We start from the raw sequence: 70,777 nt of genomic DNA on the forward strand, positions 1-70,777 counted from the left end.
TCCTTTTATTTACTGTCACAAAAAATTATACGTTTGGTCTCTGCTCATTATTTTTTGTTTAAAAGAAATGACTTTGATGTTTCAATCTTTTGCTGTCTGAATTATGTTTAGTTTACCTTGTCTTTTCTAAGAAACTTCAGGATATATTTCTCCTGGCTTCAATTTTTCACATGATTACTTTAAATTTAGAAATGTGTTAATTCATATTTTATCATTGGAGTCAGAAATTACAATCATCTTAATCCCTTCACGCAAGATAAAATTTCAGTCTATTTTTTACCATTTCCCAACATCCTAGATTTTCTTGACAAAGTTTGAGGCTTGAAACGCGCGAGTTACCCTCCTTTGAAGAGCTGGGTCTTCATTTCGTTGTGGTTCGTAAACAGCTCTCCAACTTCTTTCTGGATTTACTTGATATGCACTTTCTAAGGCCCTCTGCCAAGCCTGGGCCTGCCTGCTCCACTCTGGTTTGCTTCAACTCCCAGCCTCCTCATGCCTCCTCAAGTTGTAGAACTTTTGTTTTTCGAAGAAGGCAACCACGCACCCTGCTCTCTGAGCACTGTCCATCTGGGTGGCTTGTCTGTGGGAATGGAAGCTTTCAGCTGCAGTAACAACAGGCCCTAGTCCAACAGGCTGGAGCAGCAGGGAACACCCAGCCGTGTGCAGGGTTGAGGGAGGCCACCCGGGTGCTAGATGGAGAAGTTAAATGGGGCCACGGATGTCGCAGGTGTGTTCTGCGTCTCTCTCTGTGACACAGGCCACCAGTGTCGTCCTAGGCTGGAAGCCCTCATGGTCACAGCAGGGCTGCCAGTGCCCAGCAGGACTGCATAACTCTTCCCTAGTCATGCCCTCTGGACAGAGAGTGGCTCATGTGACACCATCAGAGTGTTTTCCCAGCAACCTCCACAAACCTCTCCTGAGCTCTCATTGTCAACTCTCGCTCCTCCCAGGGGTCAGGCTTGGCAGGGATAGGGTTAGTCCTAGAGCAGTCAGGCCTCCTGCTAGCCAAGGTCTGTGACCACATAGGGGGAGCATGGGGAGCCCCCAACACAATATGGGAAGAGGGAGTGGGGAACAAACACACCCTCCAGGACAGAGTTCTGTTGACTTCCTACATAAACAGCCCATTGTCTGGGCCCACGACAATGTTAGAATAAGTGTATTCCTTTGGCCTCTGTGCAGTTGGGAAGGCCTAACCTCTGTTCCCTTTATAGAACAGTAACTTTGGTTGCAACTCTAAAATTAACAAAATGATAGAACTGCAAGCAGTATTTCTGCCTGGAATATTCCAGGCATCTAAAATTTCCTTCCTTAATGAAAGAAAATTTTCTTCAATTTTAGTTCTGATTATGCTTCTCTTTTAGTTGCCCTAGATTTTCCTACAAGGAATTTATAATTCTTAGTCTAGATTCTTTCTCTGTCCTCTCTATCTTCATTTACAAAGAACAAAACAATTAGTTTCATTTATTCTGCATATTAAAAAAAATGTTTCTTATTGCAGTGAGCCAATACCAGAAGTTAGACATAAGAACGCAAACGCCCATCACCAGGGGGAAAAGCAGTGTTAATAGTTCACCATGTATCCTTTGGTCTTTTTTCTATGTGATGTACGTCAAGCCACGTGTTAAACAGTCATCAAATTCTTCTTGGTGACCTATTACGTTGGCCTTAGAATATATCCCTCTGAAGGTATAGAGAATGCAGCGCTTAAAAATTAATCCAATTGGTTATTTTTCCCCTGTACTTATATCAGCGTGGTCTACATTTATTCCTATTTTGATGTTGCCTTTGACCTCTTTTAAAATTGGATCGTAGTTTTGCCCATGTGCAGCATGTCTTGTTGCAAACATCATCTGGCACTCTGCACAGAGCTCTCCCGCTTACACCCTCCCCGCTCCCCTCCTGAGCGAGCACTTTCACCATCGGTCCCCGTGGGCCCTTACCAACGTAAGGAAGCTGCGGGCCTTCTTATTTCATCTTCTCTCTGGTTACACATGTAACATCCTCGCCCCTGAGCATCTGACTCCACAGCGTCACCATATCCTGCTCTGGGCGGGGATGGGGGGCGGACAGTCCTCCACACCTTTTCCGCATGTGGCCACACGACTCTGTGGTCACCTTCTCCCCGACGGGCTCTCTGTGTTTGTTTCCTGTGATTGCTGTGATAAAACACCGCAAAATGAGTGGCTTACAACACCCAAAACTTTTTCTCTCCCAGCTCGGGAGGCCAGAGTCTGAGATCAAAGTGTCAGCAGGGGCTCAGAGCCTCCAAAGGCTCTAAGGGGGGCTCCTTCCTGCCTCTCCGGCTTCTGCGGCCCCAACACTCCAACCTCTGCCTCCGTCTTCACGTGGCCTCCTCCTCTGTGTCTCTCTTTTCCCCGTCGTCTGTCTAATCTCCCTCTTAGAAGGACACCGGTCATTGGAGTTAGGGTCCACCCAGGTAACCAGGATAAGCTCCTCAACTCGAAATCCTTAGTTGCATCTTCCGAGACCCTTTTTCTGAATAAGGTGCCATTCTCAGGTCTGAGGTCAGGACGTGGACAGTGTTCTGGAGACCGCCGTTCAGTCCACTGCAGTTGGTGGCTTGCCATGTCTTACTGCAGCAAACACCACCTCGTGCACTCCGCTTTGTGCTGTGCAGATAAATCTTCGGCACAACTTCTAGAGGAGGTGTTGAGACTTGAAGGGTGACCGCCTGCACGGTTTTGTTAGATTTTGTCCAATTCCCTTCCATGGATGGCATCTCTCTTAACACAAGTGACCTTGAACATCTATCCATGGGCGTAAAGGCAATTTGTATGTGTTTGCATTTGCAGTGAAATATCTTTTCATGTTGTTTGTCCACTTTTCTTTTGAGTGTTTGGGTCTTTATTTCTCCTTGATTGTTTAAAACATCTTAAAATTTAAGGTTTTTAGCCCGCAAGCTAAGATAGGAACTGTTGATATGTCCCCCAGTTTGCCATTGCTTTGGATCAAGGCAGTTTGGTGGGGGCGGGGAGATTTTTGGGCCACGCAAACATTTATATAGTGTTGATTTTATTCATTTTTTTCTTATTTACTTGCGTCTCTTTTTTTTTTTTTTTTTTTTTTTGCAGTATATGGGCATCTCACTGTTGTGGCCTCTCCCATTGCGGAGCACAGGCTCTGGACGCAGCATGTGGGATCTTTCCGGACCGGGGCACGAACCCGCCTCCCCTGCATTGGCAGGCGGACTCTCAACCACTGTGCCACCAGGGAAGCCCCTGATGTCATTTACTTTTACCTTGATGGTATGAGATGCCACCTTTGCCATAAACAAAAAAAGTCCCCTGGGTTGGTCTCTCTACTCTGCCCCTAGGGCCCATTTGTCCAGCCAGGCACGAGAGCTATTAGTTACAGGCTTTATACCATGTTTGCGTGTCCTTCCTCGCACATCTTTTCGGGATTTTCATATTCTTACATGATTATTTGTCCATACAAACTTTAAGGTCAACTGCATGTCTATAAAAAATATCTGCTGGTACGAGTGTTGGATTTATGCTAAATTCGTATATTAACTCAGTAGAATTAACTCTTCTTATCCAAGAGCAAGGTACAAGTCTACCTAGGAAACTTTGAAAAGTATTTGAGAGTTTCCCCATATAGATTTTACAATTGCTTATCAAGGGCATAAGAATTTCATGTTCTTAGTTGTTTTAAACAAGATTTTCTCTTTCTTTCTGTTTTCTAAGGGGCCGTTGTGGGTCCATAGGAAAGAGATTGATTTTTGTCGGTTAGGCTTATATCCTCCTAAATGTTCCGAAAGGCAGCTTTTAATTATTTAAATAACTTCCTTAGTTCTCAAAGTCATGTTGATGAAGGGATAAGAGTTGAATCTTCTCTCTAAACACATGGATATGGTAGATAAAGATGATTCAATATTTTAAAAAAATGCACAGCCACCCATGAAAGCAAGCAAGGAGAATCCCTGTGGCCGGAAATGGGTGAGTGCACGGTGATGCCAGAGGCTGGGTCCCACGGTCACAGTGGACCCAGAGCAAAACAGGTCCTTGTGCAGGGCCGGACTTGGTGGGTGAGGACTTTGGGTCTCGGCAGGAAGCTGCCCACCCAGGAAAGGGTTGAAGTTACCCACCCCTCACTCCCTCCCACACACTCAGGGTTGAGATTGGGAATGAGTTTCCTGCCCAGAATGAGCCCAGCCACGTATTCATATCAAGCCAGGCCCCCAGTGCCTCCGTGTGCAGCCCCTGACCTGGGCTGTCGGGGCAGGCTGAGGCCAGACCAGATGCCTGCCCCGGGGACTGCGTTCCAAGCAGGTGGGAACAGCTGGCAAAGGGCCCTGCAGGAGAGGCCCTGCTCAGGATGAGCTCTTAAAACACAAGGATTTGAAAAACAGTCAACAGTCCCGTAAATGGGTGACGTCAATAATGATCAAAGAAATGTTCACATGTTGAGGTGTGGGGAAGTCATTCTGGCTTATACATGAGATAACTTGAATTTTCTTCTAACTAGAACAGCCTGTTTGCGGCCCATCAAACACACATTGTGCATCTGCTTTAATGATTAAAGAAAAGGGCACATAGACTAGAAGGAAAGAATGTCCGTGTTAAAAATAAAGATTAAATGCCCCTCTTGCTTGGACGCCAATGCCGGTCCTCCTTTGACGATAAGAACACCTTCCCAGGCACCAAGGCCATACTGACTCACTGTGTATGTGCAGATCTTTTTTTTTTTAAACCAGGAATGCCTCCCTGACTAGTTTGATGTTCTTTGTTCTGACGAGACATAAAACTGTGCTGAAAACCGTGCCTCTCAGGAGCAGTTCCGCAGAGTGAAATCTGAGAGGCTATCTCCCAGTCTATAGTCCTCAGTTTGACTCACATAAAACTCTTTTCCCTTCCTATTATACATTGTTTATTGATTATTTTCATCCGACAATAAGGAGGATATAGAAGTAGCAGAGCGGGAATTCCCTGGAGATCCAGTGGTTAGGACTCCGCGCTTTCACTGCTGAGGGCCTGGTCAGGAAACTAAAATCCCTCGAGCCACGTGGTGTGGCCAAAAAAGAGAGAAAATAGCAAAGCAATTTTCAAGAAACACTAAGCTAAGCAAGTGTGTACTACATTCTCAAGTAAATAAAGTCAAAATCTTATCTGTGGCAAAATAAAACAGAAGGTTATAAAGCACACATAGGCAGATTAGAAAAATGGAAACACTGGAGACAAGAAATAGCAGGGATTAAACTTACCCAAATTCTTACACACAAATCCCAGGAGGAGGGCTGGGCTGTGTAGCAGGCATTGTGGAGCCTGTTGGAAAGGGTGGGTGGTGGGGTTGGAGCCAGTGGGGCCCCCGGCTGTGCAGTCGCTCCTGCACTGAGGTCAGCCCAGCAGCCAGCAGGGTGGTCTGGTCCAGAGATTCCTGCCTGCAGTGGGGGGACAGCAGGGTCCCAGGGGTCACACTGGCGCCTCTGGCCCCAGAAAGTCTTCCCCTTTGGATGGAGCTGCCGCCCCAGTTGGGTCTTCGGGTTTGATCAGGCTTCATGCACCACCACCACCACCACCACCACCCCTCCCCACAGTCTGGCTCATTCCTGCGTTTAGGCCAGTTCCTGGAAACAGCCTGCTAGAGCATCTGCCCACCCTGCAGCCCGTGCCGGCCACTGGGCCTGCGTCCTCGGCAAGGACATCCACCCCGATGCAGGCGCCCTGCCTGGAGCTGACCAGCACCGAGACCCCGGGCTGCCGTTGCCTTTCGGAGGAAAGCTAGACTTACTCTGGGGTCCCCTAAGGGAAATCTTCTCAGAGCAGAGAGAGCTCCCCCACGCCCTGGGCCCAGACCCCTTTGATGGGGTGGGCAGGGGCCTCTGAAGGGAGCTCCCAGCTGGAGGCAGGTGAGGCCTTGGATGTTGTAACTGATGGAGACCCCTGTTCACTCCGACGGGCCAATTAGCTCGAGGTGACCCTTTGTCCAGGACGGACCTGCCCCTCAGGAGACCAGGGAAGGTGCAGGAGGCACCCTGCACTCCGGACAGGCCTCCATCCTCCCTGTCCAGGCATCCAGCCTCCCATCACCCCTTCGGGCAGTGGAAGGTCTGTTTGAGCTGCAGCCCCTTGCCCGTAACCCTTAATCCAGTGACACCAAAAGGAAGCTTCAAGGTTCAGGAAGGAGTCTGAGAGTTACAGCGAGGGCCTGGATTTCAGACCCAGGATGGAAACGGGGACTATAGCATCAGACAGGACCCAAGCCCCTCCTCAGAGCACTTTGCAGGGAGCACTCCAGCTGATTCGAGGGTTTGGGGTATCTCTGCAAACTCTTGGATCAGATGCCCTCCCGGGCGAAGCAAAACCACTATAGAATTACCAGAAGACAGATTCTAGAGTTTCAGTCGCATTTTTGTGAAGTTCTGTACCATATACATTCAATTTCAAATGTCAACACTTTTCTTTTTCCATCTGATGGGCAAATGTAGATCTAAAAAACAGCCTAAAACCAAATCTAAGACAAAAAATAAACCATGGATTTACAGAATTTAACATATCCTTGTCCTCAAAGGTGAGGTTAGTTCATGCACAGTTTAAGCAAAATACCTACAATTACAGCCCCAGCTGCGTGTTTAGATACAATTCACAGAGGAGCGATCAGTCAGTAAACTATCTCATGGTTAATAAACCACTGCACGGAGGTGGACCCTCCATGGTAACCACGCCCAAGCATTTCAACATACAGTTCCTGGTCTTGTTGCTGGAAGCTTCCAGCCCACCTGAACGCCCAGACTGGGTCATCTCACAGGTGCACAGACACAAAATAATCTCTACAACTTACACTTTAGACCATTGTTCGGACTCCTACTTCTGAAAATGTTCAATGTTTCACAGTAGCTGTTTTTAAACAGCAAAACCAGCAAAGAAAATACTATGCAAAAAAAAAAAAAAGAGAGCGAGAAGTATAGTTCTCTTGCACAGTGCATTGACAGAACATTTATAGACGGGCTGTGTACGGAGGCCCTGCCCCCAGCGTATTTAAAATAATCATTTTCAGAGCCGGGAGCTGGGCCGGGCGGGGCTTGCTCTCCTTTGGGCGCTGAGGAAGGACCACTGGAGGAAGGGCAGGGAGTCCCCTGTGGAGCCCACTCAGGAGCACGATGTCAAGGTGGGGATCCTACCTGTGGCTTCAGTATTACTCACGAATTTAAAATAACAAAGTGTTAAAAATATATCAGAACAAGTAACTCCCAACGATAAATGCATCAAGGCGGTGGAAAGGATTACATTTAAGGTATCAAAATTGAAGTTGACGCTGATCCCACATTATTCATTACTTCAAATGGAGATGCCTTTAAATTTATATTAAATTCAATTTAAATGCCATCAGAACCATGGTTGACAAAGTACTGACGGATGAATATTTTAGTCTGATTCAATAGCAGTAAACTTTATTTTCTTACCTTGAGGCAAGGTGATGGAGTTTTTATATGCAGTAGGTTGAACTGGGTTTGTAGTAACATGGCTTCTGATTTCCATAAAATAAAATTCTATCTTTAAAAAATGATTTTCAAGGGTTTAAGCCTTGAACTCTGAAAACATTTCTTCAGGGCTCTTTCTGCTTCACTCACTAATTTATACTCTGAAATCCAAAAGCTTTCTTATGCTTCTCTTCAAAATATCTTCAGGTTCAGAATTAACAATTAGTCGTCTTAAAGGTTTTATGTTTGATGTTGCTATTCAGTAATATTTCAACTTGATTTTTCCACTTACAGCTCTTGGTCATAGGGGAAAAGCGCCTTATACAGAAACACACTTGGAGTTGGTGTTGAATGCATGTGCGTTAGGTGAGTGAATGAAATGATTCAATAATTGATTAATTATAATTAACTAGTCTCTGTAACTGGTTCTAAGAAAGAATAGGCAGCCATTGTCCGTCTGCTAGAATAGCCCTTGGCTTCAGAGTTTGCAGGTCTCGTCACAAAATGATACGGGCAGTCCCTCTGAAGAGATTATTAGTGATGTAAATATTGATTATTACTGATGCAGGGAATTAAATAGTCGTCTCTGGGCTGAGTCCTTCAGCCTCTGGCTCTATGTGCTTCCATCTAAGCTCCTAGAATTCAGAGAACGTTTTTCTCTCCGTATCTCGTTCCCAGTGTGCTGTCTTTCCCAGAGATGTACAGGAGCTCCTGTGGTGGGATCACATTCTGTCAACCCTTCCTCGTGTATGATTATTTTCTTTAGCACAGTGTATTTTTAATTCCTATCGATTCTTATCTAGCTAATGGCTCATTTCTCCCCTAAACCAAGGCAGCCACAGCTTCTGGGGAAGGACAGATGCAACTGAAGGTCAGGAAGCCATGGCTTGGCTGTGACTTTCAAAATAGCCTTCACAAAAGGGCAGGGGCGTCCACGAGATTTGGGAGCCAGAACTTCAACTGTAAAAGCCAAGTCCTTGATAAATAAAAAAGGCCCACAGACATTTTCCATTTTGCCTCGTTGAATAGAGTGGGTCCTGTAGCCAAGGCTGGGCTGCAGGGAGCTCTGAGGAGTAAACACACAGCTTTTCCAGGCTCCACTGGGGGAAGGGGGAGGGGGAAGGGGCTGAACATGAGGGACAGCTGGCAGTGTGGGACCGGGACCGGGATGTGGGCAGAGGCGTCTGCCTCAGAGTCCGTCCCAGGCTCTCCAGGCCGCTGTGCTGCGTTCCTCCCTGTGTCTCAGGTACGGCTACTCTGGTGATGAGGGCGGGCAGCTCACAGAGACGCTGTGCACAGAGGTTTACATTTTAACCATCCCTCTCCAGACGACTGAGCAAGGCCTTCGGGGAGACATTGTCACAATCTTATTACAATTAGCATCATCCATTATTTCATCTCTGGGATGCAAGGGCTGCATCCTGGTGGCCAAAAAGTGGGTTTGGGTCTTCAGGTCCCACATGCCATAGTCACCGTCTCAGGGCTCCCTGAGCGGCCACCCAGTCAGAACAACAGTCGTCAGTCCAGCCTAGTTTTAGGTGGTGACCACTTCAAGTGCTTAATTCTGATTGTCCTATTATTTTTATACATGTGTAGAAATTGTTTTCCAAATGTATTTTTAATTAATCCAAAATGAATCATTTTAAATAATCTGCAGTAGGAGGGAAGAATCAGTGTGGAAAGGTGATTCATTTCGGCATAAAATCAGTCACTCTGGCTGAAAAGCAAAGATCTGTGACTGACATATAGAGTATCGGGAAAATAATCTCAGAAAGGGTTTTGTCTGTTTCTTGGCTTTGCAGTACCGAAACACAGATTCAGAAATAAAAAATAACTTCATCACATAACGACATGCCGAAAGTATCGCATCTTACTAACCTTTCACATGAGTAATTTATAATAAAGTCGCTACGTGATTATATAGATTTACATGTTACTTGTCAATTAGAAATATTTTAGTTCAAAGGAATATGGATTTGTTTTACTTATCAGAATCCCAATATACACATGCATGAAATGACTTACAAACTTCATTTTATACTTTTGAATTATCCCAGGCTCTGGAGGCTCCAGGGAGTCACTAAAACTTAGTAATTCTGAGCAGAGTATCCCCGTCTCCCACTTAAAATAGAAGCTAGAATACTCTCGAGCTTTTGCCAAATTGCAGATAAGTGAGCGGAGTGAAGAGTGATGTGATGAGTCAGAGCTGAATATTCTCAAACCCAACAAGTGTCAAAGTGTGATTACACAGCCTTACCCTGGGTCCCGCACCCTCAGCTCTGGCCCGGAGCCCATCTCAGGTAGGCAGGCACCGAAGTCAGGTCCATTTGTGCACCCTGGAGCATCTTGGAGGAAAGCCGGCAGATCCCAGCATTGTAAGTAACTTCACAAATGTGCCTCTTGGGATTCTGATAAGCAGAACAAATGCATACTCCTTTAGGAATACGTTAGGACACATTGTTTCAGTTAGTGTGGATATCATTATAATTAATTTGGAAAATACAAAACATATAAAAGACAAGCCGGGGCTTCCCTGGTGGCGCAGTGGTTGAGAGTCCGCCTGCGATGCAGGGGATGCGGGTTCGTGCCCCGGTCTGGGGGGATCCCGCATGCCGCGGAGCAGCTGGGCCCGTGGGCCATGGCCGCTGAGCCTGCGCGTCCGGAGCCTGTGCTCCGCAACGGGAGGGGCCACAGCAGTGAGAGGCCCGCGTACTGCAAAAATAAAAATAAAAAAAAAAAAGACAAGCCAGAGAATCACAGCCCCCTCCTCTTTCACTCTCAGCCGGAAGAATCCTCACTGCCCACCTGGTCTTCACTAGAGCACTGTGAGGCCTGGGAGCTCCTCGTTCACTGAAGGTTGAGCCCCCAAGTCCAGAAGAAGGGCCAGGTTGAAGGGGAGTGGGCCTCACCCCAGTGGCATGTCCTGGCTGCACTAACGTGTTGCTGGGACATCACATAGGAGAGGGTTTATTCCCCATCAGAACAGAAACAGAGCCAAGGTCACGTGTGCCAAGATCATTCCATCTTGACATAGTGCATAGTGACCACTGACCTGTCTGCACAGGAGAGAAGGGAATTTACCGATGGAAATGAAGGTGGGCATCTGCAGACAGGAAACCCCAGAGTCCCGTCGCTCTGGGATAGGAGGACCCTCCTACGTCCTGGTCACCTCAGGGTCCACAGTGCACCAGGACACCAGGCTCCAGCACTCAGCAGTGGTCCATTTATTGGTTTAAACAAACCAGAGCTTCCAATTCACCATGCTGGCGCTGTAGCCAGAGAATGTGAGGTTTCAGGATAACTGCAAAGAGAGCATAGCGCACTGGAGCAACATGTTGGAGGAAAAGCCTCCTTCGTATTCTAAATTAGAGTCGCAGAGAAGACGTAGCGTCTCACAGGCACCGGGCGCACGAACAGACCGCCGGTCAGTTATACTTGTACCTGGCATGCCGACTATGGTTTCTTTCCCCAACCATTTTGGGACTTCAAGCTCAATGCACTGGAAGGGGTAAATGTACTTGACAAAACAAAGACTTAGCTGGAAACGGTTTCCACAATCTCCAGAAATTTCAGGATGTGTAATATGTATTAAAGCGTGTCAAAAGTTAAGCCCGTAAGTCACAGAACCTCTGCTGGATTTGGATGCCAGCTCAGGAATGAGATGATGAAAGTATAAATACGCAGCCAACTGCGCTGAGCACCTCGGAGAGTTCCCAGGCTCGCCCTCCGCCACGTGGCAGGGAACAGCTGGCCAGAATTTCTGAGCGCCTTTAATGAAGAGGATTCCTCGTTGTTCGGATTTGGCGATTAAATGGAATAAGACATATTCCTTAGTGGGTTTCCTGAAAGAAGGTTGTCCTGGAAGACAACTGGGTCTATGAATCCATCCTGGGGCCCGACAGGGCAAGGGCCGGGGTGGGGGGACCACACTTGGAAATCAAGCTTCTGGTCACATGGTTCTTGTCAGTGTGCTTTTTGTCTTTCCACGCATTTCAAGAATCTTTCTTAGACTCAACTAAGAAGTCTGGGCTACTTCATGTGTTGGGATTTCCTTCCTCAGAATACAGCACCAAGGATTTGTAAAACAGTCTCTGTGTGGGTCCATGCATCATGGCTGGCGGGATTATGGCGTGAAACTACGCTGCATTCAGGGCAGAAGCGGGGAGACTGAGGAGCCTCCAGAAGCCAGGACGCCTCCAGGGGCGCTGCGGACACGTTCCCAGGCCTTGGGAAGTTTCTCTCCATGACGGAAGAAGCTGTGATCATCACTAGTAGCTCAAGGCTGAAGTCTGTACCTACGAAGTGTTTACTGAAACTAGCAACAGTCCCCATGGTCCCCGCGTTCCCACTTAATTAGCTTCTGTCTCACTCACCTTTTAGGGTTATTTATTGTCTTTCTTGACAGACAGAAATGGAGGCCTGGGGTGGTGGGTGGTGGAGTGTCCGGCTGGGCTGCCTCACCCCACACTAGGAATTACACAGGCCCAGCTCCGTGCTGGTTCACTGACCCTGAAGCCAGGCACCCTGGCTTTGCTGCGCAAAGCCCCATGGAAATGAAGGGTCCCAGGTAGAACACAATTGAAATCCTGGTCACCTATCAGAAAAGCATGAGTCATCACTTACTTGCCCAAGCAGCGGACTTCAGACTGTTGACCAAAATCCTCAGAAAGAAATATGTTGTGTTATCTACACACACACGCGCACACACACACACACACACACACCTGAAATACAAGTTCACAAAACACTCCTTATATTCCCGGTGTGATACTTTCTCTTCTATCCTATTTCATTTAAGGAAAACTGGACACACAGTGCATAGAAACCCACAGTTTGAAAATAAGCCTGAATTGCTTAGGCCGTCTTGCATATTCACGGCTGCATCCCTACAGATCCACGGCCCAAGCATCTATCCACTAGGCTGTTTCCACGTAGGGTGAGACACTTCCGTTTCTGTAGCCACAAGAAATGTGTATTCAAGAGACACTGAGCTAGATTCTCAGTGTGGTTTCTAACCACCACTGCTGTCTGAGCCCTTGTGTAGTTGAATCTATGGCTTGAGCTTTTATCCAAGGTAGTTTGAACAACTTCATGAAACAGATGGGTGTTATCAGCAAACTTCATAGGGGATGTCCTTTGTTTAAGGAGCTCTTACTAACTCCAAGAAGATCACATGTCAATCCAGAGAATCTTGGGATTATAAACTCTTAGGTCTAGAAGAAATCCAATTGGTCCTGCTTCCCAATTCTTGTTTTATTAATTAAAAGAAAAGCGTCTGTGGACTAAATTGTCCCACCCAGCATCTGGTACACGACGGCAGGGCAGTTATACGAATTGAATTAATGAACTTGCTAATGTGGCAAGGCCAAGGCTGAACAACAGGCACCAGGCTGGGGATGCAGACTTTGTATCCACGGTGGTGTGTGTGGGAAGTTCTGGGTTTGCACCACAGTGTCCGTGGTCCGAGCTCGGCTTCACGCCGGGAGAGGAGCCGCTTGCCCACAGCCAAAGGCACTCCCAGCAGAGTGAGCAGACTTACGGCTACTCTGTACCATCTGCACATTCCCGTGTGGCCTCCCACACCTCTGAGCTGAGAGATAAGATGGGGTCCTGGCTCCCCAAAAGGCTTCATCTCTCCTAAGCTCGTCTAGAAGGCAAACCCACAACCCTAGCCTCAGGAGCTCCATATTTTGATGAGGTTGGAAAACATGGCGGGGGGAGGGGGGAAACATGGAACAGGAAGTTTTGTTTAATCTATATTCACACCCCTGAGATGGCATTCCCAAGGGAAGTTAAAATAAGACTTTGAAATGGAGATTACTTAAGAAGGGCCACGCAAATGATAGGACAGGAACCCACAGGGCCCTTCTGCCTCCTCACCCCTGGATGTGGCTGGGAAGGTTTTTCATTTGTAAAATCCAAGGTCATTCTAGTCACTAGTGAAGTGCTTGTGAGGAATTATTAATAGAAATTGTGAACAATACCACTCAGACAGAATCCTGATCTATCTGCCTGTGACAAGCAGAGTGTTAGGGGTTCTGAGAGCTTTGGATAACAACAGCTGGTTCTTCTCATAAAAACGGGGCACCTGTCAGCTTTTCCAATGAAGAACTTTCATGCGAAGCATACTAAACTCCCCTCATCCGGCTGCCAGCGCCCTGCCATCGGGCAAAGGTATTTTTAAATGTCTTCCAATATATTTTGTTACCTGCAAGGGCAGCAGAAATAGTTTGTCGATGTGTGATGCCCTCCTTTCCCAGCACGACCCAAAGCGAGCCAGCAGCTTAGAGATGGCAAGCCATCACCCTAATCACTTTTGACTTTTTTCTTCAAAACCACATCATGAAAATGCTGCACTATGAAAAAAGGGGATTGTTCGCAAGGAAAAAAAAAAAAGCCGGGGTTTCCGTTCAGAGTGCACAGAGTCTCCTGCCGCTCCGTGTGCCACCCTGGGCCGTGGTCAGGGTGACACCTGCACCGTTAAGGGTGATGGGCTTCTCCCCAGTCCTGGGGCAACGAGGTGACCTCAGAAAAGGCACATGGTCTCTGGGACGCTGCCCCAGGTGATGTTGATCTGCCTTCCTGTCCCCCCCTGCCAGCTGTTGGTGCACTGATGAATTAATATTTGTAAAGAACTGAGAGCTATTTGCAGAGGGTGTCAGGGGTCAGGAATCACACACCTCCTCTCAGAGTGAAAACGCATGAGGAAGAGACGTGCAAATACGAATCAGGCTAAGTGCCCGTTGTAAGTTACAAGTCTGCCCTAATGCTTAGTTTCCCGTGAGCCCGCGGCTCCGTGAATTCAGATGTCCTCCCTAAAATAGCAACACAGAAGCTCCGGGGCCCACTTTTGATCTAAACAATTAGCCAGGACATTCTTCTGATATACCAACAAAGGTCCTAAATCAGTGGAGCTCCCCCTGGCTTTCTTTTCAATGTTATAAAGTCTCTGTCAGTTTCCCCCCTTCCATTGGAAGGTTACATCACTTTCTTTTTCTTCTCTATTTCCTTTTAGGTTTGGAATCACATTCACGGACAGTAGACACAACGCCTATTTGCCGTCTATAAGGTTTAGGAACCTTTCTGAGTTATCCCTCCAACAAAGAATTCTATAATTAGCACAGCAGAGTTAATAATAGTCAATGAATTGAATAATACATTACATAATCCTTAACAGTGTCAGAAAATCTTCTGATTGTCTGGTGTTTCACATGGGCTCCATTTTACTTATTTTTGTTGTTGAAGTGTAGTTGATTTACAATGTTGTGTTAATTTCTGCTGTATAGCAAAGTGATTCAGGTATGTGTATATATATATATGTGTATATACACACACACACACATTCTTTTTTTATTCACATGGGCTCCATTTTAAACACAGCCTTTTCATGAGAAAATAATCTTGAATTTGTTACCACAATGTACACTTTGCAGCTAAGGAATTCTAGAATGAAAACAGACATTCCTTCCAGATAACACATTAATGACGATGTCATCTGACATTCTTTCAATTTTGTAGAATTGCAGGGCTGCCTGATCCGGGAAGGCCCCGAGTCCCAGTGCCTCTGTGTGGATATGGCTTTAGGGATGGTTTCCTACGACCTGCTCCTGGCACGGGTGAGATGGAGAAGGCCAGGGAGTTGAGGGAGGCCACGTCTGACCCCTCCCTCGACGACCCCTTCCCACGCCTTCTCAGATCACAAGATACTCGATAAAGGCACATTTAAAATGTGGCTTTCAAACTGCTCCCTCTTACAATGATTCCTTGGGACACAGGAGTCAGACACGGGGCCAAGATTGGAGCCAACAGCAGATAAGGGAGAGTTTCTCCCGGGGCACCCCCTGCCCCCAACAGGGAAGAGACGCTGCATCCCTGCCGCCCCCAGGGGCACTGTCAGGGGGACCAGGCGGTGCCCCGAGGGGCAGGGACGAAGACAGTCCCCATGGAGAGGCCTGGGAGCAGGATGCCCAGGTCACACAGCCGGAGGGGGACCCAGGTCACCAGGAAGCTGTGCTGGGGGAAGATGACCTCAGGCCCCAGTCCCAACCTTCGCCCATCATTCCCCAGAAGCACATCGCTTGTTGAGCCCCCAGTGGTGTCTCTAACCCGTCATCCTGAACTTGAAATATTTACTTGTGCTCAGAATCTGGAGATGCGTGTCCACTGAAACTAGGCACGTGGACCCCTCTCACTCAGCTCCCGATGTATCTGAAAGAGACAGAGTAACACAAGGAAAGAGTGAACTCCACTCGGGCCTGTCTTTCCCCAGGCAGCTGGTGCAAGACAAGCGGTGCCGAGTTGCTGACGGGTGATGAGTGACAGTCCCCAAATATTCCTGAAATGGTCAACTGGATACATCTTGCTCAGGGGCTGTTACTCCACATGATGTAAGGTAGACATACCTCCTGCTCCAAATTAGATTGTGCAGGTGAGGCAGGAATCTGAGGGGCCCAACTTCAGTGTGCGGTTAGGGGAGCATCGCGGTCTGCCCTGGGAGCTTAACGGGGTGTGTGTTTGTGTGTGTGTCAAACCGAAAGGCAAAGATGTGCCTGATTCCTGAGGTCTGAGCAATTTCAACTACTGTTTGTGCCAAGAACACTCCGTTAAAAAAAAAAAAAGGAGAGGAATTTACTGGAAAGGGCAAGAGATGGGGCCTGCCTATGTAAGTTGAGGGAGCCTGGGGGGCGTCCTGTGGAACTCGGGTCAACTGGAAGCTAACGGTTTACTCTTTAGAAGAGAGTAAATTCAAGCAATGTTTGCGTAAGCCACGGCTCTAGACTTTATCTCCCTTTCACATTTTGATTTATTCTTGGAAATTTAAACTCCATGGGTGAGTGTGTGTGTGTGGTGTGTGTGTAGAAAGAGAGACAGACAGACAGAAACAGAGAGAGACAGACACAGACAGAGACACAGAGACAGGTATATCATATCAAAAAACTGGAAGGTCTCAGGAAAGAAATCAAGGGCTAACATTTTAGTTTCCATTTGCAGAAGATAAAAGGCCAGAGGCCCTGTTAGTCCTCATCCGCTGAGCCCGGGCAGAGAGCAGGTGAGCACCCCTGGAGGATGGCAGAGGGTGGGCGCCCCCCTGAAGTGGGCCCCCGAGGTTTGAGGGCTGAGACCACCATCATCCCTGCCTTTCTGCGGGGCAGGGGTTTGGATGCTACAGCATGTCTGTCTGTTTCTGCAAATCCTGAAGCCCTCTTTTGTGAACTTGCTGTAGAAAAATTTAAGGAGAAAATGATGCTGACAGCTGCTCTACTGAAACCAAGAAGGACTTTCCACCGTTCCCCACCTGCATAGGAAATTGCCGGCTGCACGCAGGATTTCACGTTGCTGTGTTTGCGCCTGTCTACAGGTCCAGTGGGCATTTACTGGGCCGCCCCCTCTGGCAAAGCTGAGACACGAGGACGCCTCACCCCCGCCACCCTTGGTCGGCCCCAGCCCATTGACGTCACTTCATCCATGACCTTCGGGCAGCAGGGGAGGCCGGGGACAGCGCTGAGGGCCTGCGTTGCAGGGAGGGGAAATAGCCTGGAAAAGCAGGTCTGGGCTGGACCACTCGAGGACCGTGGGGTTGGCGCCTGGCCCAAGGTGGAATCCGCAGCACAGCCCTCGCCCTGGGTTAATCTGGACAACTCACAAATCTCAGGTGTCTCACCTGTGAAGCCAAGAGGACAATCACGACTCTTTTGTAGTTGTAGGGAAGATTAGGTGAGACAACCCAGAGCAGGGGCACAGAGTAAGCGCTTACTGAACACCGGCAGCTACTTCCTTTACTTATTAACTGCGTGTCCTCAAACAAAACATTCAGAACTCCTAGTGGCCCCCTGTGTACCACGTAAAGAGAGTAGCATCAACCCAGAGAGGGCTGAGGGATGTCGTTTGAATGAGATACTGGACGTGGTCTGCCAGGTGAAGGAGATACAGCTTGTCCACAAGGATGTGTGTCAACTCCAGCTCTGCTCGTTAAGCATCTCCAGCCAAAAGGCCCCCCGCCCCATGCAAGTTCCATGAGATTCCCCGGTTTCTCTTCCAAACTACCGAACCTTCCCACCTCTTAACTTCACCCAGATCACTGGAATGAACTGAGGTTTAGACATTAGCCATGAAAGGTACGTGTGTTTTAGATGAGTGGGTCTCTTTTGGGTCCCAGAAACTGACACATAAGGATGGAATGGCTGTGCCTAACAGTGGCTGAATGAAAACTTTCCTGGTCATTGGCAGCTCTCAGTCTGTCCAACCTCTGTCCTCTGAGACTCCCCCCGCTACACCTGCTACATTCCAGAAGCCCAGGGCTAAGTTAGCAGAAGCACAATGACACAGTGATGCCTCCCTCCACACGTTCCATGTGGGCTAACCATGCCGCCGCCACCATCACCCCAAAACAAAATTTCCTCAGAAGCCAAAGAGTAAACACACCTCTGATCTATTCCCTTCCCAGACCAACGTTGTCTGAGTTATGAAGCAAATTAGTAGCCACTGATTAAACAACTAAACTACTGGTTGAGAGGAAAGTTTTCAAATGCACTTACCTATTTAACCTTTCTTTCAAGGCCACTCATTAAAACTAATGGCAGTTAACGTTAATAAAAGTCTCTTTTTCATCATTGAGCTGCCCACCCGATCAACATGTGTCTGCTGAGGCTTCTGAGGTGGAAAAAGGGCCCGGAAGTAAATCCATGCTTCAGGGGAAGCTTCCCCGCCCCTCAACCCGGTGCCTGTGTGGACAGACGCAAGCACACACACGCGCACACACCACACACACCACGCACACACACCACACACACGCACGAGCATACACACACGTGTGCATACACATGCACGCACGCACACACACGTGCACACACGCAACCCATACACACCCACACGTGCACGTGCGCACACACCCACACGCACACGTGCACACGCACATCCCCAAACAAGTGTGCGCACGTGTGTGTACACACACTCTCTCACACGCACACACACACTGTGTTCCTGCAATTTTAAGTTTTTGGCTATAACATATACAAAATGTATTTCTAAGCAGAGTTGTCAAATTAATTGATGTAATTTCTAAAAAGCCGCTGCTTCTTCCACGGCAGTTAAAAGCCCATAACTTCAGCAATGTAGTAAACGCACTTGTTTTATCCACGTAAGACCCCTTTGAATGTTTACCTCACAGGGAGCCAGCACCTACCCCAGAGGATTTTACTAGACGATGTCTCAGGTGAGAAAACGTGTTTCTTCTACTTCCTGCATAAAGAAAGCTGGAGGCGTGCGGGAGATGGTCAGTCATCGCCCGCAAGGAGCCGCCAGCAGGTGGCCGGACGGGAATGGAACCCCAGCTGCTCCCTCTTCGACTTCTCACCTTGCAGACACTTCACCTGCACGTGGCATTTCAAGCCTCCAGGGTCACTTCGCAAGTGTTTCATAGGATACATATTTAAAATAGATGCTAATCGTCTGCATCTAACCAACGGCACTAACAGGCAGTGGAGGCAGCGCCGTGCGGAGTGGGTCCAGACAAGGTCCGAGATCACAAAGGAGAGAGAACAAAGGGTGCTGGCGGAGACCACGGCTTTGCGGCCTGGCCTCCAGGACCTGTCCTCTCCGCCTCTTGCACCCAACTGTCTACACTGCTGCCTGCACCGCCTCCCTCACCTGACTGTCTGCACAGCCTTCTGCAGTTAACTGTCCACACAAGACCCCTGCAGCTAGCAGTATGTGCAATTTCCCAGCACAGAGATGTGTTTTCAAACAAGAGCAGGCAAGGAAATGAGGATGATTATGCAGGAAGATGGCGCTCCGGGTCCTGCTGGGGGTGAGAGTCTCGGGTCTGATTCTGCAGGCAGCTGGGTCCCCCCTCAGCCCCTCCACCAAGAGACTGTTAGGTCTGCGATATTTTGGAGGTCAGTGTAGAACAGCTTGGTGCAAGGAGGCCTTCGAAGCAGGATCCCAGGGCTTGGATACTGCAGGGGGCAGACAGAGGGGTGAGGGCCACAGGGAAGGCCAAGAGAAGGATGGAGAGGCAGCAGAAGGGGACAGGGGAGGCGGATCTCAGGCGTCACTTTTCCGCTATCACGTGTCTTCCCATCAGAACAGTTTGGGGACTTCCCTGGTGGTCCAGTGGTTAAGACTTCGTCTTCTAATGCAGGAGGTGCTGGTTCAATCCCTAGTCCGGTAGCTAAGATCCCATATGCCTCGCAGCCAAAAACAAAACAAAAAAAAACACATTAAACAGAAGCAATATTGTAACAAATTCAGTAAAGACTTAAAAAACCTGTCGAAAGGACAATGTTCAATTTCACTTGAGTCTGTGGCTTAATGCATCTCTGGTTCTTCCTTCTCAATAAGTTCTCTCTGCTTAGAGCATAAACTACTACTTGAAAGTCACGGTCTCTTTGAACAAACCCCGATGTCTTTCCACAGACATGCAAGGCAGCCACCATGAACGAGAAACGCACAGGGCCGGGCTCTGGGCGTAGGATTACTCTGCTCTGTGCTGGTAGACAAAGACCATGGACCGAAGACCGCAGATCACTGTGTTCCAAATACATACTTTGATGGATGCCCAGTGACTGAAGTGCTGAGATGCCAATAGGAAGCTCCTAAGAGACCCACATCCCCTAGAGGTTTACGGAGGATCCTAAGGGGCTCATTGATAACACACTTGGATTCACTAGCGGGACTGTGAGTCAATCACACAATGAAATCCAACAAGAAATTCTTCAAAACTCATCCTGCTTCTCCTGCTTTTAATTCTTGTTGAACTGAAAAGTAAGTACTTTAAAGAAACCCAAGTCCACCCCCAAGAGCCCGGGATTCCAACATGAACCAATGTGAAAGCAGCTTGCGCAGGTGACTACACGTCCCAAGATTCCAGAGCTCAGGAAAAGCCTTACGACCAAACCTATCACTTTGATTCTATCATATTGTTCCTTACCTTTTCTATCTGCAAACACTTGAGTCGACAAATATTCAGTTTGATGTTGAGTTCACATCAAGGCAAACCTAGGAAGGTTCCCTACCTATTGCGTTCCTGGATCTCGGAGCTGGCTGGAGCTGGAACACGCAGGCTTGTATCTAACTGTCTGCACAAAAGGGGTCAGGGCCCAGGTTTGACCACCAGCATGCCTCCTTCCTGCTGAGTGTGGTGAAGGGTGATCTGTGCACGCGCAGAGCTAAAGCCTCTTCCTTCCCTGGGTATCACTACCTATAATGCAGACGCTTCCCTGCCTCTGATGAAAACCAAAGGGCTTTCGGACCACCCTGTGGTGGCCACGCTAAGCCACTGTCTCCACACAGCTCTGTTTGCGGGATGTCAGTGGCCTCTGGAAATGTCTGACACATTCAAGAGCTTGTGGGGTCATCACATCCCCGATCTGCCCTGAAGGAAATACACCCATGCTGCAGAGGCCCCAGCTCTGTCTCACAGGGTTCCACCACTCGAATGCTGCCTGAATTTCCACGGCAGGCATTTTCTATTTTCTTGTTTTCTCACCTCAGTCCTGCACCCATGGCCCTGCCAGACCAATGGACCCCAAATCTCTCTCCAGGTGAGTCCAGTGCCATCGTGGCTTAAGGGCCATCGGATTAATGCATGAAGCCACTTAATGTGGAACATAAAAGCCCTGAGTGTGGGTGACTGTCAACAAATCCATGCCAAGGTCAAGTGACCGTTTTAAAACAGCAGCGTTTACTTGTGAGAGGAGCATGTGATTTGGGAATGGGTTTTCGTGAGGGAAAGGTGAGGTGGAGGGTTTGGAGGGCCATCCTTTGGTGGGAAGGATTGTTCAGGCCTCTGTGTGTAAAGAGAGACCTGCTTCCTACCACAGTGTGATGGGATTCTGGTTTGAACACGAGCCACCTTACACCCCTAATTCCATCCACTCACCGTCACTAAATTCAGTTCTGTCCATTCTGCCTCAATTTCTCCCTTCCATACACCTCTGCTCCAAGCCATGTATGAAAAAATCTCACTTGACAAATATTTTTAATGTATCTCATCAGTATTAGGTTTGCCAGACTTAGCAAATAAAAATAAAGAAAAGAAAAAATTACGTTTATTCTTATTTTTTGCATGTGGTTTACTACACAGTTTCTATTGAAAATATACTTAAATGTACACTTTGAATACAATCACTTTTTAATTTTTGAGTGATTATTGCCAGTGGAACACAAATTATGTGAAAATCTTGATTACTACAAGGTAAGGAGTGATCCTGCTGCAAAGAAGACAAGAAAAGAAATGAATCAATATATAATTTATGAATTACACAGTCTTTATTACTAATCCAAGCCTTGCCACCCCTCAGAACGAAACACCCAGACATGCACAGTAATCGTTCAATTCAACCCTCTTTGATATGGTGATGACTCCCGTGCAAGTTATGCTTCGCACATGTTTTGTGACTGTGTCAGTTGAAGGTGTATTTTCCCAGGTAGAAAGTTAAACATATGGCATGGAACAGTTTATAAGCCTGATTTACAAATGTTCAGGATTCAGACACTGAGTGGGCCCCGGCATGGCCGTCACTGGGCCTCGGGCTGGGATGAGGTCTGTGAGTGGACCGACCGGGGCAGGTAGACAGTGAAGCTAGGGCCAGCCTAGCCCGACCAGGAGTACCTTGGAAGAGCCTCCGGGGCAGGAGGCTCCGGGCTTTGGGAGGAGAGCCACTTGGGGCGCTCAAAGGGCCACGGCAGAATCGTTAAGAGCTGTTCCCTCCCCTGCCAAGGTTGTGGAGGTCACCGGCTTCCATTGCCTTGTCTGGGGTTCTCTGCCTAGCAGAGTGCAGGCACTACCCCTCCTGCAGGACCACCGTCCAGAGCCGGCACTGGGCCCCTGCTAAGGAGGCGCCTGCCCACCCTGTTCAGAGCTTCCACCCCATCATCTCCTGTGGGACACCCTCCAGGAGACGACCCCGTCACAGTAGTCAGCCCCTTCCTCTAAGCATCCGGCCTGAGGCTGCCGGTGCCCTTGTGCATAAGCCCCTACCGGAATAAAAGTGCCTCCTGGGCCTCCTCACACCACGGTGATTCAGGAACGCGCCTGGTCCCTTCCCACAGATTTGCTCTCAGCGGCTTTTCCTCACCTCAGGGTAAGAGGCCAGGAGTGCACCCAGCCTGGGACAACCCGCCCAACTCCTGCAGCCCACAGCCCACCTGCAGCTGCGCCTCTCGCCGCGCACTCTGCCGACTTTGCACGGGGAAGGCAGGGAGAGGAGGGGCTTCGAGCACCTGAGCACATCATTTGCTTCTGCTTAAAGATCTAACGTCAGTCGAAAGTTTACATTATAACTCGTTTGTGTGCTGAGTCCTGGCGAGACGGCTTCATCTTCTTTCAAAGCACAGCCTTGACTCAGCGCCTGCTTCGTAAGAGGTCCAGCCCCGCGGAGAGGTTAAACCAACTGTGTTTCCCATCAGGGCTTGGGCTCATCCCACCCACCGCAGACAGGCCCTCCCGGAGGAAGTGGGCCCTTTCGGTGACTCCTGTTTACATGTGGGCCCGTTACCACCTAACTCACTATTATTTGAGGGGCTGAGTATCACTAATCATTCTAAACGGATTATTTTTCCACTGCTTGAGAGCCAGAAAGAATAAACCTGAAACTGGCCTGGGCCTCCTATTTAAATAAACTAGCGTCCTAGCGCCCGATCTGCCCCACACTTGGGCCCAGGGGTCCCCAAGGCCCCGCTTCCTGCCTCCCGCCCCACCCCCTTCCCGCCTCCAGGCCTTGGCGGGCTGGTCCAGGCTCCAGTCCACCGTCTCTGCTCCAGTCCACCATCTCCCCATCTCGGCTGTACGGACCTCCAGGGTCGAGTTACCCCCGGGAGTCGGATGGCGGGAGGGATGGGGCCGAGGTCGCGTCGGGGGCACAACTTACCCGGATCAACAACAGGGCCCCGACTCCCAAAGGTTACAAAGCACACCGCCTCCCCGGACCCAAACTTCACTGCCCCCAGCCCCACCCCAGAGCCTCCCCCGCGGCCGCTGGGGCCTCCTGCAGGTCCTGCCCTCGGGGACCCTCTCCCCACCGGTGGGAGGATGGGGACGCTGCTCCCATGGTCCCGCCCCTGCACTACCAGCTCTGAGCGTCCAAGTCAAAGTCGCCAGTGGCCACCCGAGAACAAGGGCCACAGTATGGTCTGGCAGCCAGGAGTCCCGGAAATGAAGTGCTGGCAGTGAGGCTGGGTTCCAGGACGCCCCCCCCCCCCCGCCTTTGACTCTGGAGCTTGTCCTGAGGGGCTGTAGCTGGACGAAACCCAGGCGACCTGGAGCGCTCGCGGGCGCCCCCATCCAGGCCGTGAACTCCGCTGCGTCCACGTGGGCTTGTCACCACCTCCAGGCAGCCCTCCAGCTGGTTCTTAAAGAGAAGTGTGGGACGGGAGTGGGGGGGAGGGAGAGTGTGTCGAGGTAACTAAACTTGCTTGATCGGGCCTGTAAAACCCTGACTTCTCCCGGTAAATTCCCTGAAAAGGAGAAGAGATGTCTCAGGCCACTGGACTGCGTGCGGGGAGTCGCACCCAGACGCCAGCGGCTCAATCGAGCGCCCTCCCGCCCCTGGCTAGGTTTATCCAGGTCGTCCCAGAGGTGCAGCCCCGCCAGGCGAGCTGTGCAGTCAGGCTCCTCCGCGCGGGTCCTGGGAAGGCGGCTGGGGGTGCACGGGGTCCCCGCCCCGGTCACTGCCCGGCGGGACCTTCCGGGCGCGCGCCACGAAGGCGGCCACCGGTGCGGGGCAAGTGCTCTCAGCTGCCGAGCGAATATCACCTCGAGCTCTGCTCCGGGCACCGCGTAGTTGCCTGGTGCGTGCCGTAAAGACCTGCAAAAGAACCGAGGGAAGGGGGCAAACAGCAAGGCTGGCGGCGGCTCCTCCCTCCTGGGCGTGGGGAAGGCGCCCAGCCGACCCTCCCTCATCCTAAACTTGGAGGCAGTGCTTTCGATTTGCGGCAGCTAGGGCGTGGACTCTGCGCCCCTTCCCCGCGCACGCCCGCGCTCCGGAGGGGCAGGGGTGCGGCACCCAGAGCCGCCCGCGAGGGTGTCCGGAGCAGGGCTGGAGGACAGGGGGCCCGCGAGAGGGGCCGGGAGGAGGAGGGGAGACTTGTCGAGGGGAGGGAGCAGCAGTAGGGCCAGGGTGGGGGCTAGCGGAGTGGAGCTGGGGGCGCAGTCGTCGGAGGAACCCGGGATGGGGCCTCCTCTGGGAGCTGGCAGGCGTCGCGCGTCCCTGCAGGCTGGTGGACGGGCCCCAGGCGCCCGGCTGCGGCCTCCCCTAAGGAGGCTGCGAAGGGCCAGACCGTCTCCCCTCGAGGGGACGGGGCCTGGAAGTGGCGGGAGGACATCAGCAGGCCGCTGGACCCGGGCCTCCCGGAGCGAGATCTGGGCGGGGCTCTGCCCTCTCCTCAGCGCCCCCCGCGCCCTCTGCACTTCCCAGTGCCCCGGGCAAGGGCTCCCAGCCGGGCCCTGCGGTCCCTCCCGCGCTCTTCGCGGTCCCTGGACCTGCCAGCTGAAGGACGTCCTCAGCCCGGACGGCCCGGGGGCTGGGGACCGTGGGCGAAAGATAGTTCCTTGAAGAAATGATTGTAGTAGTTGTGCAGGGGCCAAACGTGGGCTCAGAACCGACCCTGGGTTAAATGCCATTAATGAACTTCGGGCCCCCGGGCGTCCCCGTGGAGAGCGCGGCCGGGAGCGGGGCGCCTCCAGGTCACGCACCTCACCCGGGGCCGCCGGCGCCCACGGTCCCCCCCTCCGCGCGCTGCAGAGCGGCCTCCCCGGCTGACACTGCCTCTCCGCACCCAGCACGTCGGGGCGCCGATTGGCCTTCCCCGTCTCCCTGGGCCACCTACATGTCCCCACCTGACCTGCTAACTCACCTCCCAACTTTTCAGGGCTCGTGACACCCCCGGGTCACGCGGGACCCGCACCTGCTCAGGACGAACGCTCGGCACCCTTCCCATCCCCAGGCCAGGGTGGTCTCACTGTGCTGGTAGGAGCAGGGCCTGAAAACAGGGGTCCTCCCCCAGCCCGCCTTCCCCTGTTCGAAAATGTCAGGGGTTAAAATGTTCGCTTTGCGCTTTCTTTTGATCTTGGAGGAGAAAGGCTAAAATGCTGACACCTTTACGGGTCTTGCTTAGACCTGCGCTGCGAGCAGTCCCAGCCCCACTAACTTTGGTCCGCCTTATTAATTCCAGCTGCACTCTATTTGTTTGTCATTTTCCCCTTTTCCTCGCGAATCCTTATTTATGGCAGAGGGGGGACATAAAGGTGCCCGCTAGTAGAGTGGAGGCTGGGAGGGAATTTCTGACAAGGAGAGCATGAGTGTGTTTTCCCTAAAGGTCACCAACAGAGGGGCCTGGTCTGATCACCTCTTAGCATCGTTACTCAAGTGCATTAACTAATTACCCAATCAGAGAAATGAAAAAAAAATATTCTTTAAAATAACCAAAGGTAATTATAACCGTTCGTTGACACTAATGGTTAATAATTGATCAGAACTTACACACAATCAATTGTTAATTCCCCCCGCCTCCCCTAAAAAAACGTGAGTGCTTGTGTAGTGTTATTTTGTTCCTTCCCTCTGGGCATTGCCCATGAAGATCCACTTAGTTTCCACTTGGAGGCAGCCCCAAACCTCACAGCTGCTTCTTTAAGAATCTTAGATTTAATTTGTTTTCAGTTTCATCTAGAACCAAGTAACACTGGGACACCTTTTTAAAAGATGCTTCCTTATTATCTTGGAGCCACACTTAAACAAACAAACAAAAATCATTCTTCCTCTTTCCTTTTACCTGGGGTTGCAAAAGAACAGAAGGCAGATTTCCTGACTCATTCCATTTGCATTATATTACCAGTAGAGTCCTCCTTGCAAACAGCGTCCATTTTTATCTTTCTTAGAAAGAGCGAGAACACTCTGCCCTCAGCAGAGGGAATACAAGCCTATTTTCTCTGCCTAGAGGGTGGAGGGTGGAGGTGCCAGCTGAGACTATATCCCTCTGTTTGCAGGAGAGGCAGGTGAAAAAGCAGAGGAGAGCATGAAAGTGGGGGTATTTGCTCCCCAAACTGGGGCTAGAAATGGTGCCTCCCTCGCCTACCAATGCCTGACGTCCAAGTGCATAGCATCAAACACCGGTTTCCTAGCATTCTAGCCCAAGCAAAGGGAAGGGCTGGCGTGTGGTTTCATCATGGCCAATAGAAAGTAATTTCCAGCAACTGGAAAATTATATTGTCATAGATTACTTCTCCTTATAATAAGCCTTTAAAATATCTGCAGGGATTTGTCACTTACATAAAGGTTTGCAAATACATCAAAGGGATATGTCCCCTTTGCGATTTGTAGAAATTCAAATGATGTTAATCATAATATCCACATATCACAGACTGTTGTGTATTGTTCCCAAGATTGTCTCTTGGGTTAACACATTTTTTTTAATGTTTAAAATGTTATTTTTGTAAAAGGTAGTGTAAAAACACATATTTAATGGGTCTATTTATATCCTTAGTTTGGGGTTAAAATGAATGTTTTCCTTGGGATTTTCAATGCACTGGGAAGCTAAAGAAAAAGTATGTGGTGGATAATCAGTGTAGACTGTTACTTTGAGGAACTTTCTAATAATCCAGCGTATTGTTTACATTTGAAAAGGGATGCCTCCGGCTGAAAAGATAAATGGCTTTGTAATGATTTTTGCAAACTTATGTCTCTTTACTGCGACTCGAGCAGAGAATTTAGGGCACATTTATTCCGTCACGTTAAGAAACAAAAGGGTCGACTTGACTCTTAGCCTCTGGTAATATTTCAGTGCGATTTTAAATGACCCTAAAACGCACGCGGCCAGTGGAGGGCGGCTGCTCCGTCCGCGCTTTCCGCAGCGGTGCGCAAGGGCCAGATCCAAAGATGCCGGATAATCACGCGCGGGAGGACAGCCTCGCGGGCACCCGGCCGCTTCCGCGCTTCCTGGACCTGCTCGGCTGCGGCGGCGGCGGCGGCGGCAGCGAGGGATGCGGGATGCGCGGAGCCCCGGTCCGGGCGCCCGGCCCCTTCCTCTCCGCCGCCCCCGCGGCCTCGCCGCAGACAAAGGTGGATGAAGTTCTTTTTAAGTTTCAAAGGCAGTTGCCCGGCAGCTTTGCAGAAACAATAACTCTTTTATTGGGAACAAATGTTGACATTTGACGGGCGCGGAGCCTGCGGCCGCCGGGCAAGCGCTCCCCTTGCTCTCAGCAGCGCCCGGCCCCGGGGCCCACCTGAGATTAAAGCGCGAATTCCGATAAATCTGCTTTAAAGCACCCGGGGCCGCGCGGGGCAGAGGCCGGCAAGCCGGACCGCGGGGCTGCATCCCAGCCGAGGGGCGGGCGGGAGGCCGGGCCAGGCCCGCGTCCCCAAGGCCCGGCGTGCTCGCCACTGCGCGCCCCCCTCTCCTCCGCCTCCGCTAACATCTGCGAAAGTCTTCGTAGGCCAGGTCGTAATGTTTGATTAGCTCGATTTTAAAGCAAAAGATAAAAATCAGACGCAGCAACTTCCTTCCCTGTCTCTGTGTCTGTGTCTCTATGGGTCTCTCTTTCTCCCTCATCTTCCCTAAGGATCTGCGTGGAGAAACCATACCCCACTCTGCATTTCCTTAAAAAGATCCCGCTAAACACCTGCAGCTTTTATGTGCTTAGAGCACATTTCAAAATCAAGTTTTCCAGAAAGAAATTCAGGTCAGGAGGCAGGGTGGGTAAGTTATGGAAATCTTTGATAATTTGTTGGACTTATAAACATCAAAGAAGATTCGTTAGCCTGGGCTAATCTCCTGCGCTGCTTTGAGTTTTCACCCATTGAAAGGTATGCGTTGTCCCTGAGCGGAGGGCTGGGGTGTGTGTGTGTGTGTGTGTGTGTGTGCGCGCGCGTGCGTGCGTGCGTGCGTGCGTGAAGGGATCACATGTCCAGGTAAAACAATCTTCAGTTCCAAAGGGAGACAGCTGTTATCCAGGCTTCAATTTCTGAACATGTGCAAGGAGACCAATTTTTGCCTGGGTTTCCTGCTTCTCCACTCCACACTTCTTTAAGAGATGGAGTGCCCTCAGTGTGTATATTCACTGGGGACATGGTCTTTCAGTGCTTAATTTGTTGAATATTGTTAACTTTCATACTTTTCACTGAAGTCTTCAAATATTCAAATTATAATACTGCATATAGCAGATATTGCTGCCATGTGCACTGTATTCCCTGCTGATTTAGAAAATATAGCTAATATTAATAAAAGCAAAACTACTTAACGCCTTCGTATGGCAATGTCAAATGCTATCTGGAGGGGAAATCATTATCTTCACAGTAATTCTACAAAGCTTTCATCTAAGACAAAAACAGGCAAAGGAGCTCCCGCCTCACTTTTATGTCCACAGACTCGAATTTGTTTTCTTCCAGACATGCTGCCACAGAGTAACCAGGCTGCCCACGTGAAAAATCTTCCCTGTTGCCAAGAGATAGCTCAGATCCAAACATGTCAAGGTCTCTTACTAGGAGAGGCAGGAAGGAGAAAAAAAACAGTTGTGTACCCCCAGAGATTCGCTTTCTGCTAACCTCCAAATGCTTATCTACTCAAAGCCAACAAAATGCCTGAGAAGTAATAGAAAACCGAAACCTTGGCCTGCGTCTCCGTTGGCAGTCAGACCCCACCGTTCCTCCCCACAGGCGTGGCGCTGTGACCAGTTCACAGCCCCCTGGATTTGCCTCAAGTGTCTAAGATTACTTTCAAATACCCTTTCTAACAAGACCCCAGCAAGAGGCCACTAATTTCTAAGGCACAAAAAGCCACTGGAGAGAGCTCCGTTTGTCAATATCAACTGGTCCAGCAATTTCCCATCCTCAGACACGTCGGCCTATCGGAGCTGGCAGACGTGTAGACAAGATTTTATAAATTGTTCAATATCAGCCCATAATGAACCCCAACTGACCATTCCAAAGCAGCTAAAAGCATCCGGGATGACCCCCGCTGGGATCCAATAATGCTCTCAGGCTGCAACATTATTAATCATGGAATAAAATAGATGAACCTCTTGAAAAATAAGTGTATGATTGATTAAAGGGCAATCTAAGAAGCTATTATTCTTGTTTTATAACCGTAAGTTATATTCACTCAATTTATCTTTGGAGAGGAAATAAATGATTGTTCATTCCTTTTCTGAAATTATATTATATGGATATCCATATAATTTTGCTGAAAATTAAAGTGACAGCTTTGCTGCTTTTATGATACTAATCAAAGGGAATATGTTCCCTGACTACAAATTCTAGACTTGTCCTATCATTAGATAGTAACACAATAACGAGGCAATAGGCTAAGGTTCTTTAAACTTTTCTTTCCCCCCAGGGTAAGGGTAAGAGTCACTGTAAGGAAAATAAATCGCTCCTCCCAGATTTTCGCCGTGTGTTTAATGTGAGTTATATGAAAAGGAGAGTTAAGAAGCCATCCGATAAATCTGAATAATCTACGCCAATTTGGATAATTCAAGGTTACGATAAACAATTATTTCCCTCAATAATTTATGGTGAGGGTGTAACTATTATCCATGTTATCGCAATTCTCTAGTTACTGAGAAGGTTCAATAAGCCTATACCAGAAATAAATATAAAATGGATCCGAACGCATCGGCATATCAGATCATTTTATCTTGCCAGGCTTTTAAAATGTATACTAACAAACCATTTTCATATTCAGAACGCAAAATCTCAATTTTCTTGCAATGCATGTGTACATAAGTAACCTAAAACCGTACATATCTCCCTACTGTGTACGTCTCTTCCATCTGCCTTTTTGTAGGAGCAGAAGGGAGAGATTATTTTACACATTTTCATTAAAAAGACTGAGGTCAGATCACCTGGGCAGAGGGGCTACTATCACCAGGACTCCCTACGCAAATCACTCTTCCAGGACAAATGAGCCCCAGACACCACATTGTTGTAGACTAGTTTGCTTTTATTTACAATTTAAGATATAAATTAGTAAAGAATTCTTGTTAAACAACCAACAAAGATTATATAACCAGCAATGTTCAAATAAAAACCAGGCAGAATATATTTACAAAAGGTTTAGATTCCATTGCAATACAACTTGCATAAATTACTAGAAGCTTTGTATCATTATAAAAATAAATATCAAATTTGTCTCCACTTCTTAAGTACTCAAGTTCTATAATCACGTTTTATTTCTACTGTGTACATCTTTTACAAATAAACTTTACAGTAAATCCTATCACACCTATAGAATATATACTGTGGCAATGAAGTGATCAATTCAAGATATCCTGAGAAAAAAGATTGTTTTCAAAAGTCACACATACATTGGGGAAGCTATACTATGCCAACAAATTCACATATGTCCAACAAAAGTCTGTTCCGATAGAGTCTGTGGGTTGGCAGTGCCCTGTGGATCCTCCTCGTTTACAGTGGCACAAGATGTGGTCCGGATTTAGAGATCATTTTTTTTTAATACATCTGTATATTTATGAACTTGGGAAGAGAGAATGGCCTGCTGACTTTTTTTCCAAAGCAATTGTGACACCTACCTGTGGACCAAGGAAAAGACCAAATCATCCCAAATCCTTCAGTCCCATGCCAACATCATCATATTCTAAAAAGGAGTCCATCTGAAATGGTCTTGCCTCTGTCCCATCTCCAAGATCTGTGATTAGTAATTGTGCCTACTTGTAAAGTGGGTATTTTTTCAGTTGCTGCTGTCAGCCAGGTGAACTGCACGGCCCTACCTAGTCCATCTGGACATAGGGACAAGCCTGATAAAAGCTAGACTAGTCCTTCTATGTCTCTCCAGTCTGACTCTGCGAAGATCATCTATAAAGGCGTTTGATACCCCAAGTTTCAAGGGCACTCGCTCATCAAAGCGAGTGTCTATTAAGGGTCTAGCATAGTTAAAAAACAAAGTTCCAAATTGCATACAAATACCCAGATTTTAAGAATCTATTTTTTCCAAAGAGAAAACAACAGCAATAAATACGTTCCAGTTAAAGGAGTGATTCTGTAAAGCAGAACTTGAGCAGAAAAAGAAGGACTCTCTAAAAGAGCATGGATCCCCTCCCACTTAAAGGGGAAAACAAAACAAAACAAAACAAAAAAAAGGGGGAATACTGCAGTGCTCTGTCCTCATACCCCGTGCCAAAAAGCAAGAAATACACATTAAGCAAGTTTACAGGGCAACTGGTTCGGGGAGGCTCCCCAAGGGGTAAGGGGGAACCCCAGGGAGCCCACTTACTTGCATTGCTGTGTGCGGCCCTTCTATAGGTAGGGCTGGAGGCCTCCACCAACCACGGTGCAGCCCTCACTGGCATCTGTCAGGGGAGGGGGCAGTTAGTCAGAACCCACCCCCAGAGCCATCAGTCTCCCAGACAGCAGCACAGCCACCAGCCTGCACACCCACGCTCGCCATGCCCTTGCCCCCTGCGCCCAGCGAGCAGTCTGGGGGAGCCCGCTGTCTCCACCACCACTGCCTGAGACAGACTTCGGTCATGTTTCCGCGTCCTCATTTTCTCTCCCCCTTGACTCCTTTTACAGGTCTTATCAGCTCAAGCCTGCATTATGAGCAACACAGACAATATAAAGAAAAGGAGAGAAAGAAAATAGGCTCTCGTTTTCTATTTTGAAGATTTAAAAACTAAGGCCTCTGGGAAGAACTAGAACGTTTTGTTTCCTTCCAGCTAAAGGCAGAAGAGGAGATTCAGCTGAGACTCTATAAAGGGACAGAAAAGACAGAAAGCTTAGGCTCAGTCAGCAGGGGGAAAGCTGTCAGCTGCATGTTGGGCAATTTGTGTTTGCCCAAACGAAAACAGTCACGAGAATACTAGTAACGGTAATAATGATAAATCTAATGAAAAATCAGCTATAAGGGGGCAAGTCCCGTTGCGTGGCAGGATCGCCTGGCCCTCCGCCCCCTTTCTGCCCTCACCACCCCTTCACTTCTAAATTGCAGTCCAAGAACCACCGTCCAAAGACGTCCTGTCTTCTTCCTGTTCTCCTGTAAGCGACAAAGCTTCCCCGGCCAGACCTACAGGTCCCCCGGCCCCTTCCCCGGCTCCTCAAGGGTGCTCACCAACCGGGGACCCGCCGGCGCCCCCTCCCCCAGGGCCCCGCGGGCCGCAGCCGCCTACCTTTCTTGGGCTCGTAGCCGCCGCCGGGGGGCCGGTAGTGGGGCTCCAGCGGGTGCGCGCCCGCCTTGCCCGCGTCGCTGGCAGCCTTGGGCGCCGCGTGCAGCGCCTCTCCGGGGGCCGCGGCCGCCGAGTTGTACCGCAGGAGACCCTGGCCCTGCAGAGCCGCGTTCAAGTTCCCGTAGTTTGTGTAGTTGCCGTAGAAGGGCGACGTGTAGTAGAGGTGGCGGCCGAGCAGCGGCGACGCGGGGTAGGGCGAGCCGCCCGGCGGCGCCCCTGACGAGGCGGGCGCGGCGGCCGCTGGCAGCCCCGGCGGCGCGCAGGCCGGGCCCAGGCTCGGCTGCTTGAGGTCCGACGTGGCGATCTCGGCCAGAGACCACAGCTTGGGCTTGCTGGCGGGCGGCGGCGCGCCCGGCGACGTCCGGCTGCCCAGGGGCGTCTTGCCGCCGCCGCCGCCGCCGCCCCCGCGGGGCGCGGCCTCGGATGGGGGGCCCAGCAGCGGCGCCTCCACGCCGGTGAGCGGCGACGAGGTCACGGGCTTGGGCGGCGCCAGGTCCCGCTCGCCCTCCTCGTCGTCGTCCTCGTCGTCCTCCAGGTCGTCGTACTTCTCCTTGCACTCCGAGCCCGACTCGCACAGGGGGTCCTCGGCCCGGCACGGCAGTTTCTCTCCGTCCGACTCGGCGGAGCACGAATGATCCGTGAGCGAGTCGACGTGCAGGCTGATCCCTGCAGGGGCGCGGGCACGGTCTGTGGCACCCGGGGGCTCTCTGCCCCACCTGCTCCCTCACTTCGACCCAACCCGAGCCGCGTCCTCCCGGGAGCGCGACCTCCCAGGACGCGCTCACCGAGGAGGAGTTGCTCGGCTCCGGAGCTGCCAGGCGGCCGAGACTCCAGGCCCGAACTTGGAGCGTCGGGCGGGCAGCACCCGCCCCCCCGCCCGACCTCATCCTCCCTGACCTCACCTTGGCGCCCCGCCTGGGAAGAAAGCCCCCGCGACCCTGCGCCCGCCTCGGCCCCTCTCACCTTCGTCCTCCGCCGAAGTCTCGGTGCCCTCCTGCACCTTGTCCGGACTCTCCTCCTTGCTCCTTGCCGAGTCGCCCTCGTCCTCGTCCTCGTCCTCGCTTTTGTTCCTGGGGGCCCACGTCATCTTGTTTTCCTTCTTGAGGCGCCGGCGCGCGTTGGCGAACCAGGTGGATACCTGCGTGAGGGTCATCTTGGTGATGATGGCCAGCATGATCTTCTCGCCCTTGGTGGGGTAGGGGTTCTTGCGGTGCTCGTTGAGCCAGGCCTTGAGCGTGGCCGTGGCATCCCGCGTGGCGTTCTTGCGGTAGGCCGGGTCATTGAGCTGGTACGGGTAGGCCGCGCTTCCATAAGGGTGGTAGCTGATGGCGCCCGTCATCCCGGTCGTGTGTGCGTCGTAGGGCGCACCCTGCAACCGACAAGAGCCTGGTGAGCGGGTCGCTTGGGGACCTGCCAGGCGTCAGCGCCAAGGCGACCCCTCCGCCCGCCCGTGGCCGCCTTTCTCACGATGCCTCCGGCGCTAGAGCTGCGCTTCCCGCGGCAACAGAGCAAAAGGACTCAGCGGGTAATTTAAGGCCAGCTGTTGATCAAGAAAAGCGATACGGTTTTATTATCAAAATTTCCAAGTATTTCACTTTCCTAAAACGACGCATCTTCCCCCAAATGCCCCTGGGCCGCCAGTACAGACGTACACAAATACGAACGCACACACAGGCCCACAGGTAGTTTCCTGATACCTAAATTTCTCTGGATGTTAAGTGCGGCTGCCTCCCCTCCTCCCGCTCCCCCGCCCTTATATGGTTAAAAAACTACCCCAGAGCCCCCGCTCCGCTATTCACCGCCCTAAAGCTCGGCAAATCCAATTTGCAACTCAGAAGCCAGTCACCGTTTCGAATTCTTCAAATATGTGGTAATTAGCATGTTAATTCAGCCTTTAACGTTTAAATTCGAGACTTTTACAGCCTTCGCCGAGGCCCCAGCAACTCCAATGCTGCCCTGGAATTCCGCCGAGCGCGGGAGGTGGCCACAAGCCCCCGTTATGGCCTCCATCACCTAAAATGCGTTTTGCCACACCCGGCCGGGCCCAGCTGCAGACCCCGAGGAGCGCGGGCCGACCCCGGGTCGGGGAAGCAGGAGCTGCTCTCGGTGCGCAGGGGACCGAGGCGGCACTTAGCTGGCCAAACGCCGGCCGACACGTTTTTCCGAAGCATGGCCTGTGGGACAGATTAAGGCTGAGATCTTGGCGGCCGGGCCGGGCCCCAGAGCCTCTGCTGATGCTCCCTCCCTTCCCCAACTCAGTGACCCCAAGCCCCTACAAGTAGATGCTAAACACTCGGTAATCGCCCCGGAGGCCCCAGTGGCGCCGACCCTCGCGCCTCGCGCCGAAAGAAGCGAGCCCCGGCCCGCTCCGGACTGCTGGCCGATCTTCGGCGCCTGAAGGAAGGACCACCCAGGACAGATCCCATCCCGACCCCAGCGGAGTCGCACTTCACAGGCTCTTGGGGAAAATGACCCCTGCAGCCGAGTGGAAGGGCGTGGAGCGCGAGTCTCGGCCCGCGCTCAGGACGTCGCCGGCCGACCGCCCTGCCTCTTGTCCTGGCCTCTCGTCCAGCCAGCAGCGCGGCAACCCCAGTCGGCGACTGCGGAGCCACCTCCCACGGCACGTTCCCCGCGGCCCAGCTCGCGGATACCCGGCCCCGCTCCGCCAGCGCCGCGATCAGTGTCTCCGCGCCCGGCGTCCCGCGTCCAGCTCGCCCGCCCGCCCGCGCGCGGTTACCATGTAGGATGGGAAGCCGGCGGCGGCGGCGGCAGCGTCGGCCGAGTACTGCAGCGGGCTGCCGAAGCCCGTGGCCGCCTGCGCGGTGAAGGCCGCGGAGCCCGGGTAAGGGCTGAACGCCGAGCCCGACGCTGAGCGAGCCAGCTCCTCGCTGCGCGGCGCCGCCAGTGCCGACGCGCCGTACGCCGGGCACGAGTATAGCGCCAGCGAGCCGGGCGCCTGGTACAGGTAGCCCTGCGGGTAGGACATGGTGGGCGCGGGGCGCCGGGCCCGCGTCACGCCGAACAGCGGGCAGGGCGCGCGGCGCCCTCCATCCACGCCCGGCCGGGGCGCGGCGCGGCGGCGGCGGGCGCGGGGACCGCCGGCCGAGGCAGGCCGGCCTGCTCACTAGCCCGGGCGGCCCGCGGGCCGGGGGAGCGGCTGGGCGGCGGCGGCGGCGGCGGCCTCGGCAGCGGCAGCGCGGAGCCGGTGGGCGCAGCCGCGCGCCAGGCCGGCGGTCGGGGTTTGGGGGAGTCTGGACTCGGGAGTGAGGAGTTGAGGAAGGAGCGCTCGAGTTTCCGAGGGACATTGGAACGCAGAGCTGTCCATCACGAGCTCATCTGCATATTCGGGCGCCCGCCCCCTCCCCTGCCCCGCCCGCTTTGCCGGCTCAAGCCGCCAGGCCGCGGCCGGGGGAGGGGCGGAGACGGGCCGGGGAGGGGGGCGGAGGAGCGGGCGGCGGGAGGGAGGAAGGAGGGAGGAGGAGGCGATAGCGACGCGCAGGCTTTTGTGGCGCAGTCGCCTCTTGCGCAGACCCAGCCCGCGGCTCGCGGCCCCGCAGCCTGGCGGGGCCGAGCAGTGCGCACCCCCTCCCACTCGCGCGGACTCCCGGCACCCGCCCTCCCACCTTCCTCGGCCAGCCCCCCAGACCCAGCCGCGCTGGCCCCCTTCCCTTGCCCCGCCCCCAGCTCGGCCCGCGAGAACCCGGCAGAGGCCGCCGGGCTGCCACTTGGGGGGACGAACGGCCCGTGCCCCCTCTCCGCCCGGGTGGCTGAGCGCAGGACCCTAGTGCCAGGGCCGAGAGCCGCGGGTGATGGGGCGGGAGTGTGGCACCCGAGGCCCGGGTCCTCCTGGGGGTGCCGTGCGTGGCGCTGACTTCCACCTTCCTGCGTCCACGCTGCCTGCCGCGCGGTGCGAAGCTCCCCGCGTGGCCTCGCGTGTGGTCTCCGGCCCCGCGCCGCCCAGCGTGTCCCCGCGGGACCCGGATCCGGGGCACTTTCGTTGCGAACTGCCAGGAGGGCCCTGAGGTGAGCTTTCTGCCCCGAAGTCCGTAGTGGCAAGCCGGTCCCGGGGTGTTAGGACTTTATGCTCTAGGAAGCGTTTTAGCCCACGCCTCCAGTGCTTCGTCCGGGAAGACGCCACCCCCTCCAAAGAGTTTTATTTTATTTTGTTTTAATAAGTTGACTCCTCTTTCGGATGTGGGGAATGATTGTCACTGGACAGACCGCCTCTGGCACGACGGGAAGCCTCGCTGTCACTCGGGAAGGGACGAGAAAACGACAGGCTGGTGGCACGGGCGGCGCAGTCGGCGGCACAGGTAGCTCAGGTAACAGGCGACTCGGGAGGAGCTTCGCAGGGCCCAGCGGCGAGATGCTAGGAAAAGGGCCCTGGGACCCCCAGTCCCTCGAAAACACCCTTCTCCCCATACCTTCTCTGGGGGCCGGGCCAGCGGAAGCGGGCGTCTGGCGACTGGGCTGCGGGACGGGGGGAGGTGGGGGGAGGTCACCGGTGGCTCTCAGGAGGTCCACGGGGGGTCGGGTGTGTGCGGATACGGCGGGGTGGCCCACACAACAGGTGCCACTTCCTCGGCGGCCGTCTCGGGTGGGTGACCTGTAGGGGGAGAACGCGGTAGGTGGGAGCTCCGGCCCGCAGACCCCCCCTTCCCGCAGCCCCTGTTGGTTGGGCAGCTCTCAGAGTGGCCGGAGTTATCGCGTTCGGGTCGCGGTCGCGCGGGCGCCGCGCGCGCGTCCTGCGGCCGCTCTGCTGGCTGCGGCTGCAGCGCGGGGACCATGAGGCCCCAGTCTGCGGCCTGATCGCCTGCGGAACCTTCGAGGCAGTCAGGGTGCGTCTGTCTTTCCCTAGGTCCAAGGGAACCAGATGTAAACGGCAGTGCCGGGCTTGAGCAGAACCCACCCTCCTTGGCCTGCGGGTGCGTGGCTCCCGGCAGGTGCGGTCCAGGCCCTTTAACCAGCCGCCTCTCCCCCGAGCCCCCAAGCCACTCGCTCCCTACTGTCCCCCCACGCTGCCTACAAACCCCAGCCCGCTCCCGCTACACCTCACTCGCCACCTCCCCCCCAAACACACCCTCCTCCGCCCCGCCCCTCCCCCACTACTTCCCACACACTCTGGGCCGCTGTGAGCACCCAGCAGGGGAGTTTCAACAATGCTGTGACCCCAAGCAGGACGTCCTAATTCAGTTCAGGGCAGATATTTTAAATCAATTATCCTAGCGTTAAAAAGGAAAGAGAAGGAGAGAGAGCCAGAGGCCCCAGCAGCCCTGTGGCGCATGCCTTTGACAGGACCCACGGCATTTGTGGTCTTCCTGGGAGGGTATTCGGCCGGGAAGAGGCCATAAATGAGACAGACACACGTTGGATGACCAACGTAAACAGCAGCAGATCAGGTTACAGGCCTTCGGTTCGCTTCCAATTACATAGTTTAAGTGAAAAAATCAGGTCTAATGTTTATCTCCAAGGAAGACTGGCCTGAGTATTTCCATTTCCAAAGACCAGCGCCTGCTGTTGTCTCATTAGCATTTGGGCCTGCCCCCCCTCGCCCTCCCTCGCCCTCCCTCGATCTCTCTCCTGGGCCTGATCTCTGCCAGGGGCAGAAAAGAAAACAGCGAATTATTACAAAAACATCCCCAGTTTGGAACAGGAGCATAAGCTCCGATTCACTCGATTTTGACATCAATTAAGTGTATAACCAGACATGTGCACGTGGCTTTGGAGGGTCTCGACTCGCCCAGGGTGCATCTCCAGAAAGGGCTGCCTGGTACTTCCCTCTGCCTTTAGCTCGGCGCTGCTGATTCTGAAGACAGTGTCTTCTCTGAGTGTATTTTATCCCCCAGCAATTATACTCCTCCACTGAAATCTGAATTTTCCGTACTGCTGCCTGCTACTAATAAAAACCGTCTACCTTGCACTATTAAACAGTCGAATCGCCCTACATGCCGTTTTTATTAGTAGTGACTGTAGCAAATTAAAATGCCTACGCAGAGACATTAAAACTTACGCTCAGCATTGTTATGGGGATATATAAACTCCGTTTCGCTTTAAAGCTCTCCGATTTTTTAAAATCACTTTCCCTTTTCGTAGATTAAAGTTGGCTGGGTCTTCTTTTAACAAACTCAATCGAAAGAACAGGCTGCATGTGTCGAGGCTCGACGCGGTGCCTGGGAGCGCGGCCGCCTGCGACTGTGGCCTGGATTCGCGGGAACTGAGTCTCGGGTCACAGCGGGGAGCGCTCGGCTGCGCCCCGGGCCGCCAGGCCTCCTCTCTCCGAGAGCTGGGACCTAGATGCTTCGCTCACGGTCGTGGAGGGCGTTCAGGCCTGTGGAGCGTCTCGGTCCGGACGTACACTTGGCTTCTGTTGCTTTCAGTTGCCCTCCAAGCTGGATTTAAAGAGAAGGGCCGGCACGCAGGGCCAACCGGGTAAGTGCCCGGAAAGCGCGCTCACACGGAACCATTAACCTGGGCAGTGAGCTTTCAGGTTTACAGTGGATCCCCCCGCCCCTTTGCCCCAGATGTGCATTCAGAAAACAAGCGGGTGTGGTGGTTGTTAACACTGTCACATTACTGTTTCTTGTCCCAACAGTGGCCGATGCCTTTGGAACAAGTCGGCGTGGACATGCCCGTTTCAAGGAGCTGTGGTTTCCTGGAGGCCAAGCTCTGGGAAACGGCAGAAACGCGCGCGGGCTTGGGCTCCGGGTCCTCCCCGGAAAGCGGCGGCGGCGCAGGCCAAGGCGCCCTCCACCTCCGTCCTGGGGCTCCCGGGAGCCGGGCAGGCTGAGCGGCGACGCGGCCCGAAGTCGTGCGCGCGGGCGGCGAGGGGGCGCTGTGGCCCGCGGCTGCCGCCTCGTCCCCATCGCGGTGGCCCCGGCGCTGTCCCCGGCCACCGACGGGCGGCGGGCTTCCCGACCTGCCTCCTCCCACGTCGGTTTGATTCGGGGAAGAAGGACAATAACCCTGGAGCATTTCAATAAAACCTGAGTCTCGCTCGACCTTTCTCTCTTTCCGCCTTTTGCCCTGTCTTCCAGGGAGTTTGTAAGAGTTTGGTGGGAAAATAGGCGGCATTGTGGAACGTGTAAATTTGGAGGGGGGTCAGTTAAGATTAAAGAGACACATTTTACGTTGCTCCCCCGAATAAAGCCACGTGTGAAATGTAAGTCGTTTCAATGCATAAGGCACATTTCCAGTGTGTTCCTAACCGAGTTCTCCTGTGCCCGCACTTCCTGGCGGGACTGCGGAGCGAGTGACAGCAAAAACAAGGAGAAAGAGCACGAGAGTTCTGCGTTTTCCTTTGTTTTTCTTTTCTTTTTTGGAAAACCGAAACACGTCGCTATAAATTGTACAAAATTTAAGTCAAAATGAAACGTAAATGCCTTCCAAGCGGGGTCGAGCCCGCTCACGGTTCTATGGACACTTTGGATTTCCGAGGTTCTCAAACTCTCTTCTGATGTGGCCACGTGGGTCTGGAAAACAAAGTCGTAGGCGAACCCGCGCCAGGCCCAGGGGTCCCCGCCGCTCCTGTCCAGGAACCCCGAGCTGGGACGCGGCCCGGGGTTTTCAAACTGGCCCGAAAGCCTGGGCCCTGCGGGCAGCGCCGCGGGTGGGGACCCGGGTTGGGGCCCCGGACGCAGGGAGCTCTCTTCTGCACTTTCTGGGCTCAGCCGGCGACCCGGCTCTCCCACCAGCGGCTCGACCCCGGAGCTCGAACGACTGCGAGGTCTCCTGGCCGCTAACGTGTCCCTCCCGGTTTCCTTTAGTGACAGCACAGTGCCCATCCTCTCTACAGATGCCCCGCCTCCGACGCGCTTCCTGAAGTTTCTCCTGCGCTGCGCCCCGAGAATCCTTCCCTCGCCATTTCTCATCATCCTGCAGGCTTGGCCTGCGTGCTCCCCTGGCTCTCGGCTCATCCCTCCTCCCCGCCCGCCCGGAACCGCAGACCCTAGTGGCGAGGCGTGCGCGCGACCCCGCGCCCAGGTCCCCGCCGGCGTCCGAGTCCCGGGCCTGGAGCGCCGAGCGGGAACTGGATGGCGGGTGCAGGGGTGGGGGGAGGGTCGCGGGACGGGTACGGGATGAGGGATCCGAGTTACTGCAGACCCGTTTCCGGAGCAGCGAAGACCCGAGCGCCCTCGTCCTGCAATCGGCGGCTGTCTTGGAAGGAGAAGTGTTCGAGAGTCCTCAGCCCTCCACGTTCACGGCGTGGACTCGCACACACGTGTGCGCGCACACGCGCGCTGCCCGGGGAGGTCCGCGCGCCGCGGGAGCTGCTCTGGGCAAGTGGAAAGAGATAAGAGTTGTCAGTTTTTTCTTTTCCCTTTTCTGTTAAGTGTTTCTGCAAGACAGTCGTTGGAAGAACTTAGCTCACCTCCATCCCCCACCTCTCCCCACCCCACCCTCAGTCCCTCCGGCAGCTACTCCGTCACTCGCTTCGCATTCTCCGTTCTACACTCCGGAGCGCACCGTGGGGCGTGAGTGCGGGTGTGAGCGCGCCCAGGGGGCTGCAGAGACCGCGCGAGTCGCTCCGACCGGCCGGAGCAGGTAGGATCCTCGCTCGCAAGAAAATATGGGAGGAGAAGGAAGTGTGTTTTGACAATTGGTGTCATCAGAGAAGCGAGGCTGTATAGGGCGTTTGTCTGGGGCCACGCTTCACATCCTTTTGCTAACTCTCGGTCTGTGCGCCCAAACGGCTCGCCCAGCCCACGATTCGGCGGCACGTAGTCAGGCGCACGCACCAGCCCTCCCCAAGCTCTCCCACACACTCTGACACAGCTGGGTTGCAGAGCCAGGGATAAGGGAGGATTTTTTTTTTTTTTTTAATACTGGAAGGAAGGCAGAAAGAAAAGTTTGATACATTTGATTGCATTAAAAGTAAAAACTTCAGTTGGATAGACAATAAATTGCTGAAGATAGAAGATATTTGCGGCCCACCTAAATGGCAGACTGCTCTGCAGAATCAGGAAGGGTTCCCAACATCAGCGGGTGAAGGCAAGCCACCCAATGGAGAAATGGGTCAGGGATGCAGGCAGACCCTCCACACAGAGGAGACCTAACAGAGCCGCACATTCACTCTTGACAGGGAAATCACGCCCGCTGGATGACACCAAACAAGGCCCAGGGTGTGCAGAGACAGGGCACTCGCTCTCCCTGCCGTGCTAGTTGAAATGGCTCCAAAGGAATTAGGGAGGTATTTGGCCACGTCTGAAAGAGCAGGAGATGCCCACTCCCTCTCACCCTGGATTCCTTGCCTATTGTCCCACCACAAGAAAAATGCCAGGCAGGGGCACGGAGGCCCCAGCACAGCGCTTGCAGCATTGTTTGCAAAGTACAGGGCTGGAAATGTCCTAGACGGCAGGAGAGGCCTGGATACAGAGTCTGCGGCATATTCCATGGAACAGAATGTTCCCAGGGATGAAAGTGAGTAAGAGAGCTCTGCTGGTGTCAACATGAATAAGTCCTGAGAATATAGAGTTGAGCGGGGAAAGTAATAATAATTTTTTTAAAAAAGGATACAGACAGCTTGAAGCCGATGACAGAATTTGACAAAAACCAGCAATATGTGTGCTATTTACACATGAGGGTGGGGACTGCAGTAATGCTGTGGGGAGGAAGGTCTCCCCTCTGCTGCAGGCCCACTGAGTGCCTGGGAAGAGCGGTGAGGGGAGTCCACTGTGTTAGTCATGTTTTATTTCTGAAAAATACATCTGCTGCAAACGTCACAAAAGATTATTAACTTGGAATGATGGTTACGTGGGATTCTATTACTCTGTACGTTCCTACCATGTGAAATATTTTACACTTTGAAAATTAAAAGAAAAGTATGTGTTATCATTTAAAAAGAAGTCACAGAAGTATAGTGAACGAATTTAGGAGCGCTTTCTTAAAAAAAAAAACAGGTTGTCAAAAATTTGCATTTTTGTCTCTTTCTTCCTCTCTTCATCCCCCCACCCTTCAAAATATAAAGATAAACAAAGTCTTGGATTTGCAGTTTAGACTGTCACTTATGTGTCTTTGGGCCATCGTCCAGAGCGTGGCAGGTAGAGAGAGGCTTCCTGGGCAGGGTGCTCCCTACAGGGCCCTGGGCCCCTCGTCTGGGACCTGCAGGTTAGCGGCTCACCCCATGGCCACTTGCTCTGCTCAGGGCTGAGGCACCGTCACAGAGGCCTCTGGAGGGGAAGGACAGCATTGCTGCCACCGGCCACCTGCATGCCTCTATGGGGAGAGGGATGCCTTTGCCCTGGATGGAATTCTGCATCTTTTCTCTACACACAGTAAAGGTATTTTAGAAAATTAAAGTTAAGAGTAGAGAGAAGGGCTCTGGAAGACAGAAAGATGGGGGGATGACCAAGGGGGCGGGCAGAGTGTAGCCTAGAAAGGAAAGCAGAAGAGAGGCTGGGGCGGGGTAGGGAGACTCCAGGCCCCGGCAGGCCCTCACCCCGCACACACCCCTCACTCCCAGAATAGAACTCTGTGCCTTTCTGGCACTTAAGCTGCTTCTAGAAACAATCCTCTCTGCTCTCATTCTCTCCATTTCAACTAGACGGATTGGATCTTCCACACAGATCTGCGGAGAGGCCTTGCTCAGGCAGAGAGGCCGGCAGCTTGGCCCCGGCAGTGATTACAGAGGCCTCCACGTTCCATTCTATTCCTCAGCCTGCTCAGAGCCAGGCTAGGAAAGGGTGCTGCTTCCTGGGAATCCCCACAGTTCCAAAGGGTCCCCTGCATCCACCAGGTGGAAGGCCCTTGCTGCTCACCTCCACTGGCAGGCAGCCGCGGGCTGGCTGCCCCCTTGCTCTCTGCTCGGGCCCCCTGGCCTGCTGACCCTTCTTCCTGCAGCCACACCCCCTCCCACATCAGTCTCTACACGTTCCTTCCCCTGAGAGCATCCTCCCCACGGTGCTCCTTCATCCCTCTGCCTTGGGGCTCCGTGGCAGCCACAGCCAGAGCTGCTGCTGGTGTCCTGGTGTGACGGTTCTCTGACCTGACTTCCGGCCTGGCCAATCGTGGGAGCTAGACAAGTACTGACTGAATGAATGAAAGAATGAGCGGCTGGCTAGCTCTTGGTTATTCACCTTTACTTCTAAAAGGTACAGCAGGGTGTTGAGGGAAAGAAACCAAAAGATCACAGGGAGACTTGCTTACGTTTTAAACCCCGCTTCCCTCCTTGGAGGTTCCTCTGCACCTGAGTGTCATGGACACTCGTAATCCAGGCAGATCCGATCACGCCTCAGGAGCCCTGCTCTCCAGTGTGAAGCACAGTTGATTTGGGATGTTAAATTTTAGGGCCCAATGGAAATACACACTTAAAATAACATTTAGTTTTTAAAATAAATTCCTGAGTTAGCAGTCAGCCCCAAACCTTGCATTCCTTGAGGAAAGTGAGCGTGAATTTTTATTTTTGCATCTCAAATGACCTGTTCCCAGCACACAGACATTTGGGAAAAAGGAAACTTGACCAGAAGCAAACTGGACTTTTATGATATTTTTAGTGAAAAATTCAGTGAGAACAAGTGTTTAAAGCACTACTTAGATTCCGAGCAAGGATTTTGTAGATACAGACAAACTTACTGTAAAACTTATTTTTAATGGCACAAACCTTACGATAGCTAAAACAATTTTGACAAAGAAGAATAAAGTGAGATGAATCCGTTTACCGGATATCAAGACATTACATCATTGGAACAGAAAAGGCAATCCAAAAACAAACCCAGACGAATATTCCTGACTTATTTTGGCGAAGGTGCAAAGCAATTAAATGAAGGAAAGTTAGTCTTTTCAACAAATGGTGTCGGAGCAATCGGACATCCATAAGTCACACACACACACACACACACACTCCAACCCAAGTCTCATATCTTATACAAAAATTAACTAAACATGGAGCACAGACTTAACTGTCAAATTATGAAACTTTTAGAAAAATAGAGGAGAAAGTCTTCAAGATTTAAAGCAAGGCAAAGAATTTGTAGACTGAACACCAAAAGCACAGTCCATAAAAGGAAAATTTGATACATTGGGCTTCATCCAACTGAAAACTTTTGTTCTCTGAAAGAATGAAAAGGTAAGTTGCAGACAGAAAATATTGGGTTGGCCAAAAAGTTTGTTCGGTTTTAAGTAAAAATAAAAGACACATTTTTCATTTTCACCAAGAATTTTATTCAATAATGTATTCACTAACTGAAAAAACTTTTTGGCCAAACCATATATCCGACAAAGGACTAGTATCTAGAATATATAAAGAATACTCAAAGCAAAAGAGTAAACTAAAACAATAAAAAACAGTCCAATTAAAATTTAGTCAGAAGAAATTTCACCAAAAAGGGTATATAGATGGCAAATAAGCATATGAAGGATGTTCAACGTCATTAGCCATCAAGGAAATGCAAACTAAAACCACAGTGAAACATATGCACCTATCAGAATGGCTAAAGTAAAAAAAATAATAAACTAGAGATAACATCAAAGTCTGGTAAGAATGCAGAGAAACGAGATCATTCATCCAGTGCTGGTGGGACTATAACATGGTAAATCCACTCTGGAAACTAGTTTGACAGTTTCTTATAAAACTAAACTTGCAGCTACCATGAAGTCTAGAGATTGCATTCTTGGGCATCATTCCCAGAGAAACAGAAACTTACGTTCACACAAACCCTGTACACGGATGTTCATATTAGCCTTATGTATAATAGACAGAAACTGGAATCAGCCCAGATGTCCTTCAGTAGGTGGAACAAACTAATGCTCAACCGTATGCAGGAGTGAGTTGTTGGTCCACACAAGAACTCGCATGCATCTCCAGAGAATTAGGCTGAAGGACAAAAGCCAATGCCAACGGTTATACACTATGTGATTCCACCAGGAGAACATTTTGAAATTACAAAAGTTTAGAAATGGAGCACAGTTTGGTGGTTGCCAGGTAGGAGAGACAAAGTGGGGGAGTTAGGAAGTAAGAGGGAGGGGGCGTGTTTACAAAGGGGAACAGGAAGGAACCTTGTGGTGATAAGGGTCAGTACGTTGACTGTGTGTGTCTTCAGAGACATTCAGGGCATGAGGGCTGGAGAAGATGTGGGACCCACAATATATGATGACTCCTCTGAGCACAGGAAGGCAGGGCATGTGACAAGGGGACAGTAGAGGCAGCATCCTCCTGGAGATGCAAAGCCGGGAACTGCCTTCTATATTTTTTGACTTTTATAAATATTTGGTGATTTTTAAAAGTTATATACAGTCGGGGGAGGGATAAATTGGAAGTTTAGGATTAACAAATCTATTATATATGTATGATAGACAAACAACAAGGACATACTGCATACCACAGGGAACTATATACAATACCTTATAATAACTATAATGGAAAAGAATCTGAAAAAGAATACATATATATGTATATACAATAGAATCACTGTGCTGTACACCTGAAACCAACACAACAGTGTAAATCAACTATACTTGAATTTAAAAAAATTATAAACAAATATGATGAATTGGGTGTATACTATAATGGGATGAGAAGAAGAGCATGTTTTTATATTTATCTTTTGAAATCTCTGACTTTTCTAGATTTTTACGTTAGTCTGAGAAAAAATATATATTATATATATAGATCGTGAATTATGGTAGATACTAAACTATATCTGAGATAAGCACACCTATATTTTAACTCATTTAATGTTAATATTTCTTTATATCTCTCCTCATATATTGAAAGTCTTGTTTCTTTCACCACTGTATATTTATTGATTTATTTTGAAATATACATAAAGTTTCAAAACCATAAATATCAACATTACTACTAACAATAAATAACTCAGTACAGTTTTTTTTTTCTTTGTAAATTATTTTGCATATAGAAAATATCACACTTGGGAGCCACAAAACAGTATTCAAAATTACTTGAAGATAGTATTTTATCTGTTATCAATTTTATACAAAGATTTATTTTTTTCCTACCTAAATTAATTTTAGGACTTTTCCTCTTTTCGACTGAATTTTTGTAATTCAGTGACTTCCGTGGTTGTCACGGGAAGTGTGCTCAGCAGTCTTGGCCCCTTTGTCTCCCCCGTTTTCCATCTCTCCTGCCCTCCTGCTGTCCGTCTCTGCCCTCATTAACTTCTACAAGTCTTCCCAGCATTTCTTTTTGCAAATGTAAGCGAATACATGCACACGTTCATGACCATAAGTCAATAAACCCTCTCCCTTTCTTTCTCAGGTTACATACCTCCTTCCCAAACTTGCTATGTTTTCTTAACAATAACTCAAGGAGATCACTACGAATTACTTTCTAGAGAATTTTCCCTTTTTTCCCAAAAGTACCTGAATAGTATTGCCTTCAAGGGTGCATCATGGTTATTCAACCAGACCCCTAGTGAAGGGCCTTTGTGCTGGTTATAAGCGTGTTCTTTATCAATGGTGCTGCGGTCGGTAGCTTTCTTACAGGCTCTTGCTGGGGAAGGTGCAGCTTCAGCCTGGAACCTAAGAAATGGGATGTCTGGGCCGTAGGGTGACTGAACGTGTGGTTTTAGCTGGAATTGCCAAATTTCTGTTCTGTTTTGTACTCCAAATATCAGTATAAGAGACTGCACGTTTCTCCACATCCCAGCCAGCATAGACTGTTTAAAGAAACTCGGAATGTTGTCTGATCTGATAGGTGAAAAGTGAGTAATAAATTCTTCCTTCGATGGCATTAAGCTCTCAATAGGGAAACTCAGTCACCTCCCTGAGGTAAAATCCCACACGTATGTTTCAGAACAAAGTGGCATTTCATTATGGTTGAATGTGAATTTTCCAAATAACTAATGACGTTGATCATCTTTGCATGTGCTTGTTGGCCATCCATGTACCTTTTTTTCTGAAGTGGCTGTACAATTCTTGTGGTCATTTTTAAAATGCATTGTTTTTCTTCTCATTTTTGCATTATAAGAGTTCTTTATATATTCTGGTCACAAGTCCTTTTGCAGATATAGGTTTTGCAGATATTTTCTCCCAATCTGTGGCTTGCATTTTCTTTTTTTTTCTTTATTCTATTAATGGAGTTTTTCAACAAGCAAAACTTCCCGTTTTGATAAAATTCAATTTTCAAAAATTATTCTTTTTGCCTTGTGGGATGTGTATGTGTGTTGTGTGTCCTTTTAAAGAAATATATGCCTGATCCAAGGTCATGAAGATTTTCTCCTATGTAATTTTTGCAATTGTTATGATTTTAGCTCTTACATTTACCTATTATGATTCATTTTGGAGTAATTTTGTGTGGGGTATGTAGGAAGAGTCAACATTATTTTTTTCCCCATCCAGTACATAGTTGTTTCAGTGCCACTTATTGAAGGCTATACTTAACCCAGCAAATTATCTTGTCACTTTTGCCAAAAAATACAGTTGCCCATTTGAGTGTGGGTGCGTTTCTGGCTTCTCAACAATGTCCCATTGAGATCTGTCTATCCTTAGCTCAATACCATATTGTTTTGTTTTTATCTCTTTACAGAAAGTCTTAAAGTTAAGTTACGCTTTAAGTTACGCTTAAAGTTAAGCGTAAGTCCTTTAACTTTAATTTTCTTTCATAAAATTGTTTTGGAACTTCTAAGTCCTTTATATGACCATGTAAATTTTGAATTAGTTCCTCAATTTCTACAAAAAGGCCCGTGGGGTTTGATTGGGATTTAATTGATAATATAGATCAAGTTGTGGAAAACCGCTCACTTAAAAAATATTAACTCATTCAATCCGTAAATATACTCAACCTTTCCTTTTATTTAGGCCTTTAAAAATTTTCTCAGGAATGTTTTATAATTTTTAGGGTAGAAATTTTGAACAACATTTATTAAAGTTATTACTAAGCATTTTATTTATTTATTTAAGCCATTGGGAATGCCTTTGTGTGACATATTTTGACATTGTTTATATAGAAGTACAAGTAATTTTTGTATATTGACCAGTTGTTCTGCAATCTTGCTAACTTTGGCTATTGGTTATATTAGCTTTCTGTAGATTTTTAAAATTTTCTGTATAAATGATTATGTCTTTTGTGAATAAAGTTTTATTCCAACCTTTCCAGCTTGCTTGCTGTCTCCTTCATTGTCTACCTTTCTTGCACTAGCCAGAGTCTCTGGTGTGATGCAACAGAAGTGTGAGGGAGGCATCCTTGCCATCACCCGACGTGGGAAGGTCAGTCTGTCTTCACTAAGCATTGTGCTGCTGTAAGTTTTGAAGATGTCCTTAAGTTCGGAAGATTGGCTTTTTTTCCTAGGTTGCTATGAGCTTTTAATCATGGATGGGGGCTGTACTTCCTTGAAACTTATTTTTCTGTATCTATTGAATAAACATATTTTTTAATTTAATTCTATTAATATGGTATGTTACAGTAATTGACTTTCAAATGTCAAACCAACCTTGCATTAGTGAGATGAACTCCACTTGGTCATAGGTACATTACCATTTTACAGGACTGTGCGTCTCATGATACAGAAACAAGAATCTTCAAATATGTTAATGAATTGAGTCCAGCAGCTTATTAGAGGATGACGGATCATGCACGAATGGGGTTTATCTCGGGAATTTAAGACCAAGTCAACTTGGCAAAATCAACCAATGTAATTAATCATATTAACACAATAAAGGATAAAGATGATATGATTATTTCAATAAATGCAGAAACAACTTTTGACAAAACTTACAATTCCTTTATTAACAACACTCAGAAAACTATGGGTAGAATGAAAGTTTTCAAACTGACAAAGGACATCAGCATACACCTAAAGCTGACACCACTGTTAATCATGAAAGATTGCATGCTCTCCACGGCTGGGAGCAAGATGAAGGCGTCCACTTCTATTCAACATCATATTCGTAGTCTTAACCATGGTAATAAGACAATAAGTAAATAACAAACAAGAAATAAGACAAAATTTGGAAAGGTTTCCTAGACAACACAATTGCCTATGCAAAACAAAATACCTATTAGAATTACTATGTGAGTTTAACAAGGTTATAAAACACAAAGTCCACATTAATGTCAATCAGTTGTGTTTCCACAAAGTGGTGACAAATAATAAGAAATTTAATTTTTAAAATTCCATTTATAATATTGTTGAAATATTAAACAAATAGCAATAAACTAAATCAAATGTAAAACGTACAAATTCTACATGGAAAACTACAACATAGTACTGAGAGCAATTAAAGGAAATATAAATAAAATGAGAGATATAACATAGTCATGGATTGAAAAACTCCGTATCGTGAAGATATTCATTCTGCCCAAATTGATATGTAAAGTGAATACACGCCAATCAAAACCTCAATAGGAATTTTTGTAAAAACTGATGATTGATTCTAAGGCTTGTTTAGAATTTCAAAGGACAATAGTCAAGCAATTTTGAAGAAGAAGAACCAGACTGGAGAGCTTGTGCTACTTGATTTCAAGCCTTATAAAGTTACAGTAATTAAGACAGCTTGCTATTAGTGCAAAGATGGACACACAGATCGACAGAACAGAATAGAGAGCTGAGAAATAGATCTACCCATTTGTGACTACTTAATATTGACAAAAATGCCCTGGTGTTAGAACAACTCGACATCCATATGAGGAAAAAAATAGTTGCTATCTAACACCATATACAAAATTATTTTGAAATGGATCAGAGACCTAAATGCAAAGGCTAAAACATAGGAGTAAACTTTTACGATTTGGAGGTATTCCTTAGAGAGGACACACATAAGAATACCCTTAAAAGAGAAGGGGAGAGGGGCTTCCCTGGTGGCGCAGTGGTTGAGAATCTGCCTGCCAATGCAGGAGACACAGGTTCGAGCCCTGGTCCGGGAAGATTCCACATGCCGCAAAGCAACTGAGTCCGTGAACCACAACTGCTTAGCCTGTGCTCTAGAGCCCACGAGCAACAACTACTGAAGCCCATGTGCCACAACTACTGAAGCATGAGTGCCTAGAGCCCATGCTCCACAGCAAGAGAAGCCACCGCAATGAGAAGCCTGTGCACCACAATGAAGAATAACCCCCGCTCACCACAACTAGAGAAAGCCTGTGCACAGCAACGAAGACCCAACACAGCCTAAAATAAAATAAAGAAAGACATTTTAAAAAAAGAGAGAGAAAAGGGATAAATTGGACTTCATAAAATTCTCTTGAAGTGACCAAGACGATAAAATAAAAAGGCAAGCCACAGTGTATAATGTGTTGCCTGTGACATATTATATATAGCATATTTTTTGACAAAACACTTGCATAGGTAAACACATCTTACATTTCAATAAGATGAGGAGTCTAATAAAAAGTGGGTAAAGTCTTGGAAAGACACTTGTCAAAAAGATATAATTTCAAAAATGGTCAACACCAGCAGTCATAGGAGAAACACAAACAAATCCCAGTGAGTTTCCACTACTCACCTTCTAGAATGAGGCTAAAATTAAGGAGACTGACCATGTCAGGCGTTGTTGATGAGCGAGAGCAAATGAGATTCTAAATCAGTCCTGGTGGGAATGGAAAACTGGGCTAGCACTTCAGAAAACCATCTGGGCCGTTGGACATGAGCCTCAACATACTCTTACCACGTGCCCAAGACATGCTACTCTTACCACGTGCCCAAGACATGCTACTCTTAGGTCTGCTCAAGAGAAAAGAGAACGAGTGTCCCACCAACCATCTGACCCCCATGTTTATTGTAGCATCATTTATCATAGCCCCAAACTGGGAAGAACCCAAATAGTCATCATCAGGAGAGTTAGACTGTGGTCCACAGTGCCCAGGTGACCTGTCTCATCACCATCAGCCCTGGGCGACTCTGCACCACGTATCCTTGAGGTGTTCAGGCTCCCCAACTTCTGCTTGGCCCTCCACACCTGACCAGACACTGTACCTACCCAGGGACCTTCTGTCCTCATGCCTGAGGGTGTAAGAGAATCTGAAGTCACCTTTGACTTACCTTCCTTTTTCTCTTAATTAGCTAGTTAGTTAAATATGCCAACAAATACCTTTTGAAAAGGATTATGGGAGGAAGTGAGGACCCACCAAATTCATATGTGGAAGTCCTAACCCCCAGTGCCTCTCCAAATGTGACCGTGTGTGGAGATTCAGTCTTTAAAGAGGTGATTAAGGTGAAATGAGGTCATTGGAGCAAGCCCGGCTGCCGAATGAGTGGTGTCCTCGGAAGAAGAGATCAGGACACAGACACACACACAGAGACGACCATGTGAGGACACAGAGAGGAGATGGTCTTCTACACGCCCAGGAGAGAGGCCTCAGAGGGAAGCAGCCCTGTGGACACCCTGATCTTGGACTTCTGACCTCCAGAAAGCTGCGAAAATAAATTCCCGTTGTTTAAGCCGCTCAGTCTTGGTATTTTGTTAGGGCAGCCAGAGCAGATGATACAAACACCTGTGAAGTAAGAGCCACTATAGGCCCACCTCCGTGAATGCCATTATGAGTATGGAAAAAAAAGAGGTGTGGTCGAATGGGGTTTATTCTCAGCTGGGGGTGAGGATGGAAATTCACTAATTCCCCAGCGGCCATGCCCACGTGAGCCTCCTACTGCCTTTCCTGACGGTGACCCCTCTCTTCCGCCTGGTTTACAGTAATCTCCCTCTTGCTACCCTCGACCCTACCATCAGGTTAAGGGAGCATGTGCTTTGCCACTTACACTTCCCAGACGACTTGTCCCTGGAGATGGGGCTCAATAGAATAGAAGTCATGGTGTCCAACTGGCAGGCTACTTGCAGACTGGGGGGTGAGGCGAGCAGCCCCTACACTCCCCAGGTACCACCACGTGCCGGGGGCTGACGCAGACACCGAAGGCCACAGCGGCCCCCACCCCCCGAACTTTGTGCAGATTGGGTGAGAAGGGGCCGTCAGTGAGATCTAACGCTGTTCCCTTTGGGAATTCGTTCCTGTGTTCACAGAAGAGGGAACCAAAGCTGGAATGAGCGGTGGCACTGGAGTGTTCTATTCACTTACGTACACCTTTATTGTGTGCTGACTTTGTACAGAAGAACCCCGCACTGTGGGGCAGAGAGAGATTATAGCAGAGTTTCTTCTTGTACCCATCAGAAGACAGGGAGAGACACGCATGCCGACCTTAACCAGGTTATGTAATATATGAAATGATACAGAACAGAGAGTGCTGGAATTTCAGAACAGGAGTCTCCTGCCAACGTCTGAAGAGACTGCAGCCACCTCACGCAGAATCCCAGGTGGTGACCAACTTTCCCCAATGCACCCCACGTGCTCCAGGGCACAGGCCGGCGTTCAGACTCTGATGCCCCCTCATCACTGATGTTCCTCTGGTTTCTCTCTCAAGTTTGCTGAAGTATATATTCATCTTTCCGGGGCTTAGGGTGTGCTTCCATTTTCATTTTTAAAAGTGTTACAGTTTCGGGAATTCCCTGTCGGTCCAGTGGTTAAGACTCCGATCTTCCACTGCAGCGGACCTGGGTTTGATCTCTGGTCAGGGAACTAAGATCCTGCGTGCCACAGCGTGGCCAAAAAAAAAGTATTACAGTTTTGTTTCCAGTGAGCTTCCCCTTCACCTGTATCCATTTCCAACATGTTTTTTGTTTGCTTGTTTTGCTTTTGTTTTTCCGTCTTCATTCCAATCTTTATTTCTTAATATATCATGATAATCTAAAAATAAACATTAATAAACATTTTTATCTTGTGCTTTTAGTTCATATTCAGACAAAATTAGTGCTGTTTTAGCAATGCAAATTTCACATTAATATGGTACATTCCATTGACTGAGGCTTCCATGTATTTTGTTGGTTTGATAAAAGCCCTTTTCAAAAGGCATACGAAGTTGTAAAGAAAAAGACAAAAAAGGTACTTGAGTTTTAGGAATTAGTGTGATTATTGGTAATGCAAAAACATCCAAAAACCTGAAACAAATACTGAATCTTCAGTTCTAAACTGCAGCTTAAGCAAGTGACAGCAAACCAAAGGAAACTTGATTTACTCATGAGGAAATTAAGAAAATCCAGGCTTCCCTGGTGGCGCAGTGGTTGAGAATCTGCCTGCTAATGCAGGGGACACAGGTTCGAGCCCTGGTCTGGGAAGATCCCACATGCTGCGGAGCAACTGGGCCCGTGAGCCACAACTACTGAGCCTGCGCGTCTGGAGCCTGTGCTCCGCAACAAGAGAGGTCCCAATAGTGAGAGGCCCGCGCACCGCGATGAAGAGTGGCCCCCGCTTGCCACAATTAGAGAAAGCCCTCGCACAGAAATGAAGACCCAACACAGCCCAAAATAAATAAATCAATTAATTAATTAAAAAAAAAGAAATTAAGAAAATCCAGTGTGGTTTTAATCAGCTGTGATGTAATCATAGTTTCTCACCTGTGTCTCCATTGCCTTTGCTGTTGGACAGAATAACATTTCCGGGGCCATGTGTGTCAGGTGGCTGGTCTTCTGCACCAACTTGGATTGCCAGGCTTGTGCTCTAAGGGTAGAATGAGGACTGGGGTCTCTACCTGATGGATCTCCTGTAGGTCTTTGCTGGCAGATGTACAGACATCCATGTGTAAGGCATACCTGAATCCCATGGGCACCAAGCTGGGGCTTGTCTCTGTGGTCAAGTCCCATCAGTTCTCATGGCAGGACAGGTGCAGACCTGGTAAACAACAGGTTAGAGAGGGACCAGGTACAGGGTCTGCAGGGCCAGGCTGGGCCCAGGCCCCAGGAGGTGTCTGCTGTTGAGGAGACACGTACCGGAGACAACTTTGCCAGGAGAATCCACCGAATCCATCTGTTTTCTTAGATAGTGGGAAGTGCTGGGGAGAACAGGACAACAGGGCAAATGAGCAGGGGGCTATTTTGTCAGAAGCCATGAGAGGTCACGTTGACAAGGGAACCTTTAAGCAGAAACATGAGGGAAGCAAAAGAGAGCTTCCCGAAAGTGTGGGGAGGTGGGCATATCCAGGGAATGTGGGCACAGACTTCCAGTCTCATAGGGAACAGAACGGAATTCCAGTTGTATTTGTTTCCTGTGGCTGATGTAAAAAATGACCCCCAAAGGGGTGACTTAAAACAGCAGGAATGTATTCCCTCATAGCTCTGGAGGCCAGACCTCTGAAATCAAGCTGTCCCAGGGCCGGGCTCCCTCCTGAGGCCTCTTTCAGCATCTGGTGACCCAGCCTCTGTCTCGGGGCTCCCGGTGGCCTCACTCCAAGCTCTGCCTCAGTGTTCGGTGGCCTTCCACTCTGTCTCCCCTTCTTAGGAGGACATCCGTCTTGGACTTAGACCCTCCCAATCTGGGCCGATGCTTGCCTCAATCACATCTGCAAAGACCCTATTTCTAAAGAAGGTCACATTTGAATCTTTTCTGCGGGGGTCGGGGTAGCACTATCCAGCCACCTACCTGTGTAAGAGCTGCAGACTCCAGGAGGGATTCAGAATCAATAGCAGAGAACACCTAGGACTGCGCTCTGAAGGGACGGAGCGCTGCTGCCCCCAGGCAGGTAGACTCAGGTGGCGTCTGGGGGACAAGACATTCCCACTGAGAGCAAAACAGCCCTGATTCGCTGGGGGAGGGGCAGGGGAGCCCCACGGGCGGGCTTGTTAGATCAGGGGCGCAAGGTCGGCGCTTTCCCACCCTACTCTTTCCCCATATCTCTGCTGAGCCTGTCCTCCACCTTCGGTTTCCAGGGTCCCTGTACCACCCGATGGCCGCCCCAGCTAAAATCTCACCTCGCCAGCGCTCCCCTCGGGCTGAGGACGATTTCCTTCCTTTCCCTCTTCCCGCCCCCGTCCCCAGGCGGAGGCCCAGCTGGCAGGGGTGCATCCCTCCTTTCTGGAGCGCCCGCCCATGGCACCGTCTAAATTCGGGGCACGCTCTAGTTTGTGTTTCGGGGAGCCTTCTGCCCGTGATGCCCCGGCCCAGGCCCCCCTTCGCCCCCCGCGGAGCCCGCTGCCTCTTCCGCTACGGGAACGTGCCTTGCAGTCCCACACACCCCCGTGCAAGTGAGAGGCCCTCTGGAACACAAGTGGTTCGACCAGTTTCCACATCAGACTTTCCACCACCTGCAGGAAGCCTTGGCCACTCCAGGGGACAAACTGGTTTCAAGGCCGGCGCCACCTCGCGCCCCGAAGTGCATCGCCCGCAGAGGCCAGTCCAGCTCTGCATCTGCGCTCCCGGGATGCTGGCCTCGAGGTTCATCCAGCCCAGAGCTCCCCCGCCTGCCCAGACCCACGCAGGGGACCGGCTCCTGCCTCCAGCAGGACCCTCCGGTCTTTATTGAAGCGGGGAGGGGTGGGAAGACGAGGGGGAGAGTCTGCTTCAAGATAAAGGCAACTTGAGACTTAGAGCTGGACCTTCCATTGCCCCCCACTTTCGTCCCCAGAGGGTGGCTTCCTCACGCCTGCTATCCCTCCCTCCCGGGCCTGCTTCCCCATCAGGAGGAAACGCTGAGGGATGCCGCCTCGTTCTTAGGAAGGGCAATGGGACCACTGTTTTTATAAGTCGGCTTCTGCCAACAGACTACTGTCAATCTTAAGTTTAAGTTTTTGTGCCGACAAAAATAGTTTTCTCTCTAAGAGGAATTCTTGAACCAGCTGTCAACTAGTGCCTTTTATGTGACCAAATATATACATATTTTAATTGAAATTTTGCATATATAATGTATATGTATATTTGTATATCATCTGTGTACATGTTGTATAGATATACATTTTCAACAAAGAAAAATAAATATGTTGATAAAATTCATAGAAAATCTATTAAAAATGCAGGTTTAGGCTGCACAATTATTTCATAATTCCCCAAATAAAAAATATCCAGGTGACAATAATATAAATTAACAACAAAATGACCCCCAAATAGTCTACTTGGGATTAAACAACATTAGCAAGAAAAAGCTCGAGCTATCTGCTGAGTGAATGTGAGAATGTATTCATCAAGGTAGAGGGGAGACAGGAATATAGATTTGGGGCACAAATTTACATTGATTAAGCTTTTAGGTATTTTATTTTATTTTTTTACCACAAGTATGTAGCATTTTATAATTAAAAAACAGAGAAGATAGAAAATAGGTCTTCAGTCAAATATATTATGATACAGTCTCATAATGGAATATTAAGTAGATTCTCAAAAAGGACAAAGCAGAAATATGTGAAGTAAAATAGGAAGATAACCACTATAATTTGTTAGATTTTGTGTATGATAAAGCAAGTGTGATCTACACATACGTGAGCTAATAAAGCCATGGAAAGCTGAATGATATTGGCTTAGTGAGTGGTCATGAATACTTATGCATTATTTGAATGATATCAGTGATGGACTGTTTTGGGCTGATGTAGCAAAAACTTCTGTGCACCTCTTACTAGCAACTCCCTGCTTCTTATAGAGCACTGGTGTCCACAGGAGGCAATTTTGATTCGTCATAATGACTGGGAAACTATATAGCTTAGTACTCTACAGCACACAAATCACCCCCACCCTAGAAATGCTGTTTTATAATAACAGGACCTTGGTTTCTAACGGAGCACATGGTCAGCTGGAGCAAAGACTACATTTCCCAGAATTCCTGCAGCTAGGTATGGTCATGTGGCTTGGGGTTGGCTCTAGAGTGTGAACAGAAGGGATGTGGCCACCTCAGCAACCCCTGCAGATGGAGAGCACAGCCTCGCCTTGTTTCCCTTCTTCCGGCAGAAGCACGAGCCAGACACTCAGCACTGGAGCTGGGGGGACACCGTGTCCAAGGGTGAAAGTGCATGGAAAGGCCCCCTTAGGCTCCCACACCCGCTGGGCCTGGACTGAGCCATATCCCGGCCTCCCTTCAGCCACCGATGCTTTGGTTTCCTGTCTCTCACAGATGAACCAAGCCCGAACAAAAGCGAGTAGAGCTTGGTATTTTATTACACACGTTCTAATGAATACGTTCTTTCTATTACCAATTTTAAGATAATTGATAAAGTTAAGCAGCCTGTGTCTGCTGTAAATACCACCATCTGGGCGGCTTTTAGCGCAAGAGCAGCGTAGTCTCTCACAGTCTGGAGGCTACACGTCCCAGATCCAGCTGTGGGCAAGGTTGGCACCTCTGGAGGCTCCAGGGGAGGATCCGCTTCATCCTTCTCTGCCCAGCAACTGGTGGTGCTGGCAACCCTGGGCAGTCCTGGGCTTGTGGTCAACAGGCTCTAATATCTGCCTCTACCTTCACAGGGCCTTTCCCCCATCGTCTCCGCTACCGTGAAATAAGGGGCATTGTCTCTGTATTTAGGCCCCTATTGGGTGGTCCAGGATAACCTCGTCTCAGGGTTACATCTTCAAAGACCCTTTTCCCAAATGAGGTCTCATTTCTGTGTTCTAGGGTTAGAACATGGGCAGATCTTTGGGGGTCCCCCACTAGACCCACCTCAGACCACTACCTCAATCTCATTTCCCCTCCCCAGGGTCAGTGTGTACAGTCCAGAGCTTTCTCTTAGCACTTCTATACATGTACATGAATCTACGGACGTATCAGGTATATATGTGTGTGTGTGTATATATATATATATATAGGATATGAGTGAGGACTTCACTAACTTGTGATTAATGAGCAGAATATGGCATAAATGATAGACTCTTAATTCTGAGATTAGGGTTACAAGATTGCTGCTTCCATTTTGGGTGCCCTTTCTCTTGTGCTACTCAGGTCATACATTCTAGGGGAAAACCAGCTCCAAGTGAAGCAGCCTGTGAGTAGGCTTGCATCGTGAGGGGCCAAGGCCAGCCAGTAGACATGTTTTTGAGTTGGAAGGGGGTCCTCCATCCCAGTAGAACACTGAGATGGCGACAGCCTCAGCCATCAGAAGCATCACAACCACACCAGAGACTTAGAGTCACTCTCAGATTTCTGAACCACAAAACCGTGAAACAATAGGGGTATACGCAATAGATAATATTATAGGTTCTATAGAACATGCTGTGTGTAATCTGTAATTTCTTCTTTTAATAACAGTATCCTTAAGAACTTTTCATATCATCAAATTCCTTGCTATTTATTGACTGCAAAATATTCCATTGTTTTAGATTTTTTACTTATTCTTGAGACAATGTTGGCTATTTATGTTTCCACAATAATTTGTCTAGATGTTAAAATGTGTTTCTGTAAAGTTTTATTTACCCTCTTCCACCTTGACTTTTGATCGTTGTGCCTTCCCACTTTTCCTATTCAAATGTATGTAGTTTGGATCTTCTTTCTTCTTCTCTTTTTTTTTTTTTTTAAATAGATCTTTATTGGAGTATAATTGCTTTACAATACTGTGTTAGTTTCTGTTGTATAACAAAGTGAATCAGCCATATGCATACATATGTCCCCATATCCCCTCCCTCTTGCGTCTCCCTCCCACCCTCCCTATCTCACCCCTCTAGGCCCTTGCAGAGCACTGAGCTGATCTCCCTATGTTATGCGACTGCTTCCCACTAGTTATTTTACATTAGGTAGTGTATATATGTCGAAGCTACTCTCACTTCACCCAAACTTCCCCCACTCCACTGTGTCCTCAAGTCCATTCTCTATGTCTACGTCTTTATTCCTGCCCTGCCACTAGGTTCATTAATACCAGTTTTTTTTTTTTAAGATTCCATACATATGCATTAGCATATCATATTTGTTTTTCCCTTTTTGACTTACTTCACTCTGTATGACAGACTCTAGGTCCATCTACCTCACTACAAATAACTCAATTTTGATTCTTTTTATGGCTGAGTAATATTCCATTGTATTTATGCACCACAACTTCTTTATCCATTCATCTGTCGATGGACACTTAGGTTGCTTCCATGTCCTGGCTATTGTAAATAGAGCTGCAATGAACATTTTGGTACATGACTCTTTTTGAATTATGGTTTTCTCAGGGTATATGCCCAGTCATGGGATTGCTGGGTCATATGGTAACTCTATTTGTAGTTTTTTAAGGAACCTCCATACTGTTCTCGATAGTGGCTGTACCAATTCACATTCCCACCAACAGTGCAAGAAGGTTCCCTTTTCTCCACACCCTCTCCAGCATTTATTGTTTCTAGATTTTCTTTTGATAATGGCCATTCTGACTGGTGTTAAGTGATACCTCATTGAAGTTTTGATTTGCATTTCTCTAATAATTAGTGATGTTGAGCATTTTTTCATGTGTCTCTTTGCCATCTGTTTGTCTTCTTTGGTGAAGTCTACTTAGGTCTTCTGCCCATTTTTTAATTGGATTTTTGTTTTTTTTGATATTGAGCTCCATGAGCTGTTTGTATATTTTGGAGATTAATCCTTTGTCTACTGTTTCATTTGCAAATATTTTCTCCCATTCTGAGGATTGTCTTTCTGTCTTGTTTATGGTTTCATTTGCTTTCATTTTGCTTTCATTTGTTTATTTTTGTTTTTATTTCCATTACTCTAGGAGGTGGGTAAAAAAAGATCTTGCTGTGGTTTATGTCAAAGAGTTTTTTTCCCATGTGTTCCTCTAAGAGTTTGATAGTGTCTGGCCTTACATTTAGATCTTTATATAGATCTAAATATAGATCTTTATATCTTTATAATCCATTTTGAGTCTATTTTTGTGTATGTTGTTAGGGAGTGTTCTAATTTCATTCTTTTACATGTAGCTGTCCAGTTTTCCCAGCACCACTTATTGAAGAGGCTGTCTTTTCTCCATTGTATATTCTTGCCTCCTTTATCAAAGATAAGGTGACCATATGTGCATGGGTTTATCTCTGGGCTTTTTATCCTGTTCCATTGATCTATATTTCTGTTTTTGTGCCAGTACCATACTCTCTCAATTACTGTAGCTTTGTGATAGAGTCTGAAGTCAGGGAGCCTGATTCCTCCAGCTCCATTTTTCTTTCTCAAGATTGCTTTGGCTATTTGGAGTCTTTTGTGTCTCCATACGAATTGTAAAATTTTTTGTTCTAGTTCTGTGAAAAATGCCATTGGTAGTTTGATAGGGATTGCGTTGAATCTGTAGATTGCTTTGGGTAGTATAGTCAGTTTCACAATATTGATTCTTCCAATCCAAGGACATGGTATATTTTTCCATCTGTTTATGTCATCTTTGATTTCTTTCATCAGTGTTTTATAGTTTTCTGAGTACAAGTCTTTCCCCTCCTTAGGTAGGTTTATTCCTAGGTATTTTATTCTTTTTGTTGAGATGGTAAATGGGATTGTTTCCTTAATTTCTCTTTCTGATTTTTGTTTGTTCAGGTATAGGAATGCCAGAGATTTCTGTGCATTAATTTTGTATACTGCAACTTTACCAAATTCATTGATTAACTGTAGTAGTTTTCTGGTGGCATCTGTAGGATTCTCTATGTATAGTGTCGTGTCATCTACAAACAGTGACTGTTTTACTTCTTTTCCAATTTGGATTCCCTTTATTTCTTTTTCTTCTCTGATTGCTGTGGCTAGGACTTCCAAAACTATGTTGAATAAGAGTGGCAAGAGTAGACATCCTTGTCTTGTTCCTGATCTTAGTGGAAATGCTTTCAGTTTTTCATCATTGAGTATGATGTTTGCTGTGGGTTTGTCAGATATGGCCTTTATTATGTTGAGGTAGGTTAGCTCTATGCCCATTTTCTAGAGAGTTTTTACCATAAATGAGAGCTGAATTTTGTCAAAAGCTTTTTCTGCATCTATTGAGATGATCATATATATTTTATTCCTTAATTTGTTAATATGGTGTATCACAGTGATTGATTTGCCTATATTGAAGAATCCTTATATCCCTGGGATAAATTCCACTTGATCATGGTGTATGATCCTTTTAATATATTGTTGGATTCTGTTTGCTAGTATTTTGTTCAGGATTTTTGCATCTATGCTCATCAATGATATTGTCTATAATTTTCTTTTTTTGTGATATATTTTTCTGGTTTTGGTATCAGGGTGATGGTGGCTTTCTAGAATGAATTTGAGAGTGTTCCTCCCTATGCAAGTTTTTGAAGAGTTTGAGAAGGATTGGTGTTAACTCCTCTCTAAATGTTTGACAGAATTCACCTGTGAAGCCATCTGCTCCTGGACTTTTGTTTGTTGGAAAATTTTTAATTACAGGTTCAATTTCATTCCTTGTGATAGGTCTGTTTATATTTTCTAATTCTTCCTGATTCAGTCTTGAAAATTTTGCCTTTCTGAGAATTTGTCCATTTCTTCATGGTTATCCATTTTATTGGTATATAGTTGTTTTTAGGAGTCTCTTATAATCCTTTGTATTTCTGCAGTATCAGTTGTGATCTCTCCTTTTTCATTTCTAATTTTATTGATTTGTGTCCTCTCCCTTTTTTTCTTGATGAGTCTGGCTAAGAGTTTATCAATTTTGTTTATTTTTCTCAAAGAACCAGCTTTTAGTTTTATTGATCTTTGCTATTGTTTTCTTCATTTCTATTTCATTTATTTCTGCTCTGATTTTATGACTCCTTTCCTTCTACTAACTTTGAGTTTTCTTTGTTCTTCTTTCTCTAGTTGCTTTAGGTGTGGGGTTAGAATGTTTATTTGAGATTTTTCTTGTTTCTTGAGGTGAAATTGAATTGCTATAAACTTCCTTCTTAGAACTGCTTTTGATGCATCCCATAGGTTTTGGGTTGTCGTGTTCTCATTGTCATTTGTTTCTATGTATTTTTAAATTTCTTCTTTGATTTTTTCAGTGATCTCTTGGTTATTTAGTAGTACACTGTTTAGCCTCCATGTATTTTTTTTTTTTACTGTTTTTTTTTTTCCACAGTTTTTTTTTTTTTTTCCTGTAATTGATTTCCAATCTCATAGTGTTGTGGTCAGAAAAGATGCTTGATATGATTTCAATTTTCTTAAATTTTCCAAGTCTTGATTTGTGACCCAAGATGTGATCTATCCTGGATAATATTCCATGTGCACTTGAGAAGAAAGTATATTCTGCCACTTTTGGGTGGAATGTTCCATAAACATCAATTAAATCTATCTGGTCTCTTGTGTCATTTAAAACTTGTGTTTCCTTATTTACTTTTTGTTTGGATGATCTGTCCATTGGTGTAAGTGGGGTGTTAAAGTCTTCTACTATTATTGTGTTACTGTTGATTTCCCCTTTCATGTTTGTTGGCATTTGTCTTATGTATTGAGGTGCTCCTATGTTGGGTGCCTAAACATTTATAATCGTTATATCTTCTTCTTGGATTGATCCCTTGGTCATTATGTAGTGTCCTTCCTTATCTCTTATAACAGTCTTTATTTTAAAGTCTATTTTATCAGATATGAGTATTGCTACTCCAGTTTACTTTTGATTTCCATTTGCATGGAATATCTTTTTCCATCCCTTCACTTTCAGTCTGCATGGTCCCTAGGTCCGAAGTGGGTCTCTTGTAGACAGCATATATATGGGTTTGTTTTTGTGTCCATTCAGCCAGTCTGTGTATTTTGGTTGGGGCATTTAATCCATTTACATTTAAGGCTATTATTGATATGTATGTTCCTCTTACCATTTTCTTAATTGTTTTGGGTTTGTTTTTGTGGGTCTTTTTCTCCTCTTGTGTTTCCCGCATAGAGAAGTTTCCTTAGCATTTGTTGGAAAGTTGGTTTGGTGGTGCTGTACTCTCTTAGCTTTTCCTTGTCTGAAAAGCTTTTGATTTCTCCATTGAACCTGAATGAGATCCTTGCTGGTTAGAGTAAACTTTGTTGTAGGTTTTTCTCTTTCATCACTTTAATTATATCTTGCTACTCCCTTCTGGCCTGCAGAGTTTCTGCTGAAAAATCAGCTGATAACCTTATGGGGATTCCCTTGTATGTTAGTTTTTGTTTTTCCCTTGCTGCTTTTAATATATTTTCTTTGAATTTATTTTTTGTTAGTTTGATTAATATGTGTTTTGATGTGTTTCTCCTAGGGTTTATCCTGTATGGAACTCTCTGTGCTTCCTGGACTTTGGTGACTATTTCGTTTCCCATGTTAGGGAAGTTTTCCACTATAATCTCTTCAAATATTTTCTTAGACCCTTTCTTTTTCTTTTCTTCTTCTAGGACCCTTATAATTTGAATGTTGGTGCTTTTATTGTTGTCCTAGAGGTGTCTGAGATTGTCTTCAATTCTTTTCATTGTTTTTTCTTTATTCTGCTCCTCAGCAGTTATTTCCACCATTTTGTTTTCCAACTCACTTATTTGTTCTTCTGCCTCAGTTATTCTGTTATTGATTCCTTCTAGTGCATTTTTCATTTCAATTATTGTGTTGTTCATCTCTGTTTGTTTGTTCTTTAGTTCTTCTAGATCTTTGTTAAACATTTCTTGTATTTTCTCAATCTGTGCCTCCATTCTATTTCTGAGATTCTGGATCATCTTTACTATCATTACTCTGAATTATTTTTCAGGTGGTTTGCCTATTTCCTCTTCATTTATTTGGTCTTGTAGCTTTTCGCCTTGTTCCTTCATGTGACATATTTTTTTTTTTGGATGAGTGGGATTGTGTTCCTGTCTTACTGGTTGTTTGGCCTGAGGCTTCCAACACTGGAGTTTGTAGGCTGTTGGGTAGAGCTGAGTCTTGGTACTGATATGAGGACCCCTGGGAGACCTCACTCAAATGAATATTCCCTGGGGTCTGAGGTTCTCTGTTAGTCCAGTGGTTCGGACCTAGAGCTCCCATCACAGGAGCTTCAGCCCAACCCCTGGCTTGTAAACCAAGATCCCACAAGCTGAGAGGGCTGGCAAAGAAAAAAAAAGAGAACAATAACAAAATAAAAAATACAATAGGAAACTAACAGATATGTTAGAAAGAATATAAAAATAAAAATATAGATGAAACAACAACTGGAAGGTAAAACAGAACCACAATAGTAAAACAGAGGAGGAGGGAAAAAAAAAAAGGTGGAAAAGGCCTTGGCTGTGCAGGGTGGGGCCTAAGCAGGGATGGGTTTTGGTAGTGGGCAGGGCCAATGCTTAGGACCCACAGGGCTGGAAAAGGCCCTGGGGTTTGGAGAGTGGGGCTTAGGCTCAATGGAACAGAAGAAGCCCAGACGTGCCCCCACCTCTGATCTCAGAGTGTGGGGGACCCCACCTGGGAGCCCAGCCGGCTTCTTCTCCTTCTCCTACGGTTCTGGAGGGTCCCTTCCGCCTGCCTATTCTGCTCTCTCCCAGCCTCCGTCCTATGCCCCCAGGACGCACACAGCCTGGAGGCAGTTTGGAGGGCAAGGGACCTCCCTGGGAGCTCAGTAGGTTTCCTGGGCTCGAGTGGGTGGGGCAAACATCCTCTGCTCCTTCTCCTGCTCTTCCAGTCCTGGAGAGCCCCTCCTGCCTGCCTGTTGTCCCCTGGCTTCCCTCCGATGCCCCCAGGACCAACGCAATCCAGAGGGGGCCTCTGAAGGTGTAGGACCCGGCCCGAGAGCCAGGCAGACTTCCCTGGGCAATAGGGCAGGGTATACGCAGGGCGTGTCACCGCCCCCCCCACCCCGGATCCAAGCCCCCAAGGGTCCGCTGCCTCAGGGATGCCAGTCCTGTCCGGCCTCCACTTCTCCTCCCCGCTCAGTCACCACAAGTCCTATGGGTTCACTTGGGGGTTCCTCCCATCTCTTTGGGCATCGATGTCCCCCGCCAGCATACTGCAGGTGCCCTGGTTGCGGGGAGATGTAAACTCTGTGTCTTCCCACACCATCATCTGCCTTATTTCTTTTCAAAGCACCAATTTTTATATCTATCAAGAGACTGTCTACTCTAAGATTTATTTATTTAAAATGTGTTGAAATTTCTATGTGAAGTAATAACTGCCCAATTTTTGTGACAGTTTCATGAATATTTTAAAAGAAAGAGTAACCTCTCATTGTTCAATTTCAATATTGAAAGGCAATTTAGACCAAGCTCGTTAAGTATGGGGTCCAACTTTTCTGCATTTTTTTTTCTGTTTAATCTGTTAGTTTCTGAAATTTAAGTTAATGCCTCTTACTATGACTGAGAAATTTCCACTTGTCTTTATTTACTTCGTGTGTTTTTAAGCCATATTCTGGGGTACAAACAAGGTTTCTGACTGACATTTTCTGAGTGCATTATTTCCTTTATTACATGAATATCCAACTTCATCCATTTTGTTGTGTTCACTCTGAATTCTAATTTATTCCATATCAATATTGCTCCAGTTGCTTGTTTCTTATTACCACTTGATTGGCATATCTTTATACTTCCCATTCTTTTCAACTTTCATGTTTTGATGTGTCTCTTCAATTGACTTATAATGGGATTTTTCTTACCCAATTTGTAATATTCTCTTGTTTATGATGTGAATGCAGCTCACTTACATTTATTATAAGTACTGATGTGCTTAGCTTTTCTTTTCTGCATATTTTTTGCTTGGCTTTTGTTTTCCTAGGTACCATATTTTTCCCTTTCATCCTTTCCTTGTAAACTTAATTTTGTTGAATTGATCATCGTTTCTGAGTTACCCCCCAACCTCTCTCTAATTGTGTATTGAAGCATCATTATCAGAGCATAATTTTAGATATACTCATTTAGTGGGCTGTTAAGAATAAAACTGCTATGAACATTCATGCACAAGTTTTATGTAGACTGTGTTCTTTTCTCTTGGGTAAACACCTAGGAGTGCAAGTGGTATATAGTGCAAGGGCCATATAATAAGTGTAAGTAAGTCCAACTTTGTAAGACCCTGCCAACTGCTTTCCCAAGGGGTGTATTGTTTCCACCAGTAATGGTGAGAGTTGCAGTTGTTCTAAATCCATGCCAGCACTTCTATCTACAAGATTTTAATTTTAAGTATTCCAATGGATTTGTGCTGATATCTTCTTATGATTTTAATTTGCATGTATTTGATAACTTAAGATGGTAAACATCTTTTCATATGCCTATTGATCATTCTCATATCTTTTGTTTAGATATGGTATGTTGAAATATTTGCCAACATTAAAAAAATTGGCTAGTTGCATCCTTATTATTGAGTTACAGGAGTTCTTTATATATTTTGGATGTAAAACCTTGGTCTGACATATGTATTGTGAATATTTTCTCCAGTCTCTTTCATGCCTTTTCTTTTCTTGGAAATCTTTCAAGACAAGAAAATTTTAATTCTGTTCAAGTTCAATTTATCAGTTTTTATTTTATGTAATTTATGCTGTTACATTCTAAGAAATCTCTGCCAGCCTCAATGTCACAAAGATTTTCTATTATTTCAAGAGATTTTATACTTTTATATTTAGGCCTATGATTCATTTTTGTGTTTGGTATTTTTTTAATTGATATGCTGATGTCCTAGTATGATTTATTAAAAAGACTATCCTTTCCCATTAACTTGCCTTACCATCTTTGTAGAAAAACAATTGACCACTGAAGTGCACATTTATGTCTAGGTTATTTATTCTGTTCCACTGATCTACATGTCTATTTTAATGCAGTTAGCACTATTACTGTGGCAAACTTTGGAATCAGACTAAGTCCACCATCTCTAACCTATTTTAAAATAGCCTTAGCTAGTTCACATCCTTTGCATTTTCATATAAGTTTTAGAACCAGCCTGTTTATTATCTACTGATAAGCCTGTTGGGATCTTGATTTGGATTGTAATCCATTAATTGAAGGACATTTCATAGTGTAAAAATACTGAAAATGTCAATCAATGAACATATCTTGCCCTTTATTTAGGTTTCTTTAATTTTTCTCGGTAATATTCTGTAGTTTTCAGAATATAGATATTGCAAGTATTTTGATATTTTTGTTCCTAAAGAATGTTTTTGATGCTATTGATAATGGATATTTTAAAAAATTCATTTTCTAACTGCCTTTTGATAGCATAGAAAACTATAATTAATTATAGTATATTTCCTTTTTATTATATGGCCTTGCTAAGTTCATTTCTTAATGCTAGAAACTTTTATAAGGATATTTTTAGGATTTACTACACACAACATTGTTATCCACAAACAAAAACCGTTTTATTACTTCTTTTGCAATTTGCATGACTTTTACTTCTTTTTTTGGTCTTATTCCACTAGACAGAACCTTTAGTACAGTGTTGACTGGAAGTGGTGGGAACAGACAGATATCCTTGCCCTGTTTCTGGTCTTAGGAGGAAACCATGCAGTCTTCCATCATTAAATGGGATGTTAATTGTGCATGAACTATAGGTGGTCTTTATTAGGTTGAGGATGTTCTCTGCTTCCCTTAGTTCTTTGAGAGTTTTTAATCATAAATGGGTGTGGTGATAACTGCTATAAACTTCCCTCTTAGAACTGCTTTTGCTGCATCCCATAGGTTTTGTGTCATTGTGTTTGCATTGTCATTTGATCCTAGGTATTCTTTGATTTCTTCTTTGCTTTCTTCAGTGATCTCTTGGTTATTTAGTAGTGTATTGTTTAGCCTCCCTGTGTTTGTAGTTTTTACAGATTTTTCCCTGTAATTGATATCTAGTCTCATATCACTGTGGTTGGAAAAGATACCTGATACAATTTCAATTTTCTTGAATTTACCAAGGCTTGATTTGTGACCCAAGACATGATATACCCTGGAGAATGTTCCATGAGCACTTGAGAAGAAAGTGTACTCTGTTGTTTTTGGATGGAATGTCCTATAAATATCAATTAAGTTGATATGGGAACATATGTATATGTATAACTGATTCACTTTGTTATAAAGCAGAAACTAACACACCATTGTAAAGTAATTATACCCCAATAAAGATGTTAAAAAAAAATATATCAATTAAGTCCATCTTGTTTAATGTGTCATTTAAAGCTTGTGTTTCCTTATTTATTTTCATTTTGGATGATCTGTCCATTGGTGAAAGTGGGGTGTTAAAATCTGCTACTATTACTGTGTTACTGTCAATTTCCCCTTTTATGGCTGTTAGCATTTGCCTTATGTATTGAGGTGCTCCTATGTTGGGTGCATAAATATTTACAACTGTTATATCGTCTTCTTGGATTGATCCCTTGGTCATTATGTAGTGTCCTTCTTTGTCTCTTATAATAGTCTTTATTTTAAAGTCTCTTTTGTCTGATATGAGAATGGCTACTCCAGCTTTCTTCTGATTTCCATTTACATGGAATGTCTTTTTCCATTCCCTCACTTTCAGTCTCTATGTGTCCCTAGTTCTGAAGTGGGTCTCTTGTAGACAGCATATGTAAGGGTCTTGTCTTTGTATCCATTCAGCCAGTCTATGTCTTTTGGTTGGAGCATTTAATCCATTTACATTTAAGGTAGTTATCAATATGTATGTTCCTCTTACCATTTTCTTAATTGTTTTGGATTTGTTATTGTAGGTCTTTTCTTTCTCTTGTGTTTCCTGCCTAGAGAAGTTCCTTTAGCAATTGTTGTAAAGCTGGTTTGGTGGTGCTGAATTCTCTTATCTTTTGCTTGTCTGTTAAACTTTTAATTTCTCCATCGAATCTGAATGAGATCCTTGCTGGGCAGAGTAATCTTGGTTGTAGTTTTTTCCCTTTCATTACTTTAAATATGTCCTGCCACTCCCTTCTGGCTTGTAGAGTTTCTGCTGAAAGATCAGCTGTTAACCTTATGGGGATTCCCTTGTATGTTATGTGTTACTTTTCCCTTGCTGCTTTTAATATTTTTCTTTGTATTTAATTCTTTATAGTTTGATTAGTATGTGTCCTGGTGTGTTTCTCCTTGGATTTCTCCAGCATGGGACCTTCTGCGCTTCTTGGACTTGATTGACTATTTCTTTTCCCATATTAGGGAAGTTTTCAACTATAATCTCTTCAAATATTTTCTCAGTTCCTTTTTTTTTTTTTCTCTCTCTTCTTCTTCTCGGACCCCTATAATTCAAATGTTGGTGTGTCTAATGTTGTCTCATAAGTTTCTGAGACTGTCCTCAATCCCTTTCATTCTTTTTTCCTTATTCTGCTCTGCAGTAGCTATTTCCACTCTTTTATCTTTCAGGTCATTTATCCGTTTTCCTGCTTCAGTTATTCTGCTATTGATTCCTTCTAGAGAATTTTTAATTTCATTTATTGTGTTATTCATCATTGTTTGTTTGCTCTTAGTTCTTCTAGGTGCTTGTTAATCGTTTCTTTTATTTTCTCCATTCTATTTCCAAGATTTTGGATCATCTTTACTATTACTAATCTAAATTCTTTTTCAGGTAGACTTCCTATTTCCTCTTCATTTATTTGGTCTGGTGGGTTTTTACCTTGCTCCTTCATCTGCTGTGTATTTCTCTGTCTTCTCATTTTGCTTAACTTACTGTGTTTGGGGTCTCCTTTTCACAGGCTGCAGGTTCATAGTTCCTTTTTTTTTTCTTGTCTGCCCCCAGTGGCTAAGATTGGTTCAGTGGGTTATGTAGGCTTCCTGGTGGAGGGGACTGGTGCCTGTGTTCTGGTGGATGAGGCTGAATCTTGTCTTTCTCATGGGCAGGACCATGTCTGGTGGTGTGTCTTGGGGTGTCTGGGAACTTATGATTTTAGGAAGCCTCTCTGCTGATGGGTGGGGTTGTGTCCCTGTCTTGCTAGTTGTTTTGCATAGGGTGTCCAGCACTATAGCTTGCTGGTCTTTGAGTGGAGCTGGCTCTTATCATTGAGATGGAGATCTCTGGGAGAGCTTTTGCTGTCTGGTATTACATGGAGCCGGGATGTCTCTGGTGGACCAATGTCCTGAACTCGGCTCTCCCATCTCAAAGGCTCAGGCTTAACACCTGGCCAGAGAACCAGACCCTGTCAGCCACACGGCTCAAAGGAAAAGGGGGGGGGGAAAAAGAAAGAAAAAAAAGAAGAAAAAAAAATAAAATAATTAAAATAAAAGTTATTAAAAATAAAAATGTAGGGCTTCCCTGGTGGCGCAGTGGTTGAGAGTCCACCTGCCGATGCAGGGGACACGGGTTTGTGCCCCGGTCCGGGATGATCCCACATGCCGCGGAGTGGCTAGGCCCATGAGTCATGGCCAATGAGCCTGCAGGTCCGGAGCCTGTGCTCCGCAGCGGGAGAGGCCACAACAGTGAGAGGCCCACATACTGCAAAAAATGAATGAATAAATAAATAAATAAATAAAATAAAAAAGTAATAAAAGAAAGAAAGAAAGAAAGAAGAGAGCAACCAAACCAAAACACAAATCCACAAATGATAACAAGCACTAAAAAGTATACTAAAAGAAAAAAAAAAGGACAGACAGAAGCCTAGGACAAATGGTAAAAACAAAATTATACAGACAAAATCACACAAAGAAACATACACATACACACAAAAAGAGAAAAAGGAAAATATATATATATATATATTTTAAAAAAGGAAGAGAGCAACCAGATCAATAAAC

General features: G+C 47.6%; 2 protein-coding genes across 3 annotated transcripts; one reads left to right on the top strand and one right to left on the bottom strand.

Annotated features, from left to right (window-relative positions):
• Positions 1-30,363: 30,363 nt before the first annotated feature.
• Positions 30,364-35,649, bottom strand: IRX2 (iroquois homeobox 2). Of its 2 annotated transcripts, XM_030856538.3 has the most exons (5): positions 35,353-35,649; positions 33,579-33,984; positions 32,559-33,281; positions 31,667-31,742; positions 30,364-30,965 (listed from the first exon to the last, which is right to left on the bottom strand). In XM_030856538.3, the coding sequence occupies exons 1-4, from the start codon at positions 35,599-35,601 to the stop codon at positions 31,690-31,692; spliced, it is 1,431 nt and encodes a 476-aa protein (XP_030712398.1). In that variant the 5' UTR covers positions 35,602-35,649; the 3' UTR covers positions 30,364-30,965; positions 31,667-31,689. The 2 variants fall into 2 exon arrangements, with proteins under 2 accessions (XP_030712398.1, XP_060151366.1); XM_060295383.2 differs by lacking the exons at positions 30,364-30,965; positions 31,667-31,742 and having other exon boundaries at positions 31,754-33,281.
• Positions 35,650-36,162: 513 nt separating this feature from the next.
• LOC132596973 (uncharacterized) lies at positions 36,163-39,595 on the top strand. The gene is made up of 5 exons (XM_060295382.2): positions 36,163-36,638; positions 36,792-36,937; positions 37,474-37,540; positions 38,709-39,044; positions 39,208-39,595. The coding sequence occupies exons 2-5, from the start codon at positions 36,808-36,810 to the stop codon at positions 39,593-39,595; spliced, it is 921 nt and encodes a 306-aa protein (XP_060151365.1). The 5' UTR covers positions 36,163-36,638; positions 36,792-36,807.
• Positions 39,596-70,777: the final 31,182 nt, after the last annotated feature.

Source organism: Globicephala melas, chromosome 3, assembly GCF_963455315.2.
Source record: "Globicephala melas chromosome 3, mGloMel1.2, whole genome shotgun sequence".
NCBI classification, from domain to species: domain Eukaryota; kingdom Metazoa; phylum Chordata; class Mammalia; order Artiodactyla; family Delphinidae; genus Globicephala; species Globicephala melas.

Excerpts from the sequence above, each read along its gene's own strand:
- IRX2 (XM_060295383.2), bottom strand. The coding sequence starts at position 35,601 with ATGTCCTACCCGCAGGGCTACCTGTACCAGGCGCCCGGCTCGCTGGCG. Across the intron at positions 33,985-35,352 it reads CCGGCTTCCCATCCTACATG|GGTGCGCCCTACGACGCACA; the intron begins GTAACCGCGCGC and ends TGTCGGTTGCAG. Across the intron at positions 33,282-33,578 it reads GACTTCGGCGGAGGACGAAG|GGATCAGCCTGCACGTCGAC; the intron begins GTGAGAGGGGCC and ends GCGCCCCTGCAG.
- LOC132596973 (XM_060295382.2), top strand. The coding sequence starts at position 36,808 with ATGTGGGGAATGATTGTCACTGGACAGACCGCCTCTGGCACGACGGGA. Across the intron at positions 37,541-38,708 it reads CCACCCTCCTTGGCCTGCGG|ATTAAAGTTGGCTGGGTCTT; the intron begins GTGCGTGGCTCC and ends CCCTTTTCGTAG. Across the intron at positions 39,045-39,207 it reads CGGCACGCAGGGCCAACCGG|TGGCCGATGCCTTTGGAACA; the intron begins GTAAGTGCCCGG and ends TTGTCCCAACAG.